Consider the following 72,089-nt stretch of genomic DNA (forward strand, 5'->3'; position numbering starts at 1 on the left):
CTGTCTCTAGCATCCATCTCCTTTATCAGCATCCACTTTTTCCCTGGTGAATATCGATCAAACGCCGAGTTTCTCTGCAAAAACCATCACAACCCATCCTCTTTAAGCTACACCCATTACAATCCACCATCATCGGTGATCAAGTTCTCCTTCCCATCCGTCTTCTTTGAAGCAACAAGCCAATTTCCTCCAACATCCATTGATTCTTCTTCACCGGAAGGCATCGGAACTTCTCTACAAATCCATCGACAACATCCAGTTTCGACCCCATCCGATCGGTGTTTTCCTTGTTGAATCCAGGATCGACAACCATTCTCCTTCTTCCCACACTTGATCGAGCAAAGAAAATTCTGTGGCAGAGAGAAGCAGGCCAGCCTTCTTCTCCATTCAGTTTGAGCGGAACCCTGCAGCCGAGCTCCTCTTTCACCCAAAATTTTGCAATAACAGGTAAAGTAACTACCCTACTCTCTCCTCCTATTCTCTTCAAATACTTTGTTCTTTTTATTTTCTAGCATTTTCTGATTCGATCTTCTTTGCTATTCTGTGTTTATTCTTTTTTTTTCTGCATCTTAAGGCATAATAGGTAGGGACCGGTCTGTATATAGCAGCACCGACCCACCTGCGTGCTAAATCAAAGGAACACAGTCATTCCAACATTCGCTTTATTTTACTATTCCTTCCTTCTTTTGATTATGGAACCTCAATGGTCGCATATATATATGCTGATCCTCCCACTATGATTCTACAAATTTTTTTTTATTTATTTATTTCTCCTGCTATGTTCGACTTTGTTGGGATTCCTTGATTCATTGTTTTGTTAAACTTATATTTCCCATGATATTATTCCTGACAAATTTCAAATATCTGAGCAACAAAGATTCATACCCTTTCTTCAAATTTCTCAGTTAATAACATTTGAAGCAAATGGCCAGGGTATTGGATGGGCCTGATTTCCTCGATCATCCTTACATTGCGTTTGATGGACGAAGAGGGATAAAATCTTTATATTCCATCATAATCAGAAAGTGCCCAGTTCATTACCTGATTGGGTATACATGGTTTTCCTCTTTTCCCCTTCATCTCACGTTGTCCATTCATCCCCTTCTCCTTACGTTAATGTCATAAGTCTCCTTGACGTTCATTTTTTTTTTTACTGGGTTCACTCACCACCGTTTCATTGGCTACTTGTTTGACCTCTTTATGCATACTGTCATACCAATAATATATCCCATGAATGTTTTTTTATACTGTGCAAGCATCAGTTGCAGTTGAGATGGCCTGATAGCATGTATTAAACTCACTACTAATAAAGACCCTGCCGTTTGTATTCTGCTATCCTGTATCCTTGAAGAAGCTCCAGAATGTGTTCTAGGATCTAAGGTTACTTTTGACAAGGGTCCGACTTTGAGTCTAAGCTCCAGGGCATACGAGCTAGGTAACACTGATCATACTAATGCCCTATTACCATTGTAAGTTTACCGCCATCCTAATCCACGATTGAAGCATCAGGGGATGTTTTACGTTATTGATTTCAGAACCATATTTTGATTGTTTTTTTTTTTACCATATATGGATTTATGTCTAACACTGGGTTTTCAACTTAGCCTATGATGTAGATAGCACAGGTAAGTTAAGATAAGTAACAATTTGTGATGGAAATGAAACTTTATACTCCATACAGTATATCTCTCAGGAGATCACTCCCTGAAGGGCGAAAATTGAGGTTTCTCAAATTTCTTCAAATTTCCCTCTTAGATTTCTGGAAAACAAGACTGATTCCTCGAGATGATCATTACAATGGTCTGATGATATTCTTCCAATGACCGATAATTGGTAAATGACAAAAGCTCGTAAATGGTGTTCTGTCATAACCATTCAAATGCATCCATAATGACCAAATTCTGATTGTGGTATCAATCATGAAATAGCCTTGCCTAAGGGATGCCGTGATAAACAGCCACTGCATGTGTGGATTCCAAGAGCACTGATGACAGTGCTAAAGAGAGGGATGTCTCGAAATGATTCAAGTCGACAATCGATTTGCAACAGTCGCAGTCAATCCACATATCTATTTCAAAAATTGAGTTTCCCCTCTAAATGGTGCCACTGCTGATAACTATAGGTCAAGGTAAAATGTCATATTGGTGCGTTTATTTTGTCAGAATTTTCATAACATAATACATTATCCATATTTATCACTATTTTTTTTCTCTGTGTTTTCATTTGGATATCACCAAGCATGTCACGTACCAGCACACACTATCATCCATTGCCTTTCATTTTCATCACAGGCACCTTGCAGAAAATTATGATGCATCCACCTCCAATGGCATTCTGCTGTTACCACCTTCTACTTCACCCTCCCCTTTCATATTGTCTGCTGTAAGCATCTCAAATAGTATTTTATCGTTGCCAATGGTCGGCACCATATCCCTTAAAACTGCTTGCTGCATTCTCTGTAGCAGAGTAATACCCATCGATGTGTTGTGCATCACAACTCCAGCACCTATATCATTTGTAGATACCAGTGCTTATGGATATGCTGCGTCAAATCTCATTACTGAAAGCATACTTCAGTAACTTCAGCAATTTCATTTCCACCAAGCATACCATTCCCAGACCTTGCTGCCACCAATGTAGCAGCAGGACCTTCACTTACCACGTCATCCACAGTGCTCATCCACCAACCCTGTTTTCACCTGCTACATCAGCACCCATATGCATAGCCACACCTTTGTGCTCTTCACTCACTCTTCACAGCATCCATTATGCACAGTAGATGCATAGCACAAGTTTCACCCTACCTGTTGTCACATATAGCCTTCCCAACACCCACATCACTTCATTGTTGCATTCATTCCATCTCCACAGCCATCATATAGTCCCAGCAGCCACACTCACTTCATCCTCCATATAGCATATCCCTATTCTAATAGTGGTATTTGTATAAGTACTTCACCTAACCATTTATGCATTCGAGGCATTCGTACCCCCCCCCCCCACTTAGGTATAAATAGCCCATGTCATGCAATATATCATAGCCACTTGCATTTTCCTTACAAAACCACCTGCTGTGTATACATAATATCACCTTTCTCTTACACATCAGTTCAATGGGTGTGACTGTATCATACTAAGTAACATGTACATGTATGTTGTCTAAATATGTATATCATGTTGTCTTAAATTCCCACTGTGACATCTCTTGTGATATATTATCTCTTGTTTAGGCTAACTCTTGTTTTGCAGGAAATATGTGTATAAAGTTATCGGAAGCTGTAAAATTGATTTTATGAGATGTAATAGTTAGGCCTTAATGAGAATTTACATTTTCTGTTTTAGGTAGAATGAATGAGCATTGTAAATATCATTGAATTACTTATTTTTCATGCATTTTGCCTTTATTTTTCAAATTCTCACTAATGGGAACACGAATGGCACGTGCACCATTTCGTAAGAGATAATAAATACTAAGTTGATGATCCACATGAATGGCCATAGTCAGGGTGTGGACAAAATTTAGCATTTTTACCTTTTACAAAATAACACTGGATCAGCACTAGATCCACTTTTAAAATCATCATATTTTTCTTTGAATATTTTCCTCTTTTATTAGAATTTAACTTAAAATTAATTCAACATATATACCAATGGCCATAGTCAGGGTATATTGAGAACTAATTTTATTTTAAATTCTATAAAAGCACCAAAATGTGTTTCATTCTTCACCTGAATTTAAATATAGATTATTGTATAATACATTCAATGACCATAGTCAAGGATGTGTTATATCTTCAATCTTATTTTAATTCATTTAAAGAATGAAATAGCTTTTCAAATTCCATTTTCAAACTTATTCAAATTCATTCATCATATAGGATAGAATTGCATCATATTTTCAAAAACTTCCTTTTCAAAATTTCAAGTGATTCTTCTTCTTAAATCAAATGTTATCCAAATCCAATTCTATTTTTCAAAGATTCAAAATTCAATTTCAAAGTCCAATTTGACTTTGAAATTTCTAAATCATTTTATATTCAAAACTTCAAATTCCAACTCAATTCAACATCCAATTTCAAAGTTCAATTTAACTTTGAAGTTTCTGATCCATCTTCTGATTCAAAATCAAGTTTTAAATCAGAGTTGAGATTGATTCTGAATCTCAAAATACAAACATTCCTAAGTTCCATCTGGGTTTTCAAAACCCAGATCCATCTTCAAAAGTCCCATTTGGACTTTCAAAACCCAAATCCAAAGTCGAATCCTAGTCTCAACTTGGATCCAGATTTCCAAGTATAAATTCCATTCCGCCTTGGATCTTCAATTACAGATCCAAGTTCCATTTAGGATTCAGATCCTTATTCCACTTTGGATCTCCAAAATTACAGATCCAAGTTCCATTTAGGATCCAGATCCTTATTCCACTTTGGATCTCCAAAATTATAGATCCAAATTCTATTTTAGATCCAGATCCTCATTCCACTTTGGATCTCCAATTACAGATCAAAATTCCATTTAGGATCCAGATCCTTATTCCACTTTGGATCTCCAATTACAGATCCAAATTCCACTTAGGATCCAGATCCTCATTCTACCTTTGGATCTCAGATTCAGATCCAAATTCCAATCCTTAGGATCCAGAATCCAACTCTACTTTGGATTTCAGACTTCAAATCCAAAATCCATTCTTTAGGATCCAGAATCCAATTCTACTTTGGATCTCAGACTTCAGATCCAATTCCATTTAGGATCCAGAATTCAACCCTATCTTGGATCTCAGATTTCAGATCCAAATACCATCTTGGATTCCAAGTCTTGAATCCAATTCCCTTCAAAATTCCAAATCCAAAATTCCACTTTAATTCTAATTCTCAAAGACAATTCCATTTCATTCAAATAAGTTCCTATTTAGGATTCTAAATCCAAAAATCAACTCAAAACTCTATTCAGAATCCAGAACTTGGATTCGAATTTCATCTTGAAATTCCAACTTTTGCAAATCCCATTTCTCAATTCCTTTAGATTTCCCACATTCCCTTCTAAATTCAAAACTTCAAAATTGGAATTCAATTTCATTCCAAATATTCATCCAAGTTCAAATTTCTAATTCAAAGTCTATTTATGACTTTGAAATTTCCTTTCTTCTCTTTTCCCTCATATCAGCTTCAAAAATCATTTTTCCAAAATCCAGATTTATTTTCCCTAGCTCTTGATCATTCTAAAAACTTAGAACTTTAATCTTAAGTTCTAAGTTAGAAAACATTTCTTCACTTTATCAGATTCACTTGGAAATTCTTCAAAACATTTTAAAAAAGAGCATACATCTTTGCATTTGCACAAGCACGATTCATTATGCATTTTTAGACTTAGGATAAATACTTAGATAAATTTTTTGCAAAGCAAAAGGCATAAATTCGACCCTTGGTTCGATTACCTCTGGTAAAGGCGCTAGGAACGGTCGAACCTCGTACCGACGAGCGGATCCCGTCTCCCAGTTTTCCCGCAAATATTTCAAAAACGGAGGCGAGTTATTTCAATTTTTTTTTCTAAATTAAGGTCAAGTGAGACCCGCAAAAGAATTCCTATCCTTCTTTTCTCTTCTCTCTTTCTTTTCCGTCTTTTATCTTTCTCCCTTCAAAAAGGAGGAAAATAAGAGGTTAGAAAGGAAAAGAGAAGGAAGAGAGAGAATATTACGAGAGAAAAAATTTTGCGATGATCACAGGTTTGGCGACCGTGATGGGACAGCATGTCTTCGTCCGGTTGAATTTATGCCTTTGCTTTGCTTTTTATCTAAGTCTTTATTCTAACATATGTCAGCTTCATTTACATGCAAACCTTAGGAGCCTAGACTCTGTCCTAAAGCTGACATCATTGCATATAGGATCTAAGTATGGTTTGGTAGGACCATATTGAGGAGATTATCCATGTTCACATTAGATTTAGGTCTTAAATACGACTCTCCTCAATTCTAGGGATTGAATGTAAACAATGTATGCAAGTGTATGCTTCTTTTCATTTTAATCTATCTCTTTAGGACTTGCATTAGAGCCATCTGATTTCTTGCATGTTGAGCATATTTTGAAAACCTCCTTACCTATATTGTCCCGGTCTTCACGTTGCTGGGCTGTCTCACTGAACCATAGTTCGGGAGAGAGCCTCACAACTTGACCACTTATTTTGGTTCGCGCCCCCTACCACGTACCTAAGGGCCATAGTCCGAGGTATATTGGTAGGTGCTCAAAGATGTTGGGAAGCCATTACCTTAGAACCAGAGAAATATTTTTATGCCACGTACTCCGAGCTTCGGCTTGGGTATATCGGCGTATCTTGATTGAAATCAGATAATTTGAACCCTAGAGTTAGGAGTAAGGTCCTACAAGCCATTTCAAATATTGCATTTAGACTCAGCCTTTAGGGAGTGTTGTATGCGCATCCTTGTTTGTGCAGCTTTGGTTGTGTGATATTTCTCTTATTCTCTCATATATATGTATCAGACCCTTTTCAAAAACCCTAGGTGTATTATTCAAAACTTACCCTTATTTTCAAAAAACCCAGGTGTATATTTCTATCTACCTACATTTCTTTTTCTCTTTTAGATCAAATTTTCTTCAAAAACCCTGGAAAATTCCTTTAAAATTTCATCAACCTTTTCAAAATTTCCAGGTTTGATTCTTTAAAAGAGTCTATCCATAAGTCCTGCATTCTATCTAATTCCCCTTATTTTTTGACCCAGTATCACTCCAATGGCGTCAAATTCCCTCGATGCTGTCTTTCCCCGAGATCATGTCTTCTATCAGATTCAGGATGGATCTGCGGGTCATCCAGTCTCGACCTTTCTTCCCTCGGTGGTATTATTCTTGGTTCGCCACCTTCTCACGTATGTTCCCAGACCACTTGGATGACTGTGGGTTGGAGATGGCGTCGGCAGCAGGCAAACGAATCATCAACGGAGCTCTGATTCAGGCCATGGCAGAACGGTGGAATCCACGTACCTGCACATTCTGGTTTCCCTGGGGAGAGATGACTCTACTGATAGATGAGTTCAATGATATTATGGGATTGCCTGAACCAGCTGGGCAGCCAGATGATCCTGTCGAGCAACAGTTTTTGATCAACATCAAAGGGGTAGATGTTCGAGAAGCCTTAGCAAGAGCAACGGGGAGCAGATCCTGGCCTCTTACTGAGATTGGTGGAAATCAGTTCATCGACCTATTCGAACTATATCAAAAGTATGGAGCCTACAAAGAGGTTGACACTCTGTCTCGAGCAGCGAAAGACAGGATTCAGCATGCCATGATCCTGTGCACAGTGGGGTTGTCTTTCTTCCAAGATGGTCAGAATTTCATAGATATCAGAGTTGCTCAGCTCTTTCGGAGATGGGGAAGCAAGCAGACCCGTCAGCTATCAGTCTCCATGGCCGTTTTAGCCTTTCTTTACAGAGGCTTGGCTCGATTTGCCCTCGGAGAGACCATTTTGGTAGAAGGGTGCACCTACGCCCTGCAGTCATGGTTCCTGCGACACGTTCCCTCGAAGGCCAGTTTTTTCAGATTCAACAGTAAGCAGCCAAAGACAGTCATCCAATGCCGAGCTTTGATCGAGAAGCTGCATCAGGAGAAAATTACCTGGGATTTATTTGACAGAAAAGAGACTGTTCCTCGATACACTTATGCCCGTGACAAACGCTACAAGTTGATGGGCCCTTTCTTTTGTGTTGATTATCAATCGGAACGATGTCTGAGGCAGTTTTCGCAGCGACAGGTTCGTGCCAACACTCGTTTCCCGACAGGCAACGTGCCAGAATTCAACCTGCAGTCAGATCAGTGGTCTGGGGCATATATTGTCGCCAAATATACCTGGGATTCCTTTATTTCTCTGTCTATATTTCCTGGACCAAATGTATCATCTGAATATCGAGAATGGTGACAAACTGTCTGCCCACCCTCTCTTTGTCTTTGAATGTTAAAAATATCAATAAAAATTTACTTTTTGGCCAAAAATGTTGTTTTCTGTATTTTGTTTATAGCACAAATAGTCACAAATTTTGAGTGACGACCTCATCCCGGGTAAATGGGACATTCCTTCCACATTTTTTTCTTCAAATATATTTTCTCATGGTTGACGACCTCGCCTAGGTAACAAGGCACATTTCTCTGTTATCATCAAATGGTAACACAATTATCAGAAATCGTGTGATGACCCCATCCCGGGTAATGGGATAATCTCTTGAAATTGTCTACCAAATCCCTTCATTTCTTGCTTTTTCTCAAAGAAATTGTGATTTTCAAAAAAGTTTCTCCATACTCTAACCATTCCCATATTCTGCAGGAAAGCTTAGGCATCTAGAAATGGTTCAGACAAGGGCTGATAAGAGGGCTGCTCAACAGCATAGCGACAGCGAGTCAGAGGAGATGAATTCTCCTAGATTGTCTAAGAAGAATAACTCCGGGGATGAAAGCGACGTTGATCCGGCCATGTACCGGATCTTTCAAAAAATGATGACCAAGATGATGGCTGAACAGGCCAAAGCTGCTCCCAAGAAGGCAGCTTCTAAGAGCAAAGCTGAGAAAAAGCCCATGAAGAAGTCAGTCAAGATCAGCAAACAGAAGAAACATCGTGACAGTACTTCTGAGGATTCCAGGTCAGCAGGAGAAGTCTCTGAAGAAGAAGAGCAGCTGATCTACATTCTGAAGCACCTGCGGCAGTCCAAGAGGCCAGTATCGGTAAACAAGCCCAAGTATGGGACCCCCGCAGACGATTTGATTCAAGCTTTGACCAAGATAGTCAAGGACCTACAAATCCGTGACAAAGGAAAGAGGTCATACACCAGGCAGGACTTCTATCTCGGTTTAGAAGGGGACAAGGATCTGGAGAACCTCCCCCAGAAGTTCATGAAGTTTGATGGAACCGGCGACCCGAAAGCTCATTTGGCAATGTTCTTCGCAGAATGCGCCCGGTTCAGTGAGGATAACCGCGCCCTTTTCCTTTGTTTTCCCCGCAGCCTAGACGAGATAGCGGCCAAGTGGTACGCTGAGCATGTCAATCCCATCGAACTGAGGGATTTCGACAAAATTGTTAATATGTTTGTTGAACGCTTCCTGTTCAACACAGAGGCTCTGCCTACCCTGAACCACCTATGCAACTTGAAGCAAGAGCCCAATGAAAAGGCCAGGGATTTTATCCATTAGTGGAGAAGTATTTGCAATATGATGAGGAATCCCATTTCTGAGGAACATGCCCTCCAGGTCATCCTCAACAATTTCTGTTAGCCTCTGAAAAGCCTCCTCTTCCCATATCCCTCCAAATCCTTCATCGAATTAACCGAGCGAGCAAAATGGCTCAAAATGGGGGTAGAAAATGGGATGTACGAAGGTGTCTCTTCGGCAAAAAAAATCTTGGACCCAAAGAAAAAGGCCCATTTTCCCTACTCAGCTGATATCCCCGAAGACCATCCGGGTAGTAGCAGTAAGAATGACAGCGGCAGTAGCATGAGGCCTGAACAGAACAGAACAGAGGAAGAAAGGGCAAGTTCTTCAAAAACAATGACAAGTCTCTCCCAACCGGTCCTCAACAAAAAGGGGACTTTCAAGAAAAACCAAAACACATCAATTGGAGCAAGGATAGGAAGTTCACTCCTTTGGACCAGCCTCTAGAGAAAGTGCTGGAATACCTGCTGTCCCATGGGATGGTGAAATTGCCCAAAATTGCAGATCCTCCAGTATTCATGGGGAAGTACAGAGAGCAGTATTGCAAATTTCATAGAGCCATGGGGCATGATACAGAGCACTGCTTCATCTTGAAGCATTTGGTCCAGGACTATATCGACAAAAGCATCCTCGTAGAAGATGAAAAGGAGGGTAAAATGGAAATTTTATCTGCTCCATTCCCGAAGAATTCGACATCAACCATCTCAGAACACCCTTTCCTTCCACAGAGCCATATACATCCATGCTCTAGTGAAGAGCTAAAACTCCAGCATCAGGTAATGGTTCTACATCAGGACCAGCCTGTGTATCAGAAAATGGATATCCTCTCGCTTCTTGACCAAGTTAGTGTACCAGTCAAGAATGAAAGAATCCAAAATTTCCCAAGAAGTTTCCTCAAGAAAGAGGCCTGCACAGAGAAAGCAGAAACCTCTAAAGCAGCAGAGGAACAGGCCGATGATTTCCAGAAGCCAATTACAGCACTCTCCAACATTTCCATCTTCGAATTAACCCATGATTCTCCTAAGCATCAAGAAAAACTAGATGACTTATTGAGGAAGATCAAGGTGAAGTCGGGCACCACGGCCTAAGACATGGCGCAAATTGTAAATCAAGCAATGACAAACGCGCCTATTACCTTTTCAGATGAGGACTTGCCAAAGCCTCATTCATTCCACAACAATGCATTATACATCGTAGTAAGGACCCGGGGCATGACTGTCCCGCATGTGCTCGTTGATGGAGGCAGCAGCCTCCATATTTGCCCAGAGATGACAGCGAAAGTGCTGGGATTGAAAGAGGAAGAGTACGTGCCTGATCCCATCACCATCTACGGCTTTGATAATCATGGGCAGACCGCAAAAGGCAAAGTCTTTTTTAGAGATTTTTATCTACTACTCAGTACATACGGTGCTATTCCATATCGTCAATGTACCGCCAACTTATAATATTTTGTTGGGACAAACATGGATCCATAATGCCAATGTTGTCCCATCAACTCTCCACCAGTGCATCAAGTGGTCCAAGGGTGGAATGATTACTACTATCTTGGGCAAAGACCCTGAAGAAAGGCTGCCACAGCCTATGATTCCTCGTCCAACATTCACAGCAGATATTCCAAGCATCCGAGAAGCGGATGAAATCAATCTTAGCGACAGCCTAGAGATGCTGAAACTGAAAGATGTCATGGATGAAGAGAACGTTGCAGCCACGGTCCAATGGCAGGGACCTTGTTTCTTCAAGTTAGGAGGACGCATTGATTACGCCTCCTTCAAAGATCACCCTTTATTCCCCCAGTTCTCCAAAACCAGAAAGGGGTTCGAACTGTTGATAAAACACGGATACCAGCCATTCCGAGGCATGGGGAAAGATGAAGACGGCATGATAGAGCCCATCATTCCAGTTCGGCATAAGGACAGTTCAGGGTTGGGGTTCATCGGTCAGGATCCCAACAAAAAGACAATTTTTGTCAGAGGAAGCCAATAAAGAGATGATGCCTTAGTTTTTCCTGCTTTTCTATTTCTCATTTCTTTGTCTCAATCTTGTAGGGACAACACAGTCCCATCTTTTGTCAGAGTCTTGTAAATACTTTACTTCAATCAATGAAAGATCAATCTTTTTCCTCATATTCGGGCATCTATCATTTTCTCCTTATACTCTGTCTATATCATTGTTCTTTACTTTATACAAAATTTTTGATTTGACTCGTACTTTCTCTTAAAAACAACCTCTTTTTGGTGTTTTCAGGACCATTAACTCCTGAATCAATGACAAGATTTGTTATCAATCCCAAGTATCTAAAATTGGCAAGGTTTCCTGAGATGAAAGACAGAGCAGAGGTCAGTCAGGCAGCAGATCAGACTGAAGAGCCAGCCGAGTTTGATTCCACCATTCAGAAATTGCCAGAATTTGCTCACATTCAGAAGCAGGATGAACCCTCATCTTTGGTGCAAGATCCAACTGAAGATATCAACATTGGGTCGGAAGATAATCCGAAAATTCTCAAAATCGGGTCGAGTCTAAGCAAAATTAAAAAGGATAGACTCATCCAATTCCTCAAAAAGCATCAGGAAGTATTTGCCTGGACTTATGAAGATATGCCAGGATTGGATATCAAGCTGGTTGAGCATCGACTCAAGTTGAAACCAGAAGCGAGACCAAAAATGCAGAAATTGAGGAAGTTAGACCCTCGAATTGAGCAGCAAGTCAAGGAAGGACTTGAAGATTTGCTAAAAGCAGGCTTTATCCGAGCTATTGATTACCCAGATTGGTTAGAAAATATCGTGGCAGTCCCTAAAAAGAACGGAAAAGTTCGGATTTGCATTGATTTCAGGGATATCAATAAGGCCACCCCGAAAGATGATTATCCACTTCCTAATATTGACCTCTTGATCTATAGCACAGCAGGTCATGCCATGTTTTCTTTCATGGACGGATATTCAGGTTATAATCAGATCAAGCTGGTCGTTCGTGATCAGTCTAAGACTTCATTTACTACACCATGGGGAACCTTTTGCTATACAGTCATGCCATTCGGACTCAAAAATGCCAGAGCAACTTATCAAAGGGCGATGGCCGTCATTTTTCACAATCAAATGCACAAGAATATGGATGCATATGTGGATGATATTTTGGTTAAATCTAAAGAAGAAGAGGATCATCTTGATGCTCTTAGTCAAGTTTTTGAAAGACTTATTCTTTACAAATTAAGACTTAACCCTCAGAAATGTGTTTTCAGAGTTGAGTCCGGCAAATTACTCGGCTTCATCATCAACAAGAAAGGGATCGAGGTGGATCCAGCCAAGGCAAAAGCCATTATTGACATGACGCCTCTAACTAATCTCAGGGAACTGCGAAGCCTTCAAGGGCGTATTCAGTCTATTCGCAGATTCATCTCTAATTTGGCTATGAGATGTGAGCCTTTTAACCATTTGCTAAGAAAAGGAGTTAAATTCGAATGGGGATCAGAATGCCAGCTCTCGTTTGAGCGCATCAAGCAATATCTCCTAAATCCACCAGTGTTGAAGCCGCCAAAGTTGGGAAAACCTCTTCTACTATACATTTCTGTCAATCAGAATGCTTGTGGTGGATTCTTCGCGTAGTATGAAGAGGGCAGCCTGATAGAGCACGTCATTTACTACGTGAGCAAAACTTTCATTGATTATGAAAAGAAGTATTCTCAAATGGAGAAAACTTGTCTGGCTCTGGTTTGGATGTGCCAGAAATTGAGACATTATCTACTGGCTTCTGAAATCAAGTTTCCATTAAACTTAATCCTCTCAGATATATTTTAGAGCAACCGTTTCTTACTGGACGGATTGCAAAGTGGCAAGTCCTTCTGATGCAATATGACTTAGAGTATGTCTCTCAGAAGTCAATTAAAGGCCAAGCGATCGCAGATCAGTTGGCCGATTTCCCTCTGACAGAAGAAATTAAAGCAGAGGATGATTTTCCTGATGAGCACATCTGTAATATCCAACAACCCCCAATTTGGAACTTGTTCTTCGATGGCTCTAAAAATATGTCTGGCATCGGGATTAGAGTCTTGTTGATCACCCCAAAAAAAGAAATGATCCCTTATTCCCTCAAGCTTGGCTTCCAATGCACTCATAACATGGCCGAGTATGAAGCTTTAATACAAGGCCTCAAAATTCTGCTAAATTTCAATGTCAAGAGAATGCATGCTTTTGGCGATTCACTACTTGTTGTCAGTCAAGTTAACGCTGAATGGCAAGTGAAAGATCCCAAATTAATTCCATATCAGAAGATCGTCTTAGCTCGTGTAGACAGCTTCAAAGAATTTCAGCTCAATCATATCAGAAGAGAGCACAATCAGATAGCCGATGGCTTGGCCAGCTTGGGATCCATTTTATCCTTCAAAAGCAGTGAGTCTTGTCGTTCTTTTGAAGTTGGCAGACTCGAGCAACCCGCTTTCGATTCAAATAGGCAAGTAAACCAGGTTAATCAGAAGGAGAAGCCTTGGTATCAAAATATCAAGAATTTCATCGAGACTGGTGAATTTCCACCAGAAATGCCAAAAAGGGAGCAACGTGCAATTTAGCGTATGTCTGCCGGTTATTTCATTCTTGCCAATGTTCTCTACCGCCGTGGGTTCAGTTCTGAGTATTCAAGGTGCTTAGACAAAGAAGAAGCTATGGAAATCATCCAAGAGGCGCATGAAGGGATTTGTGGTGGCCATGTCGGTTATCAAACTTTCGTCAAATAGATCGTTCGAGCAGGGTACTATTGGAATACCATGCAGCAGGACTGTCATAGGTTTGTAAGGAAGTGCGTCAAGTGCCAATTGCATGCGCCTTACATTCATGCTCCGATCGCATATTTACAATCAGTTGTTTCTCCTTGGCCATTTTCTATGTGGGCATTCGACGTCGTCGGCCCGATTACCCCTTCTGCTTCGAACGACCACAAATACTTCCTGGCTACAAGAGAGTATTTCACAAAATGGATTGAAGTTGTTACTCTACGCACAGTAGAAGGCCGCCATGTGGTTTCTTTCATTCACAAAAACATCCTTTGTCGCTTCGGCATACCACATGATATTGTCTCAGACAATGGAACCCATTTTAAAAATGAGAGAATGAAAACCTTCTGTTCTAAATTCAGAATTTCCCATCATTTCTCAGCTCCTTATTATCCTCAAGGGAATGGCCAAGCAGAGGCCACCAATAAAATTTTGATCCGTATTTTGGAAAGGACTGTGAAGACAGGTCGAGACTGGCATGAGAAAATTCATGACGCACTTTGGGCATATCGGACCACCATTCGGACTCCGACTAATGCCACTCTTTCAGAACTTGTTTACGGAACTGAAGTAGTATTGCCTCTCCATGTCCAAAAGCCCGCTCTCAAATTCGCTTCTCTCATAGAATTGCCACTTGATCAGTATCAGCAGCAGAGATTGGTGCAGCTAGATTTACTGGATGAAAAGAGGCTCAAAGCAGCAGAGCACGCTCAAGCTTATCGACAGAGGATAGCTCGACACTATGCCAAGTCCGTCATTGAGAGAAAATTTCGAGTTAACGATTTGGTACTCAGATCAACAGCTCATCTCAAGCATCGACCATGGGGCAAGTGGTCACCCAATTGGGAAGGCCCTTATGTGGTTAAGGAAGCACTTCCTCGCAATTCATATCGCCTAATCAACACAGATGGAGTGGAAATGCCAGATCCCATCAATGCTCTGCATTTGAAGAAGTTTTTCACCTGAAATGTTCATTCTGAAGCCTTTGTACTCTTCAAAAGAGCCATTTCAATAAAATAATGATCTTCTATCAATTCTTACATTCTCCTCCATGATACTGGGCGCATTTTATTTTTGATCTATAATCATCTTCTTTCATCATATGCAGGCAGGATTAGACAAAAGCTCTTCTCCTCAAATTTTGTTAATTCTCATCTTATGATCTTTATTTTCTTTATATTTGATTTACTTTTTGGTTTGAGCAAATTTTCTTCAAGCTATTGCTCATCTTTGTCAAGTTTTAACAAAATTTTCAATCTTATTAAAATTTTCACCTACCTTTATCTTTAAAATATACCCCTTCAGGTTAAGGGATAAACCTGATGCCTCCTGTCAATGAGGTATTCTCTTTTTATCCCCCCCCCGTTCAGGACAAGGGGACAAAATCCTGAAATTCGACCACATGCAATTAAACTATGATGGTCCCTTAAATTTTACCAAAGAATCTTTATTCTCTGAAAATCTCACTTTATTTAGCTCATCTTTTACAACCCAGTCCTCGCACTAGGGTATTTCCCAAAAATCTCCAATCATCCATTGAGCTCATTTGGAGGATCTGACCCTCGCACCAATAACTTTCTACATTCGATCTTTTGATCAAAATCCTTTCTTCTAAAAAATTCAAGTTCTGATTTAAAATCTCCCAAAAGCTGATGTATTTAAAACGCCCTAGTTGTTACTGGTCAGGTATTTCAAACATCCCAGTTTTTACTGGTCAGGTATTTCAAACGTCCCGGTTTTTACTGGTCAGGTATTTCCGCAAAGATCCAACAACTCGTTGGTTATATATTTCAAACGTTCCAGCTTCTCGCTGGTCTGATATTTCAAACGTCCCAGCTTTTGCTGGTAAGGTATTTCAAAAAGATCCAACACTCGTTGGGCATGCATTTCAAACGTTCCAGCTTATTGCTGGTCAGGTATTTCAAATGTTCCAGCTTTTTACTGGTCACGTATTTCCAAAAAGATCCAACACTTGTTGGTCATATATTCCAAACGTTCCAGCTTCTCACTGGTCAGGTATTTTAAATGTCCCAGCTTCTGCTGGTCAGGTATTTCAAAAGATCCAACATTTTTTGGGCATGTATTCCAAACGTTCCAGCTTCTTGCTGGTCAGGTATTTCAAACGTTCCAGCTTTTTGCTGGTCAGATCCAACGCTCGTTGGTTATGTATTTCAAATGTTCCAGCTTCTCGCTGGTTAGGTATTTCAAACGTCCCAGATTTTGCTGGTCAGGTATTTCAAAAAAGATCCAACACTCGTTGGGCATGTATTTCAAACGTTCCAGTTTCTTGCTGGTCAAGTATTTCAAACGTTCCAGCCTTTGCTGGTCAGGTATTTCCAAAAAGATCCAACACTCGTTGGTCATGTATTTCAAACGTTCCAATTTTACGCTGGTCAGGTATTTCAAACGTTCCAGCTTTTCGCTAGTCACGCATTTCAAACGTTCCAGCTTTGCTGGTCATGTATTCCCAAAAAAAAAAAAAAGAACTTAGCTTTTGGTCGTGTATTTTCAAAAGACCCAGCTTTCACTTGTCATATATTTCAAAAAGTCCCAGCTCACAATTTTCGAGCTCCCAAATCAACCTATTTTCCATAAATCAAACCTTCAGGGTGTGATTCCTCCATTCTCTTCTTTCTAAACCTTCGGGTTTCAATCTCTCAAAATCTATCATTTTCAAACCTTCATATCTCCAAATCTCTCAAGATTATCAATTCTCCAACCTCTGGGTACAATGTTTTCAAAAAAAATTCACCATTTTCTCAAACCTCGGGTTATAGTCTCCCAATTTCGATCATTCTCAATCTTTTTATTAAAACCCAGTTTTTCATAACCATTCGTGTATTTCCCAAAAGACCCAACACTCGTTGGTCATGTATTTCCAAAATGTTCCAGCATTATTGTTGGTCATGTATTTTAAATGTTCCAGTTTTACTGGTCAAGTATTTCAAAAGGTTCCAGCTTCTCGTTGGTCACGTATTTCAAAGGTTCCAGCTTTCGCTGGACGGGTATTTCAAAAGATCTCAACGTCTATTTTGTCATGTATTTCCAAAAGATCCAGATTTTGCTGGTCATGTATTTCAAACATTCCAGCTTCTGCTGGTCATGTATTTCAAAGGTTCCAGCTTTTGTTGGTCATGTATTTCCAAAATCAAGAGATTGCGACTCAAGGTCTCATCAAAATCTATATTGAGTGATTATTTCACAAAGAATTCATGAAAACTTTGCCAAATTGCTAAAAGCATTTGTTGATTCTAAATATTCTTACTACATAAAAAGAATTTTCTCAGATTACCTCTTGTATTTCCTTCCAAAAGGTGAAACGTTTTTGCGAAAAAGAGGTTAAATTCAAATCTTTTCCTGTTGATCAACCAAAAGGATGTAAGAAATATCCTCGATATGATCAATAAAAGAAATCTTCAATGATGTTGAAAAGCCAAAAGCGAATTGATATTGATCTTGGCTATGACGCGTGTTTTAAAATGACTTTCTGGCAATCAGGCAGTGGAAATATCTTGAGCCATAAAAAGAATCCACTCAACCCATATCTTCTTATTTTCGTTTAAAAGTTGTAATCAAATATCCGCAAAAGGGGATCTCTCAATTGTCGTCAAGATGAAGGCAAATTAAGCGAGTAGACCCCCGGGGCCAAAGAAGATTCGAAACATCTCCAAGATGACGGAGTTTGTGACGGATCCTTCCAGGGAAAGTTCAGATCACCGTTGAGATGAAGGCGAGTGGGATGAACCTACCGACAAACCCTAAAAGATATTTGATTTCAGCTACATCTAAAGACCTTTTTGAACCAATATCATATAGAATCCCTGAGATAAAAGAAGGATCGGAACATCTCCAAGATGAAGGAGTTTGTGACGCGCCCTTCCCTAAAAAAAGAGACAAAAGTCAGGACTCATCCAAATGAAGGATGATGTGAAAAACTGAGAAAGCCCAATGACTCAAAAAGAGTGCAAAAGATCATCATGGGAAAACACCCAGATATCAAACTGTCAAAGTTGTCAAAAGTCATCTTTTCTCATGCAAAATTCTTTTATCAATATCTCTTCATTTCCTGCTTTCATGAAATTAAGAATATTTTTTCTATTCTCATATCAGGGAAATGGATAGCTTCCTTGAAGAAAATCATCAGTGCTAAAATTTTGAATTTGACTCTTAGAACTGAGGAGTTAACCTCATTGGAGGAAACACTCTAGGTAAAAGAGGGAATATCTTTGCACATACGTGCACATTTTCAAGCATTTGAATCAGCTATAATTTTATCTTATTGGCAAAATTTTCTAGCTATTCCAAAAATGAAATAAACATTCAATATCCATTCTGATGCAACGTAGCGTTGTTTATATCTTCCAGAAGAATTACCTCATTCAGTTGAAGTATCTCTTCCTGTCCCATCACGGCTTCTTCAGTCAAGGATTCCGTATGGTGTTCCCATTCAGGTTAAGGGTCAAAACCTGAATTTTCTGCGAGAGGTCATTGATTTCAAAAAGCTATTTCAGTCTCAGCAAATGAGACGCCCAAAATCATTCTTTTTTTCCAAGCTTTAGGGAGCCCTACATTTCCTCCTTTCGCAAAGACCCCTTTTCGGATTTGTTCGTCCAAGTTCCAAAGGTCCCATTATGGTTTCTCCATTTGAGAAATCTGTATGGTAGATTTCCTATCTAGGTTAAAAGTTAACCCAGAACCTCGCTTCGCGAGGTATCTTCCTTGCAGGTTTGGGTTAAACCTGAGTCTCGTTCCAACGAAATTCCTCGTTTGGACTAGATGATTTCTTCCAGTCCTATCATGGCTCTTCCCATCAAGGAATCCATTGTATATCCACCCAGGATAGGATTCCTACTTGAGCTCCATTTCACAAGGCATTTTTCAAAATGTCCCATCAAGATTCTCATGTACTCCTTTCCTCATTCAAAACACTTTTTGATATATCTTCGTCCCATCCAGGCTAAGGGCTAAACCTGAATCATTCCAAAAGAGTATCTTGTCTCGTCCATGAGACCTGATCAAAAATACTCATTTCCCACCATTTTGAGATTTTCACCCAAAGTCCCATCACGATTTCCTCATTCCTATCATTTGATCACCCCATCTTCGAGGACTTCGTCTCCCCAAAACCATTCAGGATAAGGTTTCAAAGCCTGAGAAGCCATGTCTCCCGAATAAATTCTTCCACACCCAGTTCAGATCTGCTGACTGGGGCATTTTCAAAATTTGGAGTGTTGTCTTTGCCACTAAGCTCGGCTCCCAACCGGCTTAGTAACAAAGAGGGGCATTTGTGAACACCCCAAAAATTTCAAAGTTTTGTAAAAATCACCCTTTTTGCCCCTGACTCTATTTTTGAGAAAATCAAAGAGATTTCAAAAGTTAAATTTCAGTCATTCTTCAGATTTCTTGAACTAAATTCCATATTAGTATATTCAAAGTTAATTTCGGATCTGAATCCAGGACCTTAAATCCATATTTCCTCAAAAACCGGATCCAAATCCATTTTTTGAAGAAATTTTCTCAAAATAGCTCTGAAAAATTCCCTTTTGTAAATATTTTTGCAAAAACACAAAAAAAAATTTTTATTTTAATCCTTGATTTCTCGTAAAACTTTAGGATTTTATTCTAAAAACTACAAAAAAATGGAAAAATAACAAAAAAAATCAAAAATTGAGAAAAGCTACGCGAAAAATGAATGACTTTAAGCGTCTTAAAATTGTTTTTGCTAAAAACCTCGTTTTGGAAAACCATTTTATAAAAATTTCTTTTTTTAAGGGGACCTCCTTTTTGAAATAGAGAAGATTTGCAACGGTTGCAGGATCGCTGCCTCTCTCTGTCGTCCGATTTTCAACAGCCTCCCCTCTCCTCAACCTTCGATCCTTGACGGCCTCCTCTCTCGAGTCTTCTACGCCCTCCTTAAGAAGAGACCCCGATCCCCTTTGGGGGATGATCCCATTTTTCTTCCGAATATCCATTCCCTGTCTCTGGCATCCATCTCCTTTATCAGCATCCACTTTTTCCCTGGTGAATATCGATCAAACGCCGAGTTTCTCTGCAAAAACCATCACAACCCATCCTCTTTAAGCTACACCCATTACAATCCACCATCATCGGTGATCGAGTTCTCCTTCCCATCCGTCTTCTTTGAAGCAACAAGCCAATTTCCTCCAACATCCATTGATTCTTCTTCACCGGAAGGCATCAGAACTTCTCTACAAATCCATCGACAACATCCAGTTTCGACCCCATCCGATCGGTGTTTTCTCTGTTGAATCCGGGATCGACAACCATTCTCCTTCTTCCCACACTTGATCGAGCAAAGAAAATTATGTGGCAGAGAGAAGCAGGCCAGCCTTCTTCTCCATTCGGTTTGAGCGGAACCCTGCAGCCAAGCTCCTCTTTCACCCAAAATTTTGCAATAACAGGTAAAGTAACTACCCTACTCTCTCCTCCCATTCTCTTCAAATACTTTGTTCTTTTTATTTTCCAGCATTTTCTGATTTGATCTTCTTTGCTATTCTGTGTTTATTCTTTTTTTTTCTGCATCTTAAGGCACAATAGGTAGGGACCGGTCTGCATATAGCAGCACCGACCCACCTGCGTGCTAAATCAAAGAAACACAGTCATTCCAACATTCGCTTTATTTTACTATTCCTTCCTTCTTTTGATTGTGGAACCTCAATGGTCGCATATATATATGCTGATCCTCCCACTATGATTCTGCAATTTTTTTTTTTTTATTTCTCCTGCTATGTTCGACTTTGTTGGGATTCCTTGATTCATTGTTTCGTTAAACTTATATTTCCCATGATATTATTCCTGACAAATTTCAAATATCTGAGCAACAAAGATTCATACCCTTTCTTCAAATTTCTCAGTTAATAACATTTGAAGCAAATGGCCAGGGTATTGGATGGGCCCGATTTCCTGGATCATCCTTACATTGTGTTTGATGGACGAAGAGGGATAAAATCTTTATATTCCATCATAATCAGACAGTGCCCAGTTCATTACCTGATTGGGTATACATGGTTTTCCTCTTTTCCCCTTCATCTCACGTTGTCCATTCATCCCCTTCTCCTTACGTTAATGTCATAAGTCTCCTTGGCGTTCATTTTTTTTTACTGGGTTCACTCACCACCGTTTCATTGGCTACTTGTTCGACCTCTTTATGCATACTGTCATACCAATAATATATCCCATGAATGTTTTGTTATACTATGCAAGCATCAGTTGTAGTTGAGATGGCCTGATAGCATGTATTAAACCCACTAGTAATAAAGACCCTGCGGTTTGTATTCTGCTATCCTGTATCCTTGAAGATGCTCCAGAATGTGTTCTAGGATCTAAGGTTACTTTTGACAAGGGTCCGACTTTGAGTCTAAGCTCTAGGGCATACGAGCTAGGTAACACTGATCATACTAATGTCCTATTACCACTGTAAGTTTACCGCCATCCTAATCCACGATTGAAGCATCAGAGGATGTTTTACGTTATTGATTTCAGAACCATATTTTGATTGTTTTTTTTTTTTACCATATATGGATTTATGTCTAACACAGGGTTTTCAACTTAGCCTATGATGTAGATAGCACAGGTAAGTTAAGATGAGTAACAATTTGTGATGGAAATGAAACTTTATACTCCATACACTATATCTCTCAGGAGATCACTCCCTGAAGGGCGAAAATTGAGGTTTGTCAAATTTCTTCAAGTTTCCCTCTTAGATTTCTGGAAAACAACACCGATTCCTCGGGATGATCATTACAATGGTCTGATGATATTCTTCCAATGACCGATAATTGGTAAATGACAAAAGCTCATAAATGGTGTTCTGTCATGACCATTCAAATGCATCCATAATGACCAAATTCTGATGGTGGTATCAATCATGAAATAGCCTTGCCTAAGGGATGCCGTGATAAACAGCCACTGTATGTGTGGATTCCAAGAGCACCGATGACAGTGCTAAAGAGAGGGATGTCTCGAAATGATTTAAGTCGACAATCGATTTGCAACAATCGCAGTCAATCCACATATCTATTTCAAAAATTGAGTTTCCTTTCTGAATGGTGCCACTGCATGCTGATAACTATAGGTCAAGGTAAAATGTCATATTGGTGCATTTATTTTGTCAGAATTTTCATAACATAATACATTATCCAAATTTATCACTATTTTTTTTTCTCTGTGTTTTCATTTGGATATCACCAAGCATGTCATGTACCAGCACACACTATCATCCATTGCCTTTCATTTTCATCATAGGCACCTTGCAGAAAATTATGATGCATCCACCTCCAATGGCATTCTGTTGTTACCACCTTCTACTTCACCCTCCCCTTTCATATTGTCTGCTGTAAGCATCTCAAATAGTATTTTATTGTTGCCAATGGTCGGCACCATATCCCTTAAAACTGCTTGCTGCATTCTCTGTAGCAGAGTAATACCCATCGATGGGTTGTGCATCACAACTCCAGCACCTATATCATCTGTAGATACTAGTGCTTATGGATATGCTGCATCAAATCTCATGACTGAAAGCATACTTCAGTTACTTCAGCAATTTCATTTCCACCAAGCATACCATTCCCAGACCTTGCTGCCACCCATGTAGCAGCAGGACCTTCACTTACCACGTCATCCACAGTGCTCATCCACCAACCCTGTTTTCACCTGCTGCGTCAGCACCCATATGCACAGCCACAACTTTGTGCTCTTCACAACATCCATTATGCACAGTAGATGCATAGCACCAGTTTCACCCTACCTGTTGTCACATATAGCCTTCCCAACACCCACATCACTTCATTGTTGCATTCATTCCATCTCCACAGCCATCATATAGTCCCAGCAGCCACACTCACTTCATCCTCCATATAGCATATCCCTATTCTAATAGTGGTATTTGTATAAGTACTTCACCTAACCATTTATGCATTCGAGGCATTCGTAACCCCCCCCCACTTAGGTATAAATAGCCCATGTCATGCAATATATCATAGCCACTTGCATTTTCCTTACAAAACCACCTGCTGTGTATACATAATATCACCTTTCTCTTACACATCAGTTCAATGGGTGTGACTGTATCATACTAAGTAACATGTACATGTATGTTGTCTAAATATGTATATCATGTTGTCTTAAATTCCCACTGTGACATCTCTTGTGATATATTATCTCTTGTTTAGGCTAACTCTTGTTTTGCAAGAAATATGTGTATAAAGTTATCGGAAGCTGTAAAATTGATTTTATGAGATGTAATAGTTATGCCTTAATGAGAATTTACATTTTCTGTTTTAGGTAGAATGAATGAGCATTGTAAATATCATTGAATTACTTGTTTTTCATGCATTTTGCCTTTATTTTTCAAATTCTCACTAATGGGAACACGAATGGCACGTGCACCATTGCGTAAGAGATAATAAATACTAAGTTGATGATCCACATCAATGGCCATAGTCAGGGTGTGGACAAAATTTAGCATTTTTACCTTTTACAAAATAACACTAGATCCGCACTAGATCCACTTTTAAAATCATCATATTTTTCTTTGAATATTTTCCTCTTTTATTAGAATTTAACTTAAAATTAATTCAACATATATACCAATGACCATAGTCAGTGTATATTGAGAACTAATTTTATTTTAAATTCTATAAAAGCACCAAAATGTGTTTCATTCTTCACCTGAATTTAAATATAGATTATTGTATAATACATTCAATGACCATAGTCAAGGATGTATTATATCTTCAATATTATTTTAATTCATTTAAAGAATGAAATAGCTTTTCAAATTCCAATTTCAAACTTATTCAAATTCATTCATCATATAGGATAGAATTGCATCATATTTTCAAAAACTTCCTTTTCAAAATTCCAAGTGATTCTTCTTCTTAAATCAAATCTTATCCAAATCCAATTCTATTTTTCAAAGATTCAAAATTCAATTTCAAAGTCCAATTTGACTTTGAAATTCCAAAATCATTTTATATTCAAAACTTCAAATTCCAACTCAATTCAACATCCAATTTCAAAGTTCAATTTAACTTTGAAGTTTCTGATCCATCTTCTGATTCAAAATCAAGTTTTCTTCAAGTTTTAAATCAAAGTTGAGATTGATTCTAAATCTCAAAATCCAAATATTCCTAAGTTCCATCTGGGTTTTCAAAACCCAGATCCATCTTCAAAAGTCCCATTTGGACTTTAAAAACCCAAATCCAAAGTCAAATCCTAGTCTCAACTTGGATCCAGATTTCCAAGTATAAACTCCATTCCGCCTTGGATCTTCAATTACAGATCCAAGTTCCATTTAGGATCCAGATCCTTATTCCACTTTGGATCTCCAAAATTACAGATCCAAGTTCCATTTAGGATCCAGATCCTTATTCCACTTTGGATCTCCAAAATTATAGATCCAAATTCCATTTTAGATCCAGATCCACATTCCACTTTGGATCTAAAATTACAGATCCAAATTCCATTTAGGATCCAGATCCTTATTCCACTTTGGATCTCCAATTACAGATCCAAATTCCACTTAGGATCCAGATCCTCATTCTACCTTTGGATCTCAGATTCAGATCCAAATTCCAATCCTTAGGATCCAGAATCCAACTCTACTTTGGATTTCAGACTTCAGATCCAAAATCCATTCTTTAGGATCCAGAATCCAATTCTACTTTGGATCTCAGACTTCAGATCCAATTCCATTTAGGATCCAGAATTCAACCCTATCTTGGATCTCAGATTTCAGATCCAAATACCATCTTGGATTCCAAGTCTTGAATCCAATTCCCTTCAAAATTCCAAATCCAAAATTCCACTTTAATTCCAATTCCCAAAGCCAATTCCATTTCATTCAAATCAAGTTCCTATTTAGGATCCTAAATCCAAAAATCAACTCAAAACTCTATTCAGAATCCAGAACTTGGATTCGAATTTCATCTTGAAATTCCAACTGTTGCAAATCCCATTTCTCAATTCCTTTAGATTTCCCACATTCCCTTCTAAATTCAAAACTTCAAAATTGGAATTCAATTCCATTCCAAATATTCATCCAAGTTCAAATTTCTAATTCAAAGTCCATTTATGACTTTGAAATTTCCTTTCTTCTCTTTTCCCTCATATCAGCTTCAAAAATCATTTTTCCAAAATCCAGATTTATTTTCCCTAGCTCTTGATCATTCTAAAAACTTAGAACTTTAATCTTAAGTTCTAAGTTAGAAAACATTTCTTCACTTTATCAGATTCACTTGGAAATTCTTCAAAACATTTTCAAAAAGAGCATACATCTTTGCATTTGCACAAGCATGATTCATTATGCATTTTTAGACTTAGGATAAATACTTAGATAAATTCTTTGCAAAGCAAAAGGCATAAATTCGACCCTTGGTTCGATTACCCCTGGTAAAGGCGCCAGAAACGGTTGAACCTCGTACTGACGAGCGGATCCCGTCTCCCAGTTTTCCCGCAAATATTTAAAAAACGAAGGCGAGTTATTTCAATTTTTTTTTCTAAATTAAGGTCAAGTGAGACCCGCAAAAGAATTTCTCTCCTTCTTTTCTCTTCTCTCTTTCTTTTTCGTCTTTTATCTTTCTCCCATCAAAAAGGAGGAAAATAAGAGGTTAGAAAGGAAAAGAGAAGGAAGAGAGAGAATATTACGAGAGGAAAAATTTTGCGATGATCACACTATATATGGGAGCTCAAAACTTGTAATATCCTATCTTGGAAGGATTGACTAGGTGAAGGCTCATGAGAATGGGGCTGAGTATAAGCAGGTTGGGCTTGGGGATGAACCTGTGGAAAAATGGGATGCGAGCAACCTTGTGAAGGGTTACTGGGTCTATACTGTGTCTGGGAGGACTGATGGGATAGGGAAATGGACTGGTTTCGCCAACCTGAGTTATATGATGGTATAAATGAATCCGGCATGGGTTTAGCGAAACCTTGGGCAGCATTCACCTGCTCTTGAACAAATTCAGGATATAATGGTGCTGTCGGACAATCTGAAACACAATGTGCAGGGCAAGCACATAGCTCGCACACTCTTTCTACTGGACTTCTCGAAGAATTGGCTAGGAATTGATCTAACTTCCTAGTCAACTGGTCGACCTTGGTACGCAAATCTAACTCAGACCCTACTTCGGAAATCCCTATTTTCCTAGGACCACTAGACAGAGATGTAATCCTATCAAGCCATGAAGACAAGGTATGATGCATCATGTTTTCACTCAAGGTCTCGAATAGAGACCACGCCTCGTCCGCACTCTTGAGCATAAAAGTGCCCCCACAAGACGAATCAACCATTTGACGATGCTTCTCAATAAGCCCGTCATAGAAATACTGCACCAAGTGCCAACGAGGCACCTGGTGATGGGGACACTTGCGGAGAAGATCTTTCAATCTCTCCCAAGACTCGTGAAATTGTTCTCCCTCAATTTGAGAAAAACTGGTTATAGCTTTACGAAACTGATTCATTTTACCAATTGGGAAGTACTTTTTGAGAAATTTGCGTTGCATTCCTTCCCAAGTAGTAATACGAACCGTCTCAAGAGATTTTAGCTAGTGCTTGGCTTTATCTTTGAGAGAGAACGGAAACAAAGTCAACCTCATAGCATCATCTCCAAAGTTATTGATTCCCATTGTCGAACAAATCTCAAGAAATTCATCGAGATGAAGATATGGGTCCTCATTGCTAAGGCCATAAAATGAAGGTAGCATTTGAATCACACTGGCCTTAATCTCAAAATGGCTCGCTCCTACATCCGGTCTCGTGATGCAGGAGGTGGGAGTATACGTATTTGGCATGAAGTACTCCCTCAAAGGACGGATCAAATGATGATCGTCAGCCATTGCGTACACATTGGAGTAGACCGGTATAGCACACGTCCTAACTTTGGGTTTTCCACCTAACTAATGCACTAAGCGGCCAAACCACGCAAACCACAAAGCGAGTAAACTAAAAACAACAAAAACTAAACAAACACCACGCAATTACACATAACAGAGATTATGCATAAGAAATATGAAATCTATGTGTTCGGTACCAATCGTACACAGTCACCTCTAAGGGGATCCTAGTAGGTGGGCTGTGCAGAAAAGTAAGCTCATCTCTACAATATGCACATACGTGGTTCTACTCCTAAATGCAAACAAACACTAAGCAATAAAGTGAATACTAATATTACGCCGTTCCCCGGCAACGGCGCCAAAAATTTGATGTCTTCTTTTAAATCGTTGTAATTTTGAAAAGATTTTTATATGGCAAGCATGTGAAAACCAGACATCAAATAATAAAAACTGGTTCTCACTAGTGGATGAGACCGGGTCGAACTCAGGGAACGGGAATATTTCTTATTCCAACACACAATTTTAAACTATTCTTTATTGCTGAATTATTAAATGGAAAATGTTCAAGAAAAGTAAAAACAACTATCTATTACAACAAATGAATACCCTTCGCAGAGGGCGTAAAAGGCAATATTTACAAACCCAATTAAATTCCTAATTCTAAACTGAAAACAAAAATCTTCTATTCTTGCACTTCCGTGTCACGTATGTGCTTTAGCTCCTCTCCTGTGCGATCCTGCACAAGTCAAATGAACACGAGCAGTACAAGAGAGAGAAGTAGAAACAATGCTAAACGAAGAATACTAACACAATGAAAAGTAGGATAAACAAAATCTAAATGACAATAACTAGATAAACCTAATGACAATTAACTAAGTAATTCTAAGACTAAAGGTAATATTAAAAACAACTAATTAATCAATTACAACTAAGTAAATTTTATGATCTAATATTGAGGAAGCTATTTTACTTTACTAATCAATCACTCTAACAATTCCTAGTTACTTAACTAATTCAAACAAGCTTATTTTACTAATCCTGAACAAATTGATACACTAACATCTCACTGTTTATTTCATTAAGCAACTTTATTCAACTAAGTAATTAGAAGTACAAATTGCTTGTATTACTCAAATCTGCTAACAACTAATAGCTAATCAATTCAATTAACTAACAACTAACAATTCAATGATCTAACCATATCAATTAACACACATCATTTGATCAGTAATAGACTTAGTAAATTGTTGATTTGAATTAAGAATTTTATAAGTAGCACTTTGCCAGAAAATATTAAACCATTTATCAGACTGATTTAAAATCAGTAACTCTCGGATCCATACATCTGATCAATCATTCCAAATAATACTGGTTGAAATTCTAGACAGCAACCACTGGAAGATGAGCTAAAAAAACAAGAATGTAAAAACAACCAAACTCAGTAAACTATAATCCTGATCATTGGAAATCAGATAGAGCTTCAAAATTGTGAAATCACATTGATCAGTTAAACTGATCCAGAGATCAGTAGCTTGTCACTCTTGATCCAGCGATTAGAAATCAACCAAAATGGCTGAACAACATTTATCTTTTATTAACCCAGCCTTTTCCAGAAATCAAATAATCAACCAGAAATCGCTAAACTTCAGGTGGCACTTCGATCAGAGATCAGTAACATCTGATCCACAAATTTCAGACATTCAATCGATAATTGAAAAATCAGATAGTCAATTGATGAACATTAGACACTCAATCAGATTTCAAACAATCGCTCGCCGGAAAAATCTTTAAACAACAATCCACCACCTGAAACGCAGTAAACATCAGGCCATCAGACAGAAATCCATCCAGACCTCCGGTGATCTCTTTCTCTGATGTAAAAAAAACATGATAATCAGTTAAAAACACAACAATAAAAGGGATCCAGATATCCGATCGAGTGGAATCAGAAATTTAATTGATCGGATTGTGTTATTTTCACCGCCAGAAACAAATAATACTCCTTCAAATGCAGATGATAATTGATCAAATGATCGATTATCTTTCAGATACTCAGCTCTGTTGCTGGAAAATACACAATGAATTTCCGGAAAAACAAATCAATTATCGAGATGCTCAAAGTTACTGTAATAAAAATTGAAAAGTAAATGATGTGTGTGAATTGAATTGCAATCTAACACTTTCTGAAGCAAAATACAACAGAGCAAAACATTTTGCAGAAAAAAAAAAAACATAAATTCTAAAACACAGGATTAAACGAAATTTAATCTAACATTTTTTTTTCCGTTTTGATTTTAAGTAAGTGACTGAGTTATTCTACTGAGAGATGGAAGAAAAAAATGAATGAAAGAAGAAATGAGGAGAGAGGAGGGAAGAAGATGAAATGCTTACCGTAACTGAAATCAAAGGGATTTGAAAAGAAGCGTGAATCGGAGGGGTTAGAAGAGAAGTGATCCCCTCTCGTACAACATTGCCGGACTGAAGAAGCCTCCACCGGAGAAGAGAAGAGAGAAATAGGGAGAATGGGAAGAAGAAGGGAAGAATGAGGTGGAGGGGAAGGATTAGGAGAGAAGGCTCTGGCGCACAAGGGGGAGACAGTTTGATTTTTGCCCCTTTTCGTTTTTTCACAACAGTCGATTTGTTATAATTTTTCAAAAATTATGAAAACTATTTTAATGAAATTTCTTATTTGCTAAAAAACTCAAAGCTACACTAAACTACTCTATTCTAATTTTATTTAAAAACTAACCTACTACATTTAAGCCAAAAACTAAAATATACCTAAAAATATAAAAATAAAGCTATTTTTCATACATTTTCTATTTTAAAATTATTTTAACTCATTTAATGAAAACTAACATAAACTTGGGTTTTAAAAGAATTTTTTCAAAAAATCATGCATATTTTAATGTTAATTCACCTTGAAATATATGCATGATCACTCATCCTTCGCGTTGATCGACGAATTCGCCTTCTCCTTTCTAAAAGGATTGCCCTCTTCATCTTTTGCTTTGATCGAAAGATTCACCTTCTCCTGTCAAAAGGATTGCCCTCCTCATCTTTCACTTTGATCGAAGGATTCACCTTCTCCTTTCTAAAAGGATTGCCTTCCTCATCTTTCGCTTTGATCGAAAGATTCACCTTCTCCTTACTAAAAGGATTGCCATCCTTATATTTTGCTTTGTCGAAAAATCACCTTGCTCCTGTTAAAAGGATCGCCCTATTCATCTTTCACACCATCGAAGGATTTGCCTCATGCTACCTTATTCATCGTTCATCTTGTCGAAAGAATTGCCTCACATCTCCTTATTTTTCATTTCTCATATTCCAAAAAGAACTGCCTCATTCAGGCGAGATATCCATCCCTGTTGCATCACGTTTTCTTCATTCGAGAATTCCGTATGGTCGTACCCGCTCAGGTTAAGGGTCAAACCTGAACTTTCTGCGAAAGACCATCCATTTCAAAAGCTAATTTAGTCTCAGCAATGAGATGCCCAAGATCATCCATTTTCCAAGCTTTGGGGAATCCCATTCTTCTCCTTTCGCAAACCCCTTTCGGATTTGTTCGTCCAAATTCCGAAGGTCTCATCATGGTTTCTTCGTTCGAGGATTTCGTATGGTTGTCCCCTTTAGGTTAAGGGTTAAGCCTGAACCTCGCTCTCTGAGGTATCTTCCTTTTTCAGGTTTGGGTTAAACCTGAGTCTCGTTCTGACGAGGTTTCTTGTTTTAACGAGGTGTTTCCTTCCAGTCCCATCATGGTTCTTCCCATCGAGGAATCCATGCTTTGTATATCCATCCAGGACAGAATTTTACTTAATTTTATCTCACGAGGCATTTCTCTCAAAAATGTCTCATCGAGGTTCACTTATATTCCTTTCCCCATCCAATTCATCTTGATATATCTTCGTCCCATCCAGGTTAAGGGCTAAACCTGAGCCTTTCCAAAAGTTGATCTTGTCTCACCCACGAGACTTGATCAAAATTCTTATCTTTCACCATTTTGGGATCTTTACCCAAAGTCCCATCACGATTTCCTCATTGTTTATTATTCAGTCATATCATTTTCGAGAATTTCGTCCCCCAGAGCCATTCAGGATAAGGTTTTAAGCCTGAAAAGCCATGTTTTCTAAATAAATCTTCCACACCCAATTCAGGTTTGCTGACTGGTTCATTTTTTAAAATTTGGAGTGTTTCTTTGCCACTAAGCTCGACTTTCAACCGGCTTAGTAGCAAAGAGGGGCATCTGTGAACACCCCAAATTTTTCAAAATGTTGTAAATATTTCCCTTTTACCCCTGATCCCATTTTCTGAGTAATTGAGTCAGTTTTAAGACTAAAATCTAGTTATTTCTCATATTTTATTGAAATTAAATTCATTTTCATACATTTGACTCAGTTTCGGATCCAGATCAGGGTAAAAGATCTGAATCTGAGCCTCGTTGTCTAATTTTCAAATTGAAATTACAAAAATACCAAAAATAATTTTTGAATGGCTCGGACAGTCCATCCGACACCCGTTTGGATTCATTACTTAATATTCCTCAATTCAAAGTTAAAAACTCGAAAATTCTCTCAAATCTTGAATCCAAACTCATTTTCTGAAGAAATCAAACCTAAATTTTCAGAAAAAACCCTCTTTTTGTAAATATATATCAAAATCACAAAAAAATAGTCTCGCCTCTCAGGTTTTAGAGTTTTATTTCCAAAATAACAAAAAAATCAGAAAATACTGAGAAAAGAACAAAAAAAGAAAAAATCAAATTAATAAAGAAAATTACAAAAAAAAATGGTTTTCTAAAAACCCGTTTTTGGAAAAAACAATTTAAAAGGCACCCTTTTGAAAAATTTTACCTTCAGGTTTTTAAAAGTCGAGTTAGGGTTTTGAAACCCTCTCTCTCACCTTCTCCCCTTCTCTTTCGCCTTCGAGAAGCTTCCTCCTCCTGCTTCACCCAATCCCTCCATCACCAACAAATTCGCCTCAACCCTCCATTGCCAACAAACCCCCTCTCCCTCTATAAAGAGGACATGCGAAAGGAAGGGGGGCATCCATTTTTCTCCATTTCATCCACCCTCTCGAGGCATCCGCCCATTCCTTACCCTCTTTCCTTTCCCCTTCTTCTAATCGCTTCTTCCTCACAGTCTTGCATCATCCGCCTCCTTCCCATCCTTTTCTCATTACCATTCTCCCTGAAGCCGTTCTCTGAGCGGATCGAAGAAACTTCAACCCCCTTTTAAGCCTCTACCACTGCAGTAGAGAAATCCCTGCAAAACAAAAGAAGTCGATCGATTTCCAATTTTTTTTTTTACAGGTAAGTAACTCTTCTCTCTCTGATTCCTTCAGAAATCGCCTTTTCCTTTCATAGCATCACCTTGTTTCTTTGGGTTTTCGTTTTTTTTCTTCTCTGACATTTTCTTCACTTTTCTTTTTTTTTTTACAAGGCATAATGGTTGGATCGACCTGCATGTAGCAGGATCGACCCACCCATTGTGACATTGACGGAATGGACTCATTCCCACAATTTTTTTTCTCTTTTCTTCTTCTTTTCTTTTTTTTCTCTCTTCTTTTGTGTTATCTTCTTTTCGTTATTGAATTTTAGTGGTTTGGCAGATATCAATGCTTCCTTTATCACCCTGTACATTGAGATTTCCTTTGTTTGTCATTGTTAATTTTTGTCTGCGTCTGACCTTTTCTTTCCAGGTTTAATCTTAACATCATTCTTGTAAATTGCATTTGCTTTTAAATACTTAGATTGTCCATTAAATGTCGATTTCCTGTTTATATCTGATTTTCTATTACGTTCGACTGATCTTTTAGTTACATTTTATTCATTCTGTTCATAATGTTGTATTTCATCCTTTGGCATTTATTGGTTCGTCGTATCTGAGGTTGTTCTCAGTGTGATATTATTTTCCCATCTGATTTCTGATGGATATTTGATTTCATGCTCTGTTTGATCCATTACCTTATGACCATTCGGCCAACATCAGTTTTTTTTTAAGCTTCTGAATGATAATATTTGAACCTCTTTTTCCTTTTATTCTGTGCATAACAACAATCTGGATGCTCAGCAACACTATTTTGATTCCGCAATGTTGGTTTGATTTGTTACGACAATGAAGCCATACATGATACTTCAAGTACAAGGTTTTGATGATGAGCAAGTGGAATCAACTGCATTTCAGCTAAGGCTATGAAGAAATTGAAGAATTCAGTGAAGAATCCTTGAAGACTAGTGTGCAAATGTTTAATTCATTAAAAGTCTTAGATTCTTGTAAGAGCCTTACTTAGAGTGCATATTTAGGTTGCATTTCATCTTAAAAGTCTTTAGAAAAACTTTTCTAAAAGAAACTCTTTTGAAAATCTTTTTAGAAAACTCTTTTCTTAAATTTTCATGTTTATTAGTCGACCAATAGACTTATCAGTCGACTAATCCTTTCGCGCCATATTTTCTAAAAAGTCATTCGTGTCAAATTAGTCGACCGAAGGTTTTATCAGTCGACTGGACAGAATGTCTGTTTTCTAGAAAAATTAGCAGCAGTCGACTAATGGTTTTTCAGTCGACTGAACAGAACATGTGTTTTCTGAAAAATTTAGCAGCAGTCGACTAATGCTTTTTATCAGTCGACCGAACAGAATGTTTGTTTTTCAGAAGTTTTTAGCAGCAGTCGACTAAAAGGTTTTTCAGTCTGCTGATGATATTATCAGTCGACTAACTTTTCTCAAGTCGACTAAGTTTCAAAAGTTCAGATTTTCAAACGGCTCGATTAACAGATCAGTCGACCGACGATAACTGTCAGTCTACTAATAACTAACTATTAGTCGACTAACTGATGTTTCAGTCGACTAATTTTGTCGTTTTCCTGAAACTTCAAAAAGGCGTGTCTTTTCATTTTTCAAACGTTTTGATCGTTCAAAATGGACAGTTTTGACACCCTTTCATACTCTCAACGCATGGAATCTTTTAACTATAAATATGAGTGCATTTTACACTCAAAAACAACAATTCAATCGATTTGAATCTTGCTTTTCACTCTTATTCAGTCAAGTATTGATTTTCTCACTCACGTGATATTTTCACTTCAGTTTTTCACTCAAATCACTTTGAGAGATAGTGAATTCGTGAGTAGAGTATTTCAACAACCTCAAAAGCCAATTGCATCTCATTTGCATTCAAAAGGAAGGCTCATAGGTTGTATTGTAAGTTGTTATTTCTTTTGTGTAAAAAGAAGGACTCCTTGGTGTAAAGGAGTTGTTTGCTTTCAGTGGGATTGTTACTGAAAGTGGGACCGGTTATGGTCTGTGTGATCTTGTAGTTTAAAAGGTTGATAGTGGAAAATCTCAAGCGAGTTTTGCTTGGGGACTGGATGTAGGTCGGGTTTGACCGAACCAGGATAAAATCTTGTGTTCTTTGTGTGTTTGCTTTGAGATTTGCAAAATCATTCAATATTCCGCATAAAAGTTTTAAAAGCACTATTCACCCCCCCTCTAGTGCTCGTTGCCTCGATCCTAGTGTACTTTCATTTGGTATCAGAGCAAGGTTTGCTATTACTTTGATTTAACCATCATCTAGCATGGCAACTACAACATCTCAGCACAAAGAAGAAAGCTCCTCTGTTTGTCCTCCTCTCTTCGATGGAACAAACTATGGATACTGGAAAGTAAGAATGACAATATTCCTGCAATCCATGGATCTCGATATCTGAAGAGTTGTTTCAGAAAAGTACCAAACTCCATCAACTGATTTCAGCCGATGGACCGATGAAGAAAAGAAAACTGCTTCACTGAATGCCAAAGCCATGAATGCATTATATTGTGGCGTTGATAAGGTAGAGTTCAATCGCATCTCTCAATGCTCTACAGCTAATGAAATCTGGCATACTCTTCTCGTAACACACGAAGGTACGTCAAAGGTAAAGGAATCTAAAATTGCTTCTTTAGTTCATAAATTTGAATTGTTCAAAATGAAGCAAAATGAATCTATATCGGACATGGTAACTAGAATGACCGATATAACTAACACTTTGAAATCCCTTGGAAAAGAATATTCACAAGTGGATTTAGTCAGAAAGATTCTAAGGTGTTTAACTCCTGAATGGGAGAGAAAAACCACTGCTATTGAAGAAGCAAATGATCTCAATACTCTCACTCTTGAAGACTTAGTTGGTAACCTAATGGCATATGAGGTCCAACTTCAAGACAGACAAGAAGAAGAGCCTAAAAAGAAATCTCTTGCTTTTAAGGCTACTTCTGACTCAGAAGATTCTGAAGAAGATGAAGATGAAGATGAAGATATTGCCCTCATCACAAGGCAATTCAGAAGATTCATCAAAAAGGGAAGATTTTAAAGAAAGGCAAAGAAAGTAGATTCTTCCATTGCCAATGAAGTAAAGTGCTTTAACTGCAAAAAGGCAGGACATATCAAGAAAGATTGTCTTCTTCTCAAATTCAAGCCCAAGGACCAATTCAAGAAGAAAAAGGCATTTCAAGCCTGATGGGATGATAGTGACTCCTCCTCCGATGAAGAATCAAATGAAGAAGTCGTCAACATGTGTTTTGTAGCACAAGAGAATTCGGTAAGTCAATTTGACTATGATGAGTTATTTGAAGCATTTAATAATTTATATGCTAAATTTAAGAGTCTTAGTTCTAAAAATAAAGAGTTAAAAACTGAAAATTTAACTCTTGACTCTCAAAATAAAGTGTTACTTCAAAAAATAGAAGATCTCAAGAAGGAAAATTCTTGCCAAGCACTTGAGATAAAAGAAATTGGAGTTAGAACCAATCTCTTACAAAAGTAAATATCTAGTCTTAAAGAAAAGTCAAATGATCTTCTTTCTATAGTGACCAAATTCACAAATGGTCAAGAGAATCTAGAAAAACTTCTTGGTTCTCAAAGATGCTCGGTTAATAAAACCGGATTGGGATATAGCTTCTTTGATACTCAAAATAGACCAAACTATATGGTGAAAAATCAAAGACATTATTCTCAACCTTTTGTTCATAAAACTAAATTTTCTAGTTCTAATAGAAATGCATCTAGAAATGATTATTCTAGAAATGATTATAGAAAGAATATTTATTATCAAAGGAAACCAAAATCGAAATGGATATGGGTTCCTAAGACTAACTCTCATGGACCCAAAAATAGAAAGGGGTCAAATGCTTTGTTTTCTGATTTTGTTGTAGGTACACAACATAAGGAGCAAATGGATATTGGACAGCGGCTGTTCCAAACATATGACTGGAAGGCCGGAGTTATTTTCCACCCTCCAAAATAAGGATGGAGGAACCGTCACCTTTGGTGACAATAACAAGGGAAAAGTGATAGGTATTGGTAATATTGGTAATCCAAAATTTCCCTTGATAGAAAATGTTCTTTTAGTAGATGGTTTAATGCACAATTTAATATCTATTAGTCAATTATGTGATCAAGGTTTTCATGTTTTTTTTGAAAATGATTTATGCTTAATTTCTGATTTTCAATCTAAAAAGATCATTTTTAAAGGTAAAAGAAGAAACAATGTGTATGAACTATATCTAGATGAATTACCCTCTTTTAATGAAAAATGTCTTATTGTTTCAAATGAAATTCAATGGTTATGGCACAAGAGACTTGGACATGTTAATTTTAAAATTATTTCAAAATTATCCAAGAATGATCTTGTAAGAGGCCTACCTAGAATACCATATAAAAAGGATCACTTATGTGATGCTTGTCAAAGGGGTAAACAAATCAAGAGTTCTTTTAAAGCAAAAGATATAGTTTCAACAAAACGTCCTCTTAAACTTTTACATTTAGATCTTTTTGGACCATCTAGAAATCAAAGTTTGAATGGTAGCAAGTATGCTTTTGTTATAGTAGATGATTATTCTCGGTTTACATGGGTGATTTTTCTAAAAAACAAAAATAATGCTTTCTCAGAATTTTCTAAACTTTGTAGAAGAATTACAAATGAAAAATCTACATCTATTATTAAAATTTGTAGTGATCATGGTGGTGAATTTGAAAATGAATCTTTTCTAAAGTTTTGTGATTTACATGGTATATCTCACAACTTTGCTTTTCCTAGAGCGGCTCCACAAAATGGAGTTGTTGAAAGAAAGAATAGAACTTTGCAAGAATGTGCTAGAACCATGCTTCAAGATAAAAAATTACCAAAATATTTTTGGGCTGAAGCAATTAATACAGCATGTTATGTCTTAAATCATGTTCTTATTCGACCAATTTTACATAAAACATGTTTTGAATTGTATTATGATCGTATACCAAAGATCTCATATTTCAAATTTTTTGGTAGTAAATGTTTCTTGTTAAATACCAAAGATAATCTTGATAAGTTTGATTCAAAATCAGATGAATCAATATTTCTTGGATATTCTTCTAGAAGTAAAGCATATCGTATTTTCAATAAAAGAACATCTTGTATTAAAGAATCTCTACATGTTCATTTGATGAGAATTGTGAGCAGGTTATTCCTCTTAGCGAAGAAGAAGAAGCAATACTTCAAGAAGAACCCTTGATAGAGAGTACTTCTCAAGAAAATATTCCTCTTCAACCGGTTTGGAAAGAAGTTCCTAATCATCCACATGAACAAGTTATTGGTGAAATAAAGAGTGGTGTCCAAACTAGAAGGCAGTTAGAAAAATATATTGCAAATGTTGCTTTCATATCTAAATTAGAACCAAAGAATATCAATGAGGCATGTGATGATGAATTTTGGCTTTTAGCCATGTCTGAAGAACTTAACCAATTTACTATGAATGATGTTTGGGATCTAGTTGATAGACCAAAGGATCATCCAGTAATTGGAACAAGATGGGTCTTCCGAAATAAGCTGGATGAAAATGGTGAAGTCATTCGTAACAAAGCAAGGCTAGTGGCACAAGGCTATAATCAAGAAGAAGGCATAGATTTTGATGAAACCTATGCACCAGTGGCTCGATTAGAGTCAATTCGTATGATGCTTGCTTTTGCTAGTTACATAAACTTCAAGTTATATCAAATTGATGTTAAGAGTGCATTTTTAAATGGACACATCAATGAAGAAGTTTATGTAGAGCAACCCCTAGGCTTTGAAAATGAGAAATATCCAAAAAAGGTCTACAAATTGAAAAGAGCTTTGTATGGACTCAAACAAGCACCAAGAGCGTGGTATGAAAGACTACAAAATTTTCTAGAACAATCTGGTTTTTCCATTGGTCGAGTAGACTCCACTTTATTTATTAAAAATCTTAATTCAGATATTCTTATTGTGCAAATTTATGTTGATGACATAATATTTGGTTCTACTAATGATTCTCTTTGTAAAGAATTTGCTAAAGCTATGCAGGAAGAGTTTGAAATGAGCTTGATGGGCGAATTAAACTACTTCCTTGGACTTCAAATAAAGCAAACTGAAGAAGGAATCTTCATCAATCAGGGTAAGTATACAAAAGAACTTCTCAAGAGATTTGGGATGGACTCATCGAAATCAAGAAGGAATCCTATGAGTACAACTACTTCTCTTGATAAAGATGAAAATGGTAAAAGTGTAGATACTAAGCTCTACAGAGGTATGATCGGATCTCTATTATACTTAACTGCTAGTCGACCTGATATTATGTTTAGTGTTTGTATGTGTGCAAAATTTCAAGCTAATCCAAAGGAATCTCATTTAACTACAGTAAAACAAATTCTTCGTTATTTGAAAGATACTTCAGATTTAGGTTTGTTTTACCCAAAATCATCTTCCTTTGATTTAGTTTCATATAGTGATGCAGATTTTGCAGGAAGTAAATCTGATCGCAAGAGTACTAGTGGAACTTTTCATTTCTTGGGAAAATCCTTAGTCTCTTGGTTTAGTAAAAAGCAAAATTCAGTATCACTCTCAACAACTGAAGCTGAATATATAGCGGCTAGTTTAGCATGTTCACAAGTACTTTAGATGAAACAGACCTTAAAAGATTTTGGTTTGAATTACTCCACAACAACTATTTATTGTGATAACACTAGTGCTATAAATCTTTCGAAAAATCCTATTCAGCACTCAAGAACTAAGCATATTGAAGTCAGACATCATTTTTTAAGAGATCATGTGTTAAAAGGAGATATTTCGTTAAATTTTATTTCCACTAAAGAACAAAATGCCGATATCTTCACTAAACCTCTTAAAAATGAAGATTTTATGAGAATTAGGAGAGAACTAGGTATTTGCTCGTTTTTGGATTTATAAAAATGCTGATTTTTTGAATAAAATCTCAAAATCGCACTATATTAGTCGACCGATAAAATTCTAGTCGACTGATGTTTTATATTTTGGAATGTATCGCATCATATTAGTCGACCGATATAGTTCTAGTCGACTGATGATATTTTTAGATCTTTGATCTTTGAAAAACATACTTTATGGGTTGTAATATTTTAAACTTATCTCTATTTCTGCTTATGCTATTTTTGCCCTTACTCTTTTTTATTCTGACAAAGGGGGAGAAAAAGATAAAGATAGCATTACTTTGAAATTGCAGAGAGATCTTGAGAAAAAGATGATAGCAATTACATTACAGGAGATCTTTCATGAGAAATGCAAAATTAAGAGAAAAAGAAAGCTTTGAATGAATGTATTTCTAAATACATGAAGAAATGATGAATGGAAATGCAAACCAATCAATATGTGATATATGTGCTTTAAATGTGCTAACTTTTAATGTTTTGCAGCATATTGATAGGGGGAGTAAAATCTTCATCTATGCATCTAAATGCTTCATCTTTGATTAAGTTTGTCATCATCAAAAAGGGGGAGATTGTTACGACAATGAAGCCATACATGATACTTCAAGTACAAGGTTTTGATGATGAGCAAGTGGAATCAACTGCATTTCAGCTAAGGCTATGAAGAAATTGAAGAATTCAGTGAAGAATCCTTGAAGGCTAGTGTGCAAATGTTTAATTCATTAAAAGTCTTAGATTCTTGTAAGAGCCTTACTTAGAGTGCATATTTAGGTTGCATTTCATCTTAAAAGTCTTTAGAAAAACTTTTCTAAAAGAAACTCTTTTGAAAATCTTTTTAGAAAACTTTTTTCTTAAATTTTCATGTTTATTAGTCGACCAATAGACTTATCAGTCGACTAATCCTTTCGCGTCATATTTTCTAAAAAGTCATTCGTGTCAAATTAGTCGACCGAAGGTTTTATCAGTCGACTGGACAGAATGTCTGTTTTCTAGAAAAATTAGCAGCAGTCGACTAATGGTTTTTCAGTTGACTGAACAGAACATGTGTTTTCTAAAAAATTTAGCAGCAGTCGACTAATGCTTTTTATCAGTCGACCGAACAGAATGTTTGTTTTTCAGAAGTTTTTAGCAGCAGACGACTAAAAGGTTTTTCAGTCTACTGCTGATATTATCAGTCGACTAACTTTTCTTAAGTCGACTAAGTTTCAAAAGTTCAGATTTTCAAACGGCTCGATTAACAGATCAGTCGACCGACGATAACTGTCAGTCTACTAATAACTAACTATTAGTCGACTAACTGATGTTTCAGTCGACTAATTTTGTCGTTTTCCTGAAACTTGAAAAAGCCGTGTCTTTTCATTTTTCAAACATTTTTATCATTCAAAATGGACAGTTTTGACACCCTTTCATACTCTCAACGTATGGAATCTTTTAACTATAAATATGAGTGCATTTTACACTCAAAAACAACAATTCAATCGATTTGAATCTTGCTTTTCACTCTTATTCAGTCAAGTATTGATTTTCTCACTCACGTGATATTTTTACTTCAGTTTTTCACTCAAATCACTTTGAGAGATAGTGAATTCGTGAGTAGAGTATTTCAACAACCTCAAAAGTCAATTGCATCTCATTTGCATTCAAAAGGAAGGCTCATAGGTTGTATTGTAAGTTGTTATTTCTTTTATGTAAAAAGAAGGACTCCTTGGTGTAAAGGAGTTGTTTGATTTCAGTGGGATTGTTACTGAAAGTGGGACCGGTTATGGTCTGTGTGATCTTGTAGTTTACAAGGTTGATAGTGGAAAATCTCAAGCGGGTTTTGCTTGGGGACAGGATGTAGGTCGGGTTTGACCGAACCAGGATAAAATCTTGTGTTCTTTGTGTGTTTGCTTTGAGATTTGCAAAATCATTCAATATTCCGCAGAAAAGTTTTAAAAGCACTATTCACCCCCCTCTAGTGCTCGTTGCCTCGATCCTAGTGCACTTTCGTGATTTAGCTTCATACTTTCACTATTTAAATATCTTTCCTTCATTAAAAAGTACATTGTACAAGGAACTTTTAAATCGAGATTAATTTAGATTCTTGCCATTGGTTGTTTTGCATTCCCTTAGATTGTTTTTCTCTTTCAAGCATTCACCACTTGCATTGGATTCAATCTAGAGTCAGAATCATGCCCTCTGCTGCGCTCATTGGCTACATTCTCATACTTATTTAATACCCATAATTTGGCTCATGCCTTGCATGTTCATTTCAGAGATATGAGCGTTTGTTGTGTGATAAAATGTTTTGCAACATGTTTTCTCTTATTTTTTGTACATCTTATATTGTTGTACGGTTTCTCGTTTCATGGTTTGCTCTTTTCTTGTGCATGTGAGCATCGACATCCATCAGATGGTATTTCCAACCTTTATCTGCTTCATTTTCCTCTACTCAGCATTGATCTTAGTTGTTTGCCATCCATTTTTATGTCATTCATATGCGTCATCTTCTTCATATGTTTATCTTCATGGTTCACTAACACTGTTTAGGTTAGTTCTTATTTTCATCTGATTAGGTATTGATTTGGTTTCTCCTGGTTTAGATCCGAATTTGTCGCATGGATAGAATCCCATTGTAGCGAGCCCATCGCATTGGGTTAATTTCTCAGAATAATCTGATGAATCTTCAACAGTTGGTTTACATGAACCTTTAAACAAATGTAAAGTTGTATTCTAGAAATGAGCATTGCGGTGGAAATTTACTGTAAGGGCTTGTGGCGATCATGGCAAGGGAGAGGACTAGCTTCTTTTCGTGAGATTTATGCTAGTTGAAACGAAAGGAATCCTTTGTTGGGTTTGGCTGTTCGAGGACTTCACTCGACCCTGCGGTGACCCAGATGTTTCCCTAAACAGGGATCGACTCACCCTGCGCTTAAATAGCAGAAGCCCATGTATTGTTTAACACTTTGAAAAATTGTTGTCATGAGTTCGTGTACCAGTTCTCCCAAGACTAGCTCCTGGTATTCCAGGGAGTATGCAATAAAAGCCTGGAGGATAATCCATACATGAAGGATTGCTTGCTGATTTATTAACAGGTACGATATCCATACTCTTTCTTCCTTTTATATATATATATATATATATATATATATATATATATATATATATATATATTTTGGCATCAAGTATGTTTGTGAACACCCTGATATCCTCATTTCTGCAATCATATACCTTCAGCTCATTTGTACAGACTCCTTTACATTCAGTTATTAGTCTGAAGAGATATTTATAGTTTTGTTGGCCGATTCATTATTCAACATCTCTGTAACATTCAGGAATCCACACAATTTATAGATGTGAGTCGATCTGAGCTGTTGTAATAGCAGATCTGATTCGCCATGGAAACGAATTTGAATAACCGATTCAGTTTGCTGGGGGAAAATAAGTTCCAATTGCAGATTTGATTTGCTTGTTTTCTAAAAAAAAAAAAGGGGAAAGAGGTCTCTCTCTCTACTCAGCCATCTTTAGAGGTTGTCTCTCAGAATTACCCGAAAGTTTGTTTGTTTGATGATATTTTGTTGATATTATTGCTATGAATAATGCCATTTTAATGGTGCTTTTAATGCTATCTAGAATTCTGACCTTAGTCACATCAACTCTACCATTGCTTGAGAGTTGGTTCTCAACTTCTTTTATTTATTTGTGATGGGCACTTTACTTGGTGTAATTGTTGGACTTCTAAGTGCATATATAATAAAGAAGTTGTATTTCAGAAGGCATTCTACAGAAAGTGAAGTTGCATTAATGATACTCATGGCCTATCTATCATATGTGTTGTCTGAATTTTTTTTTAATCTTAGTGCCATTCTGACTTCTTTTTTGGAATTGTGATGTCTCACTATACCTGGCATGATGTGACTGAAAGTTCATGAGTTACCACCAAGCATGCATTCGCTATAATGTCATTCATCGCTGAGATATTTATCTTCCTATATGTTAGTATGTATGCATTGGATATTGAGAAGTGGAGATTTGTAGAGAGCTGCCCAGGAAAATCGATTGGCTTGGGTTCAATGTTGATGGGATTAGTTATGTTGGGAAGGGCAGATTTTGTGCTCCATTTTCTTTTATGATCGAGTTGATAAAAAAAAAACACCAAATGAGAAGATCGACTTTAAGAAGCAGGTTTCCATTTGGTGGGCTGGTCTGATGTGTGGAGCAATCTCAATGGCACTTGTATATAATCAGTTCACTCGATCTGGGCACATTCGGTTACAGGGCAATGAAATCGTGATTACCTGTATTATAGTAGTAGTTCTTTTCAGCAAAGTGGTTTTGGTCTGTTGACAAAGCCATTGGTCAGGCTTTGTTGCCCCATAGTGCAAAAGCAATGAACGATTTGTCTTCAGAGCCATCAAGTCCAAGATCCTTCCTTATGTCATCCCTTGATGACACACAGAATTCAGAAGCAGGTCCTCCAAGCATTCAGGAGCCAACCAATAATACCCTCCTGTTGTTGTACACCATCTACCATGTTAAGCATATCACCTCATCTCGCAGGAATTTTTATTTTTATTTTATTTTATTTTATTTTATTTTATTTCCCTTCCAATGTTTTCATAGCACAACAGTCCACAGGACTACTGTGGCTTCTTGGGCTTCAATGGCACAACAACCCTAATACTGCTATAGCTTTTCGGGCTTATTGGGCTTCAATGGCATCACCTACAATACACAACACCTTCATCAGCTCCACTTACCAATTGACGATACACCACCTCCTAATACTCCATCCAATGATAACCTGCTACCGTCCATGCTAAATATCTAATTTGTTCTTTCCCCTATATACCTCCTTTGCAGCACCTGTAGCATTCATGTCCATCAGTCGCCTATCAACATCCATATTCTGCCCCTGTATATACCCTGCATTCTCAACTCCCTGAGCTAATGGCAAACCTTTGTAGTGTTGATATGATAGTAGCTGCAACTGTCAATGGAGATAGGATCCCAACTTTGGGAAACCTCCTTTGACCATTGTGAAACTTAGGACTATAGCTTAACATTTTCATTCCTCTGTATAATAGTATGACTTCAGCACTAGTCCATCGTCACTTACCCATCGTTCATTTTCTACATCTCCATCATAATATCAAATCCTGTTTACATATGTAGCATATCACTTACCTCATATCACTGGGTACTACTTACTGTTCCATTTCATTCACACCCACTTCCAGCATATTTTCATTCATTAGCAGTGACTCTTGCTGCACCCTATCATACATCCATCTCCATTTCCCCTGCTATCAGTCATCCCCTACATAACTCCACTTTCTTCATTATCCCAACTGTGCTCACTTACTGTATACCCCTGTCATCCACAATCCATTCACCTTCCTGTGCAAGTTGTACACCCATGTCACCACAATATACTCTATACAAAACCTGTTGTATCTACAACAGGTTCACACCATCATCTCCGGTCCCTTTTCACACTTCCTTATTACTACCCATTATCACCCATGTAACACTGCACTTATATTTTTATTTTATTTGCCATACTTTGCATTTCACACCTATGGTATTTGCTCACTGCTAGGTCTACATTTATTTCCTGCACTCACATCACTCTCACCATTTGTTGTCCAGCATCAGTGAATGCCATCTGCATCAATATATTGTCTTTTCACTAATACATCTTTGGCTTCACTCACTGCATATAGATGTTCATTTAACTTTGGCATTGCCTATATATATATATAAATATATAAATATATAAATATATATATATATATACATAGATATATATATACTCATATATGTGTACATTTTCTAATAAATGCAGGGTAGGCTATATGTCTTTCTCATTCAAATATGAGTAAAGCATCTTGTGTAAGATTTGGAATAGTCATTTACATTCACATTTTTAAATTTCCTTTTTGTGCTAATTCTATCTTGCAGAAGATATGTGGAAAATGTCATTTTCCTCTTAGTTTAGGAATTGTAACTTCAATTTCAAATTCAGATTTGTAATAATTAGATATTAATGAAAATTTTATGTTTTCAGTATTAGATTAGAATGAATGAGCATTGTAAATGTCATAAATTGCTTGTTTTCATACTTTTTGCCTTTATTTCTCAAAAATTTCACAAATGGGCACACGCATGGCACGTGCACCATTCTAATAGGAGGTGATTAAATCCTAAGTTGATGATTTACATCAATGGCCATAGTCAGGATGTGAACAAAACTTAGGATTTTCATCTTTTATAGAATAACATTGGATCCACACTGGATCCCTCTTCAAAAATCATCATATTTTAAATATTTTCTTCTTTTATCAGAGTTTATTTTTAAATTAACTCAAAACATGTATCAATGGCCATACTCAAGATATATTGAGAGTTAATTTCATATTAAACTCTATAAAAGCACCAAAAATGTGTTTTATTTTTCACCTCAATTCAATTATGATTATTATATAATACATTCAATGACCATAGTCAGGGATGTATTATATCTTTAATCTTATTTTAATTCACTTAAAGAATTAAATATGATTTTCAAAGTCGAATTTCAAATTCCTTAAACTCATTCATCATTTAGGATAAAATTACATCATGTTTTAAAAAATTCTTTTTCTCAAAATCCAAGTGATTTTCTTCAAATATCTTCTTCACTTCTTAAATCAAACTTTCAACTCTTGTAAATTCAAATACCATCTTCAGATTCTAACTTTAAATTCGAATTCCAATTTGACTTTGAAATTCTTTTGTATATCCAAAATTCAAATTCTAAATTCAAAACGAATTTCAAAGTCCAATTCAAAATTTGGAATTCTAAATTCATCTTCAGAATTCAATTTCCAATTCAAAACCAAATTCAAGTTCAAATCCATATCTCAAAATCAATTTCAAAAGTTCAATTTAAACTTTGAAATTTCTGATTCATCTTCTGATTTCAAATTATTCATTATCTTCAAAATGCTTCTCAATTCAAAATCAAAGGTTTTTGATATTGATTCTAAATCTCAAAATTTGACTCTTCCTAAATTTTAAATTCAATCTGGATTTTCAAAACCCAGATCCATCTTCAAAAGTCTCATTTGGGCTTTCTAAATCCCAAGTTAGAACCCAATTTCATTTAGGATTACAGAAATCAAACTTCATCTTGGATCTCAGATTTTAGAACCAATTCCCATTTAGGATTCTAGATCCAGAAATCAACTTCATCTTGGATCTCAAACTTCAAATCCAAATTCCATTTAGGATTCCAGATTTTGGATCCAACTCTACCTTGGATCTCAAAATCCAGATCCAAATTCCATCTAGGATTCCAGATTTTGAATCCAACTTCATTTTTGGATCTCAGACTTCAGATCCAATTCCATTTAGAATCCCAGATTTGAACCTCATTTTGATCTCAGCCTTCATATCCAAACTCCACTTAGGATATCAGATTTCAAATCTAAATCTATCTTGATTTCCAGATTCCAAAATCCAATTACATTTTCAGATCCCATCTAGACTTCTTAAATCCATTTCTATTTTTAGATTTCATTTGGATTTCCCAAATCCGAATTTCATCCTGATTTCAAACTTTAAATCTGAAATTCAATTTCATTTCAAATTTCATCTCTATCCAGATTCAAAATTCAATTCAAAATCCATTTCTAACTCTGAAACCTCATTTCTTTTATCTCAGCTTCAAATCCTTTGTTTCAAAGTGAAGATTTATTTTCCCAACTCTGATTATTTCAAAGACTTAGAACTTCACATATCTTTTCTGATCTATCTCAAGTTCTAAGTTAGAGATCATTTCTTCACTCTATTATCAAATTCATCTCAGAAAACTTGGAGATTTCCAAATCTTCTTTCAAAAAGAGCATACATCCTTGCATTGCACAAGCATGATTCTTTGTGCATTTAGACTTAGAATAAATTCTTCGATGATATCTTAGCATAGCAAAAAGGCATAAATTCGACCCTTGGTTCCATTACCCCTAGTAAAGGCGTCAGGAACGGTCGAACCTCGTACCGACAAGCGAGCCCCGTCTCCCAATTTTCCCGCAAAAATTTCAAAATGGAGGTGAGTTATTTTCTTAAATATTTTCAAAATTAAGGTCAAGTGAGACCCCGCAAAAGAGTTCCTCTCTCTTCTTCCTTTTCTCATTCTCTTTTCTCTTTTTTTCTGTCTTTTATTTTCTCTTTTCAAAAAAGGAGAAAATAGAGGTTGGAAAGAAAAAGAGAAAGGAAGAGAGAGGAACTACCAAAGAGGAAAAAATTTGCGATGATCACAACCACCTTATCATCTTTCTCTGCATTCATTTACACAACACTCATCATCTTTCTCTGCATTCATTTACACAACACAACACCTGTAGCATGTACACAATTGCTATATTTCCTGCTACTCTTGTACACCCATTTCCAGCTCTAGCAACACCAACACTTCTTCATCAACATATTGCTCATTGTCACAGTCATAACATCCTTCATCATAGTATGTTGTCGCCACTTTGCAACATCCATACCTCACACAGCTACATTAATTCCCCACTTACATCATCACATCCCCATTTATCACTTGCATCTTCTTGCTATCTACATTATGCACCTCAGCACCATTCACCCACCTGTGGCAGCACCTATGCATCTCCTTCACCTGTCACAGCACTACACACACCCTTCAGCATCATCAAAGCACAACACCCATGAAGTCTACCATCAGCATACTGTTGAGATGCTTCACTAACTACCTCTTATCACTATCACCAGCCTTCTTCATAGCAGCCACCTCTACAACCCCTGCTACATCCACCTTGCGATGAGGATTTCACACTAATCCCTTAGTCTTCATAGCACATCTTAGCATATCATCCACCTGTATCCACTGTTATCCATGCACAATCCATCTCCATCACAACATCATACATTTCCATAGCACATCACAAGCTGCCACACAACCTTTTCTGTGTTTATTTTCCCATATATTCATAGCAATTTCCAGCCTCCCACCTTCACCAATGCACAGTATATATGATGCACCCTCTTCCCCAATTACACTTTTGCTGCACATACTCCTTCGTTCCCTTCAGCATTACCCATATTGCTTCCCCACCAACACACACACACATTTTCCCTGCATTTGTAATTCATTAACATTACACTCCACCTTCTTCTGTTGTAGCTTCCAACTCCTACTTGTACATTCATTTGCATAGCTACTGTTGTAGCACAATCATTCAGCAGTTCACTACCTTCCCCTTATCCCTTTACTGCCCAGCCACTTTCATCATCAATGCATAACCCAACATCACATCTCTTACCCTCATCCTCTGCACTCACTACTTGCATCTGCTGGAGCTTCCTACATACGCCCATTGTGCACAACCTATGCATATTTCACCATTTCCAGCAGCATACCCTGCTACTTGTGTATTTGCTGCCACCTCTTCATAGCATCTCCCTGCCTTCTCCACAATCACAATACCTTCTTCATAAACACCTAGCACCTATCCCTTGTGCATCCAGCTGTACACTTGATGTCATAAGCTCACTGCTACCTGTCATACTTACAGCTTCAATATCACTTATGCATCCTTTCATAAGCATCTCATTTAGATGCATGTGCACTGTCTCATTTGGTGTGAATATCATATTTAGATACATATGCATGCTCGTTTCATTTAGTTTAGGATATCATATATGCATTTTATACCCATTTCCTCAGTTGCTTAGCATATTATATATGCATTTCAATATATACTCTCTCATTAATATGATACATTGAATCTTTCATTTTAATACAAAACATATGCATGAACCTTTTAGCATTTGCATTTTAGGTTCAATCTAATATTGTGCAAATTTCCTTCTATATGCATCTTCTACCTTGTGCTGACTTGATTTTTGTAGGAATTATGTAAAAAAAACTATTTTTCTTCATAGTTTAGGAATTGAATTGTAATTTCAATTTCAAGTTTAATATTATAATAGCTAGATATAAAGGAGAATTTTACATTCCCAGTATTAGATTAGAATGTATGTGCATATCGATCTCATAATTGCCTATTTCATACCATTTTCCTTTTATTTTCAAAAATCCACCATGGTGAAACACGAATGGCACATGCACCATTCTAATAATAGATAATTAAATCCTAAGGAAATGATTCACATTGATGGCCATAGTCATAATGTGAACAATGCTTAGGATTTTTATCTTTTATGGAATAACATTGGATCCACATTAGATCTCTTTCAAAAATCATCATATTTTTCTAAAATATTTTCTTCCTTTATCAGAGTTTAACTGGAAATTAACTTAAAATATATATCAATGACCATAGTCAGGATATATTGAGAGTTAATTTTATTTCAAACACTATAAAGGCACCAAAACGTGTTTTATTCTTCATCTGAATTTAAATATAGATTATCTTATAATACATTTTATGATCATAGTCAGAAATGTATTCTATCTTCAATCTTATTTTAATTCATTTAAAGAATGAAATATGCTTTTTCATATTCAATTTTCAAAATTCTTTAATTCATTCATCGTTTAGGGTAGAATTATATCATTATTTTCAAATTATTTTAAATTTTCTTCAAAAACCCAAGTGATTTTGAGATAATTCTTCACATATCTTCTTGATTTCTTAAATCAATCTCCAATTCTTATTTCAAATTCATCTTTCTATTCTCGATTGTATCTTATTTCAAAATTCAAAATTCAATTTCAAAGTCCAATTCGACTTTGAAATTTCAAATTCGTTTCTAGATTTAAAATTCAATTTCCAATTCAAATCAAATTTCAAAGTTCAATTCAACTTTGAAATTCCAAATTCATTTTCAAGATTCAATTTCAAATTCAATTCAATATTCCATATCGTATTTCAAAGTATAATTTAAAGTTTGGAATTTCCATATTCATCCCCTGATTTCAAAATTCAAGTTTAAAATCAAGTTCTTATACAAAATCTCCAAAGTCTTGATTCTCAATTAAAATAATTTATCCTAAATCAAGGTTTTGAGATTGATTCTGAATCTCAAAACTTGATTTTTCCTAAATTCAAGTCCACTTTCAAATTCAATCAGGATTTCTTAAATCCAGATCCATCGTCTAAATTCCATATTGGATTCCAGATTTCAAATCCAATTCCATATTGGATTCCAGATTTCAAATCCAATTCCATCTTGGATTCTAGCTTTCAAAACCAATTCCATCTTGGATTCCAGATTTCAAATCCAATTCCATATTGGATTCCAGATTTTAAATCCAATTCCATCTTGGATTCCAGATTTCAAAATCAATTCCATTTTCAGATCCCATCTAGACTTATTAAATCCAATTTTATTTTTAAATTCCATTTAGATTTCTTAAAAATCCAAATTTCCTTCTTATTTCAAACTTCAAATCCGAAATTCAATTCCATTTTCAAATTCCATCTCAATTTTTGAAATCTAAGATTCAAACTCAAATTCAAAGCACATTTTGACTTTGAAAATTTTCATCTTGACTTCGAATTCTATCTCTTCTCCTTTTTTCTTCATTCTTTAATTCAAGATTTATTTTCAAGATTTCTAATTATTCCAAAACTTAGAACTTTAAGTATCTTTCAAACCTATTTCAAGTTTTATGTTAGATTCAAACCCTTCAAAAACCATTTCTTCACTATATTCTCAAATTTACTTCAAAATCACTTGAAAAAATCCTAAAAAATTCTAAATTACTCTTCTCAAAGAGCATACATCTCTACATTTTCACAAGCATGATTCTTTGTGCATTCTAGGCTTAAAAAAAATTCTTAGACAATATTTAGGAAAAGTAAAAGGCATAAACTCGATCCTTGGTTCGATTACCCCTGGTAAAGGCACCAAGAATGGTCGAACCTCATACCGATTGGCGAATCCTGTCTCTCCATTTTCCCACAAATTTTCAAAAATGGAGGTGAGTAATTTCAAAATCTTTTTCAAAATTAAGGTCAAGTGAGACCTTTGCAAAAGAGTTCCTCTCTTTTTCTTTTTTTTTTCTCTTCTATCTTCTTTTCTATCTTTTATTTCCCCCTCAAAAAGGGAGTAGAGGATAAAAAAGGCAAAGAGAAGGAAAAGGACACCAATAAAAAAAATTGCAATGATCACAGATTTGGCGACCGAGATGTGACTCATCTTCGTCCGGTCGGATCTATGCCTTTTGCTTTGCTTTGATATTGTCTAAGTTATTATTCTACAAATGTCATCTTCATTTTCATGCAAACCTTAGGAGCTTAGACTCTGTCCCAGCTGACGTAATTGTTATCATCGCAAAATTTTTACTTTTTGCAAGTCAAACTGACCTTTGAAAAAGATTTTTTAAAAATAACTCGCCTCCGTTTTTAAAATGCAGGATAATTTTGAAGAATGGGACTCGCCTGTCGGTACGAGGTTCAACCGTTCCTGGCGCCTTTACCAGGGGTAATTGAACCAAGGATCAATCAAATGCTTTGCTTTATTCAACTTGTCTAAACCATATTCTAATTCCTAAATGCACAAAGAATCAGGCATGTGCTATGAATTTCTAAGAATGCACATTTGAAAACATGATGTTTGCTTCAAAGATTGGAAAATATTTGGAAGATTCTTGGAAAATAAACTCTTTGAAAATCATGAATCAAGGTTGAGATATTGTATATGAGAAAGTGAAAATCGATTTCTGAAGAAATATAAGGATTTTGTGAAAATCGATTATGAGAAATGTGAAATAACTTTGGAAAACTTGATTTCTTTGAATTTAAACTTTGAAATTGAAAATCTAACTTAGAAAATCGAATTTGGAACTTGGGAAATACTTGAAATATCATTGGCAAATCCATATTTTGAGAAAATCGATTTTTGAATAAGACTTAGGAAATTTTAGAGAAAATGAATTTCTTTGAATTGAGATTTGAATTGGAATTGGCAAATGCATGAAATGAATGAATATGGGTTTGAGGAATTGAGAAATACTTTTTGTATTTTTGAGAAATTGCAGTGCATTTTTGAAGTTAGCCTAAGAGTGTAGGCTGAATGTGGCTAATGTGAAGATCATAAATCTAGATATCTTTCATATTCTGACTATGGCCATAAATACGAATTCCACCAAGTTTATAAACTTCATAAAAGCTAGTGTATGTGCCATTCGTGTAGACCATATTGAGTTTGAATATGCATGAATCATCATCCATCACACATTAACATTATTAAAAAAAATAAACTATATGCAATGCTGCCTAAGCTAAGCAGGAAATGTAAATTCTTATTCCAAAGTTTAATTTAGTTTACATCACTATTGAAATTTAAATACATGAAAAATAAAGTCTTCAATGTACCTGCAAAACTAGAAAACTTTGTTAGTGATGATATGTTGGCTTTTCTAGATTTATCCAGCAATATCAGAAAATTACTGGATTTTACAAGATATAAGCCTTTTTGCCATGATTCCATTAAATCAAAATGATAAAGTATGAAATAAAATTGAATAAAAAAGGAAGATAAGATATGAAATTTCGAAATTGGGGTCAAAATGACCAAAATACCCCTAATAACAAGACTATGGCCTTGAAATTAGGGTTTTCAGAAAGATATTTTATAAAATGCAAGTTTTGAAATTCAAATGAAGATAAATCAAACTAAATATGATATGACATGGTTAAAAATATGAAAATTAGGGTTAGGGACTTCGAAATTGAGGTCAAATGACCAAATTACTCCTGATAGCAAGACTATGGCCTTGAAATCAGGGTTTTTAGAAAATATTTTGGTAAAACTTAGGTTTTATGCACTAAATGAACATCAAATTTAACCTAAAGTATCCTAATATGATTATAAATATGATTAAACCCTAAAAGTATATGCTTATGCACAAAAATCCAAGAATATCACAAAAACTGTGATTTTGGCAGTGTTTTTGGATCTTTCAAGAACCCTGTTTTGCAATTTGCTTAATTCAGTCATCAATTAGATTCCAAAATTAATAAAATTTGGTACCTACACTTGTTATAACCCTAATTTTGAATTAGAATTATAAAAATATTTTTTTGACATTAAATTAACCCGAAAATTGCATCAAACCCTAAAAATATGCTATTTTTGACCTAGTTCACCAACCAGTTTCAGAGTTAGACCCGAATCAGGGGTCAATATTTCATGAAAATATATGAAATTTTACAGAGACAAACAAGGAAGAAAAACAGAGATTTACCAATTTACAGATTGGAAAAAGCATCTCCGGTTAGCGAGAAACCCTTCCGGCAATCTGGACTTGAATATTGCAAACCACACATGAGTTAAAACAGACACTGCAGATTAAAAAATTTGGGATAAATATCAATACTATTCCAACATATATGATATTTTAGCAGTAAACATTAGACATAAAAATAACAATACTCACTTTTTACAGATCATGAATCGGATCTGTGGTTTGGGATTTATAAACAACACAAGTCTGACTAGGGTTTTGGTAAACCCTAATGAGTTTTAAATTGAAAATCAGACTTTCTGTCAGAGTAAAAATATCAAACAGCAATAAAAAATTCTAAAAATTTCACAGTATCTATATTTAATCAATATGAATACATGGCACTTTACGGATCTCAAATCGGATATCGGATGAGAAAAATATCATCACATCAAGTCACCCTCCTGATTTTAACACCGATTTTAAAGTTTTAAAAACCCGACCTGATGTCTGATTTTTTTGACAGGGTTCCCGAATCCAAAAACCTCTGATTTTTTTACAGTAGTTCAATCACATATGCATGCATCACTATAAAAAAATAAGAAATAAACAACAAGTATTTCAATCCGAAACAGCATGCTCTTTTTTGTTCTAAACTAAAAATACACAGAAATCTAAGAAACTTGAGAAAATATGCATTAATTAATGAAAAACAATAAAACATACCATAAAACAGCAAATAAAAATTATTTCTATGCTGGAAAACGTAAAATAAACATGAATAAACAAATAAATAAAATAAAATCAAGGAATCAATGTCTGGAATTTGATTTCACCCTTAAACACATGGATTTGACCCATTAAAAGGGTAAATCATGTATTTCATTGGTTAATAATACAAAAGACAATGCTAAAATTGATTCTAATGGATTAGAATCCCTGTAAACACAACAAAAAAGAGTTAGATCACTTTCTTGAACCGTTCTTGAGGTTCTTGAGGTTGAATCCATGGTTTAATCCATGAAGGGGATGACACCAATGGCTAAAATTGATTTAAAACATGAAAAAGTATTAAATAAAACTAAAAAATATTAAAAATATTACCTTGGTGCTTGCAGCTGCAATGGAGGACGGTGGAGGTGCTGGAGAGGAGAGAGAGGCCACGAAAATTTGAGAGAAAAGAGCCCCCCTTTTGGCCCCCCTTAGGTCCCTTTTTATAGTTTTTCAAAAAGTCACTTAATTAGGGTTAATTAAGAGGTTTTTCATTTTTTTAGGACTCTTTCTAATAAATCCACTAAAAGCAACGATTTTTTGTGGTTTTCTAACCCTAAATGAACTCTAATTAAACCTTAATTAACACCTAATTAAACCCTAAAAAGTCCAAATGTGGTACCACCTAGTATGGACCCACATTTGGTTTTTAAAACCTAAATTTAAAACTTTAAAAACCAATGGTTTAAAACTTAAATAAAATGGATTTTTAAAATTGATTTTGACTCCTCTAAACCTCTAATTTAACTAGGACAATGACTAACCCTAGTCTAGCCCTGACTTACTCGAATATGGCGCCACCCCGAGTGGGCCCTACTTGAGTTTTTAAAAAAAAAATGATTTTAAAACTTGAAATTGAGAAAGTTTTCAAAAGATTTTCAAAAGTAAACTTTGAAATTAAAATTTTTGAAATGGCATAGGGTCCTAACTGGGTCAGGACTCCTCTGAATATGGTACCAACTGAGTGGGCCCACATCGAGTTTTGCAAATTTTGAAATAAACACTGAAAATACCTTTGAAAAGGGGTTAAAATTAATAATTAAAATTCAAGATTTTTGAAAATAGAGTTCTAATCGAACTGGAACTCCGGGTTAGAGTCCTGAACTCTTAGGACTCTGAGATTTTAGATTTTTAGAATTCAAATGGGAGAATTTTTGAAAGATTTTATCAAAACTTGATGAAATAAGTCAGAAAACACAGTCAGGGTTAGACTCCTAACTCGACCGAACTCTAAAATAGAGTCCTGAATCAACTGGACTCTGCAAAATGACCTAATTTTTTAAAACAAATGGAAATAAATAAAAATGAAAGTAAAAACAGACTCCTGACAGAATTAGAACTCTGGGACAGAGTCCTGATCGGTCTGAAACTCTAGATTTTTTGGTATTTTCTGAAAAACAAATGAAAGAACTTGTCAAAACAGTGAAAACAATAACGAATATTGAAATAAAACAGAGTTCTGATTCAACTAAGACTCTGGGGACAGAGTCCTAATTGAACTAGGACTCTCCAATTTTTGGATTTTCTGAGAAATCAAATGAGAGGATTTTGAAAAACAAGTGAAAACAGGATGAAATTGAAGTTTTTGGTTCAGAGTCCTGATCTAATTAGGACCCTGAGAAAGAGTTCTGATTCGATCAGAAATCTAAGATTTTTGGTTTTCTGATAAGAAAATGATGAATTTTAAGCAAAGCTTTTGAAAGCCAGTGAAAATGAAGTGAGAAAATCAATTTTGGATAGAGTCCTACTTCGATCAGGACTCTAGGGTAGAGTCCTTATTTGATCAGGACTTTGGGATAAAACCTAAGAATTTTAAAATTCTTTGATAAAAGTATAACAATTTTGATAGATGGAAAGATTTTTAAAAGATTCTTTCAAAATTGAAATCAGGATCAGAGTCCTGATCCAACTAAAACTCTTCAAACAGAGTCCTGGTTCAACTAGAACTCTGAATTTTTGACTCATTTTGAAAGATTTTGAAAGATTTGATTGAAAATGGATAAAAATAGTTGTAAAAGATTAGAGTCCCAATCCAATTGAAACTCTGAAGAAGAGTCCTGATCCGACTAGACTCTTGAAGAAGAGTCCTGATCCAACTCAGACTCTAACATTTTGGCCAAAACTGAAGATTTTGAAAGGTTCTTCTCAAAAATAGGTAAAAAGGTAGTGAAAATTAGAGTTTTGATCCGACTAGGATTCTGAAAAAAGAGTCCTGATCCAACTAGGACTCTGAAATTTTTGAAGATTTTTGACAAGTAAAGGAATCCAGAAGCGACACCACCTAAATGGGTCTCATCTGAGAATTGAAATCAATTGAAATTGAGTTTGAAATGAATCCAGATTGTTTTCTAAGAAAGTATTTCAAAATATAAGGTCCCGGCGGTTGGAAAATGACAGAATGTTGAATAAATACCCAGGTTTTGAAATTGATTTTGAAAGAAAAGCTTTAAAATTTAAATCTGGATTGAATATTTTAAAAACTGGAGTGTTGGATCTCGAAGATGAGATATAATGACATGCAATGCTATGCTGTGCAATGAAATGTTATGCCGAATGCATGCAATGATATGCAATGACACATGAAATGTAAGCACTGGATAAGGGTGAAAATTTGGGGTGTTTACAGTAATGCATATAAGATTTAGGTATGGTTTGGTAGAACCATATTGAGGAGATTATTCCATGCTCACTTTGACTTAGGTCTAAAATACAACTCTCCTGAATTTTTTAGGGATTGAATACAAACAATGTATGCAAGTGTATGCTTCTTCTGATTTTCAAAATTCTATCTCTTTTAGGACTTGCATTAGAAACATCTGGTTTATTGCATGTTGAACATGTTTTCGAAAACATCCCTACCTACATTGTCCCGGTCTTCACGTTGATGGGTTGTCTCACTGAACCATAGTTCGAGAGAGAGCCTCACAACTGGACTACTTATTTGTGTTAAACACCCCCCTACCACGTACTTAAGGGCTATAGTCTGCAGTACATCGGTAGGTGCTCAAGGATGTTGGGGAGCCATTACCTTAGAACTGGAGAAATATTTCTATGTCACTGTGAACACCCCAAAATTTTCAAAATCTTTTAAATATTCCCTTTTTGCACCTAAATTCATTTTCTTTAAGTAATTTTAAATCTAAATTCCAGTTTATTTCTCAAGTTTTATCGAAATTAAAATCATTTTATATGTTTAAATTGATTTCGGATCTGGATCCATTGTCCAGATCCAAACCCAAGTCTCATTGTTCAAATTTTAAATTAAAATTATCGAAAATACCAAAAATAGCCTTTAAAATAGCTCAGATAGTCCATTCGACATTTGTTTGATCCATCACATTGTATTTCTCGATTCGAGTGTCAAAACTCAAACATTTTTTTTCTCAAAACCTGGATTCCATTCTTCTGAAGAAACTTTTCCCAAAATAACCCTGATTTTTCAGAAAAACTTTTTTTTTATGAATATTTTGAAATTTTGTAAAATTAGTATTAATTTTCTTAGTTTTAGAGTTTTGTTTTTACAAATATACGTTTAAAAAAAGAACAAAAAAATAAGAAAATCGAAAAAGGAAAACAATAGAAAAATTCCAAAAATTCAGAAAAATATGCAAATTGAAACCTTTTCTTGAAAACTATTTTGTTAAAACCCTCTTTTTGAAAATGAAAACCATTGTTTAGAAAAGTTCTGAAAAGGAGACCCCTCTTGGGAATTTGGAAAAAATTGCAACGGCCACTCTCGTTCGCACCCTCCATCGCCTCTCTTTCGATCGATGACCTTCCATCCTCAACTGCTTCATCTTCTGGAGGATTCGAGCCTCTCTTTAAGAAGAGACCTCCAAGCCTCTAAGAAGGGATCCGTCTTCTACCCTCCACATTCTCCTCTCCATCGGCGTCCAACATCGCCCCTCCATCCGAATCCATCATTCTCGATCGCCTCTCCTTCCTCCTTCAGAATTCCTTCAATATCAGGTAAGAGTTTATTCTTCTCGATTCTTCATGGAAACTTCTCCTAGTCTTCTTCTAAGTCTCATCCATCTGTTGTTTTCATTTTTTTTTTTTTAGCAAAATCGTGTGATCGATCTGCATGTAGCAGAATCGATTCACTCCTTTGCAACAATAAATGGGACTCTCATACCCCCAACATTTTTTTTTTACATCTCATCGTGTTTCTTTAGGATCACGGTTAGCTTCTGAGCTCGTTTTTTTTATTTTCTTAAGCTTGACACCCCGTTTCCTTGATTATCAAATTTCTGTTTATAGTTTAAATTTTCCTTTAGATCTTCTGTTTACGCTTTTTTTTTTTCTCTTCTTTCTTTAATTCTGAATGGTTTTCTCATGATCATATGATTTGCTGATTAGTCATCTATGTATTTTATTTTTTTTATTTTTTTTTATGTGATCTTTTATTTTTGCATATGTTTGATCCCCTTTTGATAGAAAATTTCGCTGTCTTCAATTTATGTGGCTTTCAGTATTGTGTTTTAGTTTCATTGCTAAGAAATAATCCACCTGAAGGTCCAATTTATCATCCCTAAAGCCCTATTTCTTTTTATATGTTGATGTATTCAGAGAGGGGTTCAGGACCTGTGCGTCAATTTGGTGTCCACAGTGGAATTGGGCCCAATTTAAGCAGGAAATTCGCTGCATATTGCCTCTTTTGAGATCCAACCCACGATTGATCCTTATTAACATCCAATTTCTATTTTTCTTTTATTCATTTTATTGTACATTCAATGGCTCATTTTAACAGCATCAAATGGTGGTTTGGTTCACTCTAAACTCACCATGTTTCGTTCATTTTGGCACCAGATTTCATTGCATTGTTCATTCCTATTTTGAATATTCATGTTTCTTTCATGGATCACGTTTTTGTTTCTATATATCATTTTAGCGTATGTTTGGCATTGGTTTCAAATACCTCATCCCTCTTGGTTAAGTGTGTATGATCATTTCAAAGTCTTTTGCACTGTAAGTTCGGTTGTTGGGCTTCCCTCACTCGTATCTGCAGAGTAATCTCCACTATAACAGGGCTCCTTGTTATCCCTGCAATATCTCACGCATTGCCCATCATACCTGAGCTACCCTCTCATGGTACTATCTTTATCATATAGCCTGTGTCTCATACACTCGTAAGCAACCACTTCCCAGGATATTGGCGTTAAAATGTTCCCAGAGATTGTTCATGCAAGTAAAGGGGATGGGAGCAGCAACTTGCAGTTCTAATTCCATAACAGAACCAGGTTAACAGGAACACAGCAATTGAGATAGCCCCAACACCACTGTAAGCAGTAAGGGGATCGATAAACGTTAATGTCCATAGGAGCAGTCCCACAAATGAGACATCTGCTGAAACTCCTTATGGTGTAATCTCATTAAATCCTTTGACAGCCGATGACTGTCACAACCTTATCATGAACTCGAGTCAGTGGCACTAGCCCAAGATGGTCTAGCTTTTGAATAAAAGATGGTAGTTTCGAATCTCAGTTTCGTTGCAAATACTGCTGAGAAGCTATTTTCTGCTAACAAAATGAAATATGGGAAGCCACATTCGTTCCCTTCAAGAATTATCTTTAGATCATGGAGTTCAAAAACTCAAGTATGAACTTTAATTTCCTAATGATTTAGAAAAGCGTTTCTGGGATGGACCTCTTCAGGCTAAGGTATGTTGTTAATAAAACCCAATCAATTTTGTATATTTACAGCTTGCTGTCTTGCAGGTGTACAGTCTGGATTTTAAGCCATGTTTTCACTTGGGTATATCAAAACCCATTCGTGATTTTGGGACTATTTCCTGTATGTATGTAAGCTGATATATAGTGTCTATATGTTGAATTTTGTTGAAGGACATTTCATAATTTAAAAGGTATGGCTCTGCAAAGTTGGGTGCAAAAATCATGTATAGATTGTATATTTATGTGTTTCCTGACCATTTGATTTCAAATTTTCTGAATATATGACCAGCTGTGGTCTGATTATTTATATAGCTCAGAAAGATTAGAGGATTTATAATTGATGATATTATTAGGGGTCTATCGTATTAGCTCCACGATATCTTTGTCCTGGTACCATTGTGTCACCTATAGTTTCCGGACTCACATTCATGATTCACTCACACCCCCCTGCAAAGCACATATACAGCTCTCATCAGCTCTGCCAACAGCTACACCTCATATCCACAGTCATTTATGTCACTCATTGCTATATTTCCACTTAACTAACAACCATTATGCTTCTTCTTACCCTTACAATCATGTAAAGCACCATTGTACATAGCATCCACAGTAAACTCACCCATCATAGCACAGCTGTTATATCTACTCTATATGGCTCTGTTATCATCCCCTCATAACCGTGATTATAATCAAATTGCTGTCATTAAAACCTACAGCAGCACCTCGCTGCGCCAACCCCTCCTGTTGCCCACCTCGTATCACTTATCAATTGACTAGCAGCCTCCATGTAGCATTACATCATTGGTGCATCTGCAAGTCATTAGTGCAACACCCTGTAAGCTTGTTACAGTCACATATATATTCATAAGCTGTCACCATAGCTCCATCTTCCTTATAAAAGGCCTTTTTTTTTTATTGGGTATATTATCAGCACATCACCCCTTTTATATCATCTACCTATTGTTCCCTCACCCTTTTATACATATAAAACTCACTATTACATATGCACCATTCCTTCACTACATCCTCATAACCCCAAGCCACCTATTATACGTCATTTCCCCACCCATTTATACAGCCTTCACATTTACCCTGTATACCTACATTACACACACCTCTTGTCACCCTCCAATATTTTCCACAGCATCTCTCTACTCCAACTATAGCAGCATAATTCCCCACAATTACCACTGTCCACTACAACATCTGTAACTCCCATGGGATGCATATCCATTAGATATATTTGCTTGCCACACACTTACATCCCCTTGTTAAACACATTATATTACTTTACATTTATCTTCTACTGCCACATAACAATATCTTCATTTCCCAGATCTGCTATATTTGTCTGTCACATGGTACAACCGATCCTCTCAATCATCTCAGCATACATTCATTTTGGGGTATATCGCCTCATCTGCAGCATATACAACCTCATTCATCCTCTTACTTCACATCCCGGGCTACATTGTCGCCCATTGTCATTCATATTTACTGTAATGCCATCTCTACACAGTATTGGCCTGCTGTGTTACTTGCAGCAATATCACTCACAGCTCAATTGTCAAACCCATTGTCCAGCTATAATATCACCTTCCACATTCATACTGTAACACCTCACTTCCCCTTCTTGCACACCTGTACCGCCATTTTCATAGCCATTCACCACACATCCACAGCTATTTGCCCATTTTCACTATCCAACATTTCTTACATCTTCCCCCTTCCAAACAATCATTCCCATCTATGCATAGCATTCTCAAGTACATCTCACGTTTTGTCAAATGTACAAACATCTTTATGGTTGGCCACGATCATTTATGGCAGTTCACCAATTGCAACAATTCTTTTGACCATTCTCGAATTAACCCCCATGGTATGTAGGCTTCTCATTAGGCATGCACACCTTTTCCATCAGCTTAGTATATGACATGTTGGTTTCCGTTAGTATAATGCATCAAATGTACATCTCCATATAAATTTACTCATTCATACTTTCATTCTTTTTAGGCATCTTCATGTTATATTCTTGTTTCAATATGAATTTCTTAGTTTTCTTTTCATATTTTGTGTTTCATGCTAACCTAGTTTTTTTTTTACAAGAAATATATAGAAAACTGTTATTTTGCTTCTTAGATTAGGATTTTAATTTCCATTAAGTAGTAATTAGATATCAATGAGAATCTTTATATGTTTTGCTTAGATAGAATGAATGAGCATTGTAAATATCATGAATTACTTATTCTTCATGCACTTTTTCTCTATCTCTCAAATTCTCACAAATGGCTACACGAATGGCACGTGCATCATTTCGTAAGAGGTAAATTAATCCTAAGTTGATGATTTACATCAATGGCCATAGTCAGGATGTAAACAAAACTTAGGATTTTTATCTTTTATAAAATAACACTGATCCACACTGGATCCTCTTCAAAAATCATCATATTTTCAAACGTTTCCTTCTTTTATTAGGGTTTAACTTAGAATTAATTCAATATATATACCAATGGCCATAGTCAGGGTATATTGAGAGTTAATTCCATTTTAAACTCTATAAAAGCACCAAAATGTATTTTATTCTTCACTTGAATCTAAATATAGATTATTATATAATACATCCAATGACCATAGTCAAGGATGTATTATATCTTTAATCTTATTTTAAATTCATTTAAAGAATGAAATAGCTTTTCAAAATCCAATTTCAAAAATTTAAATTCATTCATCATTTAGGATAGAATTGCATCATATTTCCGAAATTTCCTCTTCAAAAACTCCAAGTAATGTAAATACTTTCTTCAAATCCATCTTCAATCCTTATCAAATCCAATTCATTCTTTCAATTTTCAAAATTCTATTTCATTTTTAAATCTCAAAGTTCAATCTAACTTTGAGATTTCAAATTCATTTTATATTCAAAATCAAAATCAGATTTCAAAGTTCAATTTAACTTCAAAATTCCAAATTCATTTTATATTCAAAACTCTAATCAAACTCCAAATTCAATTTTAACCTTGAGACTCTTGATTCATCTTCTAAATTCCAAATTCAAATACTCCAAATCAAATCCAAAGTTCAATTTAACTTTGAGATTCCCTTCATCTCCCTTCATTTCAAATTCAAACTTCAAAAATTCAAAGTCTAACTTGACTTTAAAAATCATTTGTATATTTAAGACTCAAAATTGCATTTTCCAAGTTCAATTCAAAACTTGGAAGTTCTTAATTCAACAATTCCAAATCCATTCTAGGATTCAGGATTCAACACGCATATTGGATCTCAGACCTCAGATCCAAATCCATCTTAGGGTCCAGAGTCCAAATCTACATTTGGATCTCAGATTTCAGATCCAAAAACCCATTCTAGGGTCCAGAATCCAACTACACTTTGGATCTCAGACTTCAGATCCAATTCCATTTTAGGATCCGGAATCCAACTCCACTTTGGATCTCAGACTTCAGATCCAAACCCATTCTAGGATTCAGAACCCAATTCTACATTCGGATCTCAGACTCCAGATCCAATTCCATTCTAGGATCCAGAACCCAATTCTACGTTTGGATCTCAGACTTCAGATCCATTCCACTTCAGGATCCAGAACTCAAGTCCATCTCGGATTTCAAATCTCAGAGCCAATTCTGTTTAGGATCCGGAATCCAATTCCAATTCTAGATTCTAAATCCATTTTCGGATCTAATCCGAATCTCTTAAATCCATTGCATTTTAAAAATACCATTTGATTTTCCCAGATCCATTCCAGACTTGAAAATCCAAATTCAACTCCGTCTCAAGTATTCATTTCCTTTTTCTAAATTCAAAACCAAATTCAAAGTCGATTTTGACTTTGAAACTTCATTTCCTTTCACTTTTTAAAAGCTTCAAGTCATTCTTTCTCATTTTTCAAAAAATCCTAATTTACCTCAAAAACTTAGAATTTCTCCGATCTATCCCAAGTTCTAAGTTAGATTCTACCATTCAAAAATCATTTCTTCACTCCTTTGCCAAGTTCATTTCAGAAAACTTGGAAATTTCTAAATCAATTTTCGAAAGAGCATTCATCCTTGCATCGCACAAGCATGATTCTTTGTGCATTTAGATCTTTAGAATAAATTTTTAGGTTATATTTAGGCAAAGCAAAAGGCATAGATTCGATCCTTGGTTCGATTACCTCTGGTAAAGGCGCCAGGAACGGTCGAACCTCGTACCGACGAGCGAATCCCGTCTCTCCATTTTTCCCGCAAATTTTCAAAACGCAGGCGAGTTATTTGCTAAATATTTTTCAAATCAAGGTCAAGTGAAAAATATTTTAAATAAACATTTTTCTTCCAGAATAGAGGTTAGAAAAGGGAAAGAGAAGGAAGAGAGAGAAACCATAAAGAGAGGAAAATTTTTGCGATGATCACAGTTTTGGCGACCGTGATGGGACTTCGTCTTCGTTCGGTCGAATTTGTGCCTTTGCTTTGCTTTTATAATCTAAGTCTTTATTCCAACATATGTCAGCTACATTTTCATGCAAACCTTAGGAGCCTAGACTCTGTCCTAAAGCTGACATCATTGCATATAGGATCTAAGTATGGTTTGGTAGGACCATATTGAGGAGATTATACCCATGTTCACATTAGATTTAGGTCTTAAATACAACTCTCCTCAATTTTAGGGATTGAATGCAAAACAATGTATGCAAGTGTATGCTTCTCTTTATTTAAATATATCTCTTTAGGACTTGCATTAGAGCCTTCTGATTTCATTGCATGTTGATCATATTTTGAAAACATCCCTACCTATATTGTCCCGGTCTTCACGTTGCTGGGCTGTCTCACTGAACCATAGTTCGGGAGAGAGCCTCACAACTGGACCACTTATTTGGGTTCGTGCCCCCCTACCAGGTACCTAAGGGCCATAGTCCGAGGTATATCGGTAGGTGCTCAAGGATGTTGGGAAGCCATTACCTTAGAACCGGAGTAAATACTTTATATGCCACGTACTTCGAGCTTCGGCTTGAGTATATCGGCGTATCTTGATTGAAATCAGATGATATAAATCTTAGAGTTAGGATTAAGGTCCTATCAGCCATTTCAAATATTGCATATAGAGTCAGCTTTAGGGAGTGTTGTTTGTATATCCTTGCTTGTATATCTGTGATTGTGTGATATTTTCCTTATATTTTCCAAAACCCTGGGTATATGTTTCAAAATGTCCTCTTTAGTTTTAAAACCCTGGTGTATTTTTCTTTATCCTTTTCTTCTTCTAAAAATTCTTCAAAAAAAAAAAAATTTCTTCTGATCCTGCCTGCAAGTTCTTAAAATTTTAAATCTTTACCATTTGTTCTCAAATTTCATTTATTCTTTTATTTTCTTCTGATTTTATATTCTTGTTTATGTTTTCATAAAAATCTCTTTCCGTCAAGAGATATCCTTTTCAAAATGGTAGTTTCTTTCATATTTTAGTTGGTTACTCTCCTCGTGGAGTAAACAACACGATTTTGTGGCGACCCCATCCCTAGTAATGGGATACAATTTTTAGATTTCAACCTGAAATCCTCTCTCTTGTCAAAACTTTTCCAAAAAAAAGGTTTCTTTGATCTAAAAACCTCCACTTTTCTTACAGAGAGAGTTGATATCTGAAAATGGTCACGACAAGAGCAAGAAAAGAAACAGATCCTCAACTCAGCGACAGTGAGGCGGAAGGGATGAGCTCTCCCAAATCGGCCTGGGGACAGGGTCAGAACAAGAAAGATGACATCGACCCCGCTATGTATGATATGTTCCAAAAGATGATGGCGAGGATGATGTCAGAACAAGCCGAGGCCAAGCTGAAAGAGGCAGTTCCTAAAAGCAAGCTGAAGAAGAAGCCTGTGAAAAAGCAAGTCAGAATCATCAGGAAGAAGGTACAACCAGACACTACTTCTGAGGAATCAGAGTCAGTCGAGGAAGAATCAAAAGAGGAAGAGCAGATTGTCTACAAACGGAATCCTCCGAGACAAACTGTAAAGATAGCTGCAGAAGAGCCTGAATCCGTCAACAAGCCCAAGTCTGGGGCTCCAGCAGAGGACCTGATGAGCAAGCAGATGAAGGAGATGAATCGAGCTATTAAGGATATTCAAGCCAAGGGTAAAGGCTAGCAGACCTACACCGGCGAAGATTTTTATGATGGTCTAGATGGGGATGATAACCTGGAGAATCTTCCCCGCAAGTTTCTCAAATTTGACGGGACTGGCAACCCTAAAGCCCACTTGGCCACATTTTATGCAGAGTGCAGCCGTTTCAGGAAAGATAACAGGGCTCTGTTCATCTGTTTTCCCCGCAGTCTGGAGGGTGTAGCAGCCAGATGGTATGCTGATCATGTGAATCCTATCGAACTACGAGAGTTCGATAAGGTAGAAAATCTGTTCATCGAGCGTTTCTTATTCAACACTGAAGCCTCACCTACATTAAATCATCTTTACAACCTGAAGCAATGAGAGAATGAAAGAGCAGGTGATTTCATTCACAGTTGGAGAAGCACCTGTAATAAGATGAAGGTACCCATTCCTGAGGAACATGCATTGCAGGTGATCCTCAATAATTTCTCTCAGCCCATAAGAAGCCTCATCGCCACTTCCCCGGCGAAATCCTTCATCAAGTTGATTGAACGAGCCGAATGGCTCGAAGAAGGAATAGAAAGCGGACTTTACGAGGGCACGCCTCTAGTCAAGAATATCCAAGACCAGAAAAAGAAGGCGCAGTTCGCTCATTCACTGGAGGCCTCCTGCAATAATCTTGGCAGTAGCAGCAAAGGAAACAAGAACAACTGTGACAGTGGTCCGAGAGTAGATCAGAACAAGGGGCAGAAGGAGAGAGCGTATAAGAACAATGACAAGCCGCTTCCAATTGGCATCCAACAGAAAGGGGATCTTCAAGAGAAGCCCAAGTACATCAAGTGGGAGAAAGATCGAGTCTTCACTCCTTTAGATCAAACTATGGAAGTAATTTTGGATTACCTGTTAAAGCACGGGATGATCAAACTCCCTAAGATAGCGGATCCTCCCGTAATCTTGGGAAAATTCAAAGATCAATTCTGCAAGTTCCATAGAGCAACGGGGCATGACACAGAGCACTGCTTCGTCCTCAAGCACATGATACAAGACTGCATTGATAGAAGTATTCTGATAGAGGACGAGGAAGAAAAGCAGCCAGCAGTCTTGACAGAACCATTCCCGGACCATTCAAAGAATTGATAAATCCAAAGTGTTCGTTTTGCTTTCGTCTCCTTTTGTCAGTTGTCTTGTAGGGGCTAGTTAGCCCAGTCTGCTAAGAGTCTTTTCCTTTTTAAAAGTTCTTGTAAATATTCGGTTGTTATCAAACTTTTTCTTATCGAATGAAATGTCAATTTCCTTTATATCTTTTATAATGCTTCTTTTTTCCTTTGCCATATTGGGGCATTTTAATTCCCGTTCTTTTCAGAATGCGGGGCAATCCTGACATCATTCATGAGAGAAATGATATTACCTATGAGGGCTTTTCAAAAATCATGAAATTTTAAAAATCTTCGTTAGGACCAAGGAGTTCAAATATTCCTTGGTCTAACCTTTGACAAAAAATCAACCCTCGTGTTGATCATGTCTTCAGAAATAAGTTTTTCAAACCATTATATTGAAAGATCAACCCTTGTGTTGGTCTTATCTTCCAAAATGAATTTTAAACTTTTTATATTCAAAGATCAATCCTTGTGTTGATCTTATCTTTCAAAATGGATTTTAAATCTTTATATTCAAAGATCAACCTTTGTGTTGGTCTTATCTTTCAAAATGGATTTCAAATCTTTATAGATCAACCCTTATCTTTCAAAGTGGATTTTAAAACCTTTAGATTCAAAAATCAATCCTTGTATTGATCTTATCTTCCAAAATGGATTTCAAATCTTTTTATTCAAAAGATCAACCCTTGCGTTGCTCTTATCCTCCAAAATTGATCTCAAAACTTTTTAAAGATCAACCCTTGCGTTGTTCTTATCTTTTAAATGGGTTATAAATCATCATATTCAAAGATCAACCCTTGCATTGGTCTTATCTTCCAAAAATGGGTTTTAAATCATTATATTCAAAGATCGACCCTGTGTTGGTCTTATCTTCCAAAGATTGGTTTTTAAGCATTACCTTCAAAGATCAACCCTTGTATTGATCTTATCATCAATTTCAAACTGTTATTTTTAGAAATCAGATCTATCGTTGATCTTCTTCTTCAAAATTAGGCATTCAAAACCATTGCCTTAGAAAATTAACCCTCATGATGATCTCTCATGTTTGATTTAAAGGATCAGATCTCGCGCTGATCATTCTTCTTATGGTGGATTTTCTTCCCCCAAAATGATTTCTCATTTATCTTTTAAATAAACATTTTTCTTCCAAGATCCCATATGCAGGCAGGATCAGAAAAACTCCTTTTCTCTTAAATCTTATAAATTTTCGGTTGAGTTTTTATATTTTTATCAATTTCATTCATTTTATTCAAGTTTATATCAATTTTATCAAGTTTTTATCAAGTTTATCAATATTTCCTTAAATTCCATTAAATTTTATCAATTCTATTTCCCTTTCAGGTTAAGGGATAAACCTGATGCCTCTTTCCCATGAGGTATTTCCTTTATTCTTTCCCACCCCTTTCAGGTTAAGGGATAAACCTGACCCTCGTTGTCCGAGGTGTTCCCCCTCAGGTTAAGGGAAAAACCTGACCCTCGTTGTCCGAGGTGTTTCCCGCTCAGGTTAAGGGATAAACCTGACCCTCGTTGTCCGAGGTGTTTCCCATTCAGAATAAGGGAAAATCCTGAAACCCCTCGTAGGAGCAATACCGCTACCTATGAGGGTTCTTTTGTAAATACAAGTTTTGCCAATCTTTATTGATTCTCTAGATTTATATCATTTAATTTTCTTAAATCCTATTCTTTTTTCCATTCAGGATAAGGGAAAATCCTGAAACCCCTAATAGGAGCAATAACGCTACCTATGAGGATTCTTTTGTAAATACAAGTTTTGTCAATCTTTGTTAATTTTCTAGATTTATATCAATTTCCCATCATTAAATTTTTTTAAATTCTATTTTTTTCACATTCAGGATAAGGGAAAATCCTGAAACCCCTTGTAGGAGCAACAACGCTACCTATGAGGATTCTTTTGTAAATACAAGTTTTGTTAATCTTTATTGATTTTCTAGATTTATATCAATTTGCCTTCGCTAAATTTTCTTAAATTCTATTCTGTTTCCCATTCAGGATAAGGAAAATCCTGAAACCCCTCGTAGGAGCAATAATGCTACTTACGAGAATTCTTTTATAAATACAAGTTCTGTCAACCTTTATTGGTTTTCTAAATTTATATCAATTTCTCTTCACCTTCTTAAATTCTATTCTTTTGCCCATTCAGGATAAGGGATAATCCTGAGATCCCTCGTAGGAGCAATAACGCTACCTATGAGGATTCTTTTGTAAATACAAGTTTTTCCAATCTTTTTCTAGATTTATATTAATTTGCCTTAAATTCTATTCCTTTTCCCATTCAGGATAAGGGATAATCCTAAAACCCCTCGTAGGAGCAATAATGCTACCTATGAGGATTCTTTTGTAAAATACAAGCTTTGTTAATCTTTGTTGATTTTCTAGATTTATATCAATTTCCCTTCATTAAATCTCTTTAAATTCTATTCTTTTTCCCATTCAGGATAAGGGATAATCCTGAAGATCACTCATAGGGGCAACCATGCTACCTGTGAGAATTCTTTTCACAAAATAAATCAATTCCCTCAAATGTTCTACATTTTTTTCAAAGATCTATATCATTTTGTCTTCTCAAAGTTTATTTCTTTTTATATTCCTCGTCACATACCTGTTCCATCTAAATCATAGATCATAAATTCTAAATCTTGTCATATCTAAATTCAAGTCTCAGGTTATCTCTTCATAAAAATCTTCTATTTCCTTTCAGGTTAAGGGATAAACCTGAATCATTCTTTTTCTAAATTCTCTTCAAAAATGTCTATTCTATTTCCCCTTCAGGATAAGGGATAATCCTGAAACCCCGGCCATTCTTCTTGCTTCAATCTCTAAATATCTTAAAATAGGCCGATCTCCTTCCCGACTCTCAGTTGGAAAACCTAGTGTTCGCATTGGGTATTTTGCTAAGTTTCCAAATCTAAAAATCAAGTTCATCAGTCCTCGTGTTGTTTGTCTCTCAGAAAGTCTCAATCTTAAATCAAGCCATTAAATAAAATGTCCCAGCTACTTCGCTGGTCGTTAAATGATTAAATGAAATGTCCCAGCTACTTCGCTGGTCGTTAAATGATTAAATGAAATGTCCCAGCTACTTCGTTGGTCGTTAAATGATTAAATGAAATGTCCCAGCTACTTCGTTGGTCGTTAAATGATTAAATGAAATGTCCCAGCTACTTCGCTGGTCGTTAAATGATTAAATGAAATGTCCCAGCTACTTCGCTGGTCATTAAATGATTAAATGAAATGTCCCAGCTACTTCGCTGGTCGTTAAATGATTAAATGAAATGTCCCAGCTACTTCGCTGGTCGTTAAATGAAATGTCCCAGCTACTTCGCTGGTCATTAAATGATTAAATGAAATGTCCCAGCTACTTCGTTGGTCGCTAAATGAAATGTCCGAGCTACTTCGCTGGTCGCTAAATGAAATGTCCCAGCTACTTCGTTGGTCGCTAAATGAAATGTCCCAGCTACTTCGTTGGTCGCTAAATGAAATGTCCCAGCTACTTCACTGGTCGCCAAATGAAATGTCCCAGCTACTTCGCTGGTCGCTAAATGAAATGTCCCAGCTACTTCGCTGGTCGCTAAATGAAATGTCCCAGCTACTTCGCTGGTCACTAAATGAAATGTTCCAGCTACTTTGTTGGTCGCTAAATGAAATGTTCCAACTCCTTCGTTGGTCGTTAAATGAAAGGTCCCAGATTTCTCTGGTCATTAAATGAAATGTCCCAGCTACTTCGCTGGTCGTTAAATGAAATGTCCCAGCTACTTCGCTGGTCATTAAATGAAAGGTTCCAGCTACTTCGCTGGTCGTTAAATAAAAGGTCTCAGTTCACCGGTTAGAATATCCAAAATCATAAATTACAACTAAAGGTCGCATCAAAATCTATATTGAGTAAATATTTCACATAGAAGTCATGAAAACTTTGCCAATTTGCTAAAAATATTTGTTTATTCCAAATAAATCTTACTGCACAAAAGAACTACCTCAGATTACCTCTAGTATTTTCTTCATAAAAGGTGAAACTCTTTGTGAAAGAGAGGTAAAATTCAAATCTTTTTCCTATTGATCAACCAAAAGGATGAAAGAAATATCCTCGGTATGATTAGTGAAATAAATATTCGATGACATTGAAAAGCCGGAAGCGAATTGATATTGATCATAGCTATGATGCATGTTTAAAGACGATTTCCTGGCAATTAGACAGTGGAAATATCCTGAGCCATAAAAGAATCCACTTAATCCATATCACCTTATCCAGTTTAAAGCTGCAATCAAATATCGGCAAAAGGGATCTCTCAATTGTCGTCAAGATGAAGGTGAATTAAGCGAGTAGACCCCCGGGGCCAAAGAAGATTTGGATCATCTACCAAGATAAAGGAGTTTGTGAAGGATCCTTTCAGGGAAAGTTCAGATCACTGTCGAGATGAAGGCGAGTGTGATGGACCTACCGACAAACCCTAAATGATATTTGATTCCAGCTATCATCTAAAGACTTTTGAGCCAATAACATATATAATCCCTGAGAAAATGAAGGATCGAAACATCTTCAAGATGAAGGAGTTTGTGACGTACCCTTCCCTGAAAAAGAGAGAAAACTCAGGAACATCCAAAATGAAGGATGATGTAAAAGCCCGAAAAGCCCAATGACTCAAAAAGAGTGCAAGAAGATCATCATGGGAAAAACACCCAGATATCAAACTGCCTAAATTGCCAGAAGTCATCTTTTCTTATGCGAAATTCTTTTATCAATATCTCTTCACCACTTGCTTTTATGAAATTAAGAATATATCTTCTCTTCTCATATCAAGGAAATGGATAGCTTCCTTGAAGAAAATCATCAACGCTGAAGTTTTGAATTTGACTCTTAAAGACTGAGAAGTTAACCTCGTTGAGGAAAATACTCTGGGTAAAAGAGGGAATATCTTTTGCACACACGTGCACATTTTCAAGCGTTAAAGTCAACTGTAAATTTATCTTATTGGCAAAATTTTCTAGATATTCTAAGAATGAAATAAGTAGTCAATATCCATTTTGATGCAACCTAGCGTTGTTCATATCTTCCAGAAGAGTTACCCCACTTAGATGAAGTATCTCTCCTATCCCATCACGGTTTTGAGAAATCCGTATGGTTTTTCCCACTCAGGTTAAGGGTCAAAACCTGTACTCCCTGCGAGAGGTCATTAAATTCAAA

The 72,089-nt window shown here is 36.3% G+C and overlaps 1 pseudogene; it reads left to right on the forward strand.

Moving 5' to 3' along the window:
* Window positions 1–25,846: 25,846 nt before the first annotated feature.
* LOC149832413 (sodium/hydrogen exchanger 1-like) lies at window positions 25,847–43,685 on the forward strand (annotated as a pseudogene).
* The last annotated feature ends 28,404 nt before the right edge of the window (window positions 43,686–72,089 follow it).

Source organism: Nuphar pumila, chromosome 7 (assembly GCF_984573655.1).
Source record: "Nuphar pumila chromosome 7, dmNupPumi1.hap1.1, whole genome shotgun sequence".
Classification (NCBI taxonomy): domain Eukaryota; kingdom Viridiplantae; phylum Streptophyta; class Magnoliopsida; order Nymphaeales; family Nymphaeaceae; genus Nuphar; species Nuphar pumila.